Source organism: Vespa velutina, chromosome 9 (assembly GCF_912470025.1).
Source record: "Vespa velutina chromosome 9, iVesVel2.1, whole genome shotgun sequence".
NCBI lineage: Eukaryota > Metazoa > Arthropoda > Insecta > Hymenoptera > Vespidae > Vespa > Vespa velutina.
In genome coordinates, this window is record NC_062196.1 from 341873 (window position 1) to 413961 (window position 72089).

At 36.0% G+C, this 72089-nt stretch overlaps 1 protein-coding gene and 2 long non-coding RNA genes across 6 annotated transcripts; 1 reads left to right on the forward strand and 2 right to left on the reverse strand.

The window, feature by feature from the left end:
• Positions 1-1307: 1307 nt before the first annotated feature.
• On the forward strand, positions 1308-26259 carry LOC124951535 (homeotic protein empty spiracles-like). 3 transcript variants are annotated; one of them, XM_047500066.1, is made up of 4 exons: positions 1309-1856; positions 2056-3251; positions 12287-12459; positions 24474-26259. In XM_047500066.1, exons 2-4 carry the CDS (start codon positions 2231-2233, stop codon positions 24744-24746), a joined length of 1467 nt encoding a protein of 488 aa, XP_047356022.1. In that variant the 5' UTR covers positions 1309-1856; positions 2056-2230; the 3' UTR covers positions 24747-26259. The 3 variants fall into 3 exon arrangements, with proteins under 3 accessions (XP_047356023.1, XP_047356022.1, XP_047356021.1); XM_047500067.1 differs by lacking the exon at positions 24474-26259 and adding an exon at positions 12682-13147 and having other exon boundaries at positions 1308-3251; XM_047500065.1 differs by having other exon boundaries at positions 1309-3251.
• On the reverse strand, positions 4277-6053 carry LOC124951536. Its single transcript, XR_007101627.1, has 3 exons — positions 5499-6053; positions 5064-5417; positions 4277-4982 (listed from the first exon to the last, which is right to left on the reverse strand). It is a non-coding gene; the product is annotated as an uncharacterized LOC124951536 (long non-coding RNA).
• Positions 26260-45269: 19010 nt separating the features above from the next.
• LOC124951537 lies at positions 45270-46250 on the reverse strand. 2 transcript variants are annotated; one of them, XR_007101628.1, is made up of 3 exons: positions 46007-46250; positions 45683-45789; positions 45270-45584 (listed from the first exon to the last, which is right to left on the reverse strand). It is a non-coding gene; the product is annotated as an uncharacterized LOC124951537 (long non-coding RNA). The 2 variants fall into 2 exon arrangements; XR_007101629.1 differs by having other exon boundaries at positions 45270-45614; positions 45683-45792; positions 46007-46046.
• Between the last annotated feature and the right edge of the window lie 25839 nt (positions 46251-72089).

Here is a 72089-nt window from a genome sequence, read left to right on the forward strand (position 1 = left end):
TATTATTAATCTGAACTTTTGAAAGCTTACATTGGCAAGACACATAAGTGTAATATGTACATATACTTAGACATAGTTACTCAAGTCGATTTCTAAGATATTACTATGGGTTCGATAGATATTGTGACAGAACAAGCGACGGTACAGACGTCTTAATTATATAATTGCATCGATCGAATTACGGGCTTCGTATCGTTCCACTGTTACGTTCTTGATAATTACCTCCGATTTGCTTCGAGCACTGATATGTCCGCCAATTAAGTATAGATATATCTACTATAGGTATGGTATACCTGCTCGATCTGGAATTTCAGCAGCAGTAAATGCTTTTAAATGTGCGAGATAAGTAATTCTAAAGTAAAAAAGAAAAAAAGATAAAAAGAAAAAAGATAAAAAGAAAAAAGAAAATAGGAATAATTTTTTCAGAGACAAGTAATTCGCAAAGGCCAATTTACAATATGTTTGAGTGTTAATAAGCCATCAAACGACGGCCTGTTTCGATCAGTTTTGTAATGTGAAAATTTGATATAATTTAAGCCTTGCGCAAGTAACACGATTCATTAGCCACTTATTGAAACTTCAGTAAAAGACCTTTATGAAATTATGCTTTGTAAAAGGATTTCGTAAGTGGTCGCCCTCGAAATTTTTTTATACAAATCCTTGGACAGCCAGTGTATTTCGAAGTATTCAGGATGCGATTCTTAAGTACTTCCCAAAGGAATTCGGCTTAAACCAAAGTATCTTCTTATTACATTCTTCGCAGGTAGTATAAAAGAAAAGGGAAATCAAGAGAAAAGGATGAAAAGGATGGAAAGAGATAGAGAGAAAAACGTGCGATATCGTTGTTGAGAAAAAAAGACGAATAGGAAAAAAAGAATAAAGAAATGGAAGCCAACTGTAAAAGAAGAGAAAGCATAGAATAAGGGTAAGAGAGAGAGAGAGAGAGACAGAGAGAAAGAGAGAGAGACAGAGAGAGAGAGAGACAGAGAGAGAGAGAGACAGAGAGAGAGAGAGAGACAGAGAGAGAGAGAGACAGAGAGAGAGAGAGAGACAGAGAGAGAGAGAGACAGAGAGAGAGAGAGAGACAGAGAGAGAGAGAGAGAGAGAGAGAAGGAGGCAGACGTATTAATTAAACGGCTCATTTTCATCGTAGGACAAAAACGCGAGTTTAACGCCCATCGTCGACTAAATGCGTTGCCCTACTCGTCACAGCATCCACGTAGCGGGCGAGAAATCGAGGTAACTTTAGTCCGAACATTGAAGAACGGACCAATCACGTTATAGTAGGGATACGCCTCAACATCGGTCTCGGTACCACATAGTAACGCCCATTCGTGGTCGTTGCTCTCCCCCACTAAGTCTTGGAGTCAGGAACAAGTGAAAAAGTGGGGATACGCGTTAACTTGCTTCTCGTTCCCCCACCACCGAGCGGGAGCGCCTCGTTTAGCCTGTAATTTGCTCAAACACTAGCAAGCTCTCGTGCCAGAAGCATCATCCGTCAGAGAGTGCGTAGAGAAAGAAAGAGAGAAAGAGAGTAGTAACGATAGTTTACACGCGACTTTCAAACAAGTAAAATGTTGACGTCCTCGTCGAGACCTATCAAGTGATCGTTCTATTAATAATAATAAAAGCTCGACGAGGACAACGAGTTGGCGCGCTCGTGCGCGCCCCAATCGTGACAGTGTGTAGTGACAGACCTCGATCGTTTAGTGTGTCGTGGCGTGGTTAAACGATAAAAGAAGAAAAAAACGGAAGAAAAAAGGAAGGAGGACGCGACTTTTATGTGATTACGATTTCAGTGTGCGACGAGCAGTGTATGGACGATGTGTTCCGGAGATGATTGGGAAATTTTGAAGGTGAGCCGTTAGGCCTCGAGGCAAGACCTGCATAGGATTTTATTAAAAAGAGAATTCATTCCGAATTTCATTTTCTTTCTCTTTCTCTTTTACTCTTTCTTCCTCCCTCCCTCCCTTCCTCTCTCTCTCTCTCTCTCTCTCTCTCTCTCTCTCTCTCTCTCTCTCTCTCTATCTCTCTATCTCTCTATCTATCTCTCAGTTTCCGTTTCGCGAGTGCTTACGAGTCTCGGACGAGGTTCGATCACGCGCGTTTCGAATCGAAGGGATGCAGCGAATCTGATTTCGACGATCTACTTGGAGCGAGCAGGAGATAGTTCGCATTAGGTCGTTGCCAAAGTGGGGAATCCTTCGGTGAGGCGTACGATAATCGTACGATGATGCCGCTCGCGCCGACGCCAATCGTCCCGGTGCCCTCGAAGCCAAAGATCGGCTTCAGCATCGACTCGATCGTCGGTGGCGGAGGTGGTGGAGGTGGCGGTGGTGCCGGTACTGGCGGCGGTGCTGGCGTACAGGCTGGCCGAGTCATCGAGGATCGAATCACTGGGAAAGATCGTTTGGAGCCTCGAGTCGAGATTGAGCGAGATGACGGTAGTCCGATGGAGCTCGTCGATGCTTCCTCATCGCCAAAGTCACGTCGTATCGCGGCGAGATCACCCGGTGCTCATTCCGAAGGTTCTGATCGACCTGTCTCTCGTAGTTCCTCCGTCGAGTCGTACACGAATAATTCGCGAAGGACACCGTCTCATGCGACCACCGGCAATAATAACAATCATCACCATCATCATCACCACCACCATCATGCGAATCATCACGGACATCACCATCATCATCATCATCACCATCTTGGCGGCAGCAATCAGTTGGATTTTGGTAAGAGTACCGTTCTCAGTCACAGCGGTGGCTCCACTCCGAACGACAGTCCGAGTCCACCTCATAGGATAGCCGGACACGGTGATTCACCTGTAGGATCTCATCCTCAACCACCTCCTGGTGTTGTGAGGCCAAGTCCAAACTACCTAGCACCACCGCCCGGTGCCGTTACGGCTGCAGCAGCCGTCGCAGCCGAACAGCTAAAGTCTCTTTATGGTATACCACCTGGACACGGACCGACGGCACCACAGACCGGTCAGAACGAATATCATACGCAACAGCTCGCGCTCGCTGCCAACCTTGCTGCCGCTCAGCACTTCCAAGCGGCAAATCTCGCGGTTGCTCTTCAAGCGCATCACGGTGCTTCTCCACATGCACCACCTCATGGACCATATACGCACGGTGCCGCACCAGCTGGTCCACATCCTCCGCCTCATACTCATCAACCAGCGAGAGATAGTTATCCTCTTTATCCGTGGCTACTCTCTAGGCATGGCAGGATCTTCCCTCACAGATTTGCAGCTGGTAAGTTATGTTCTCTCTTATTATCTCGTTTCCAAATGAAATCAATGACGCTTCTTGATACATAATAAGGATATATAAATATAATCGAGCAACGCTCCGAGCAATTACGTAAACGTTACGTCACTTAGATTTTGTAATGTGCTATTTTCTTGTTAAGCTTCTTATCAGACTCTTATCGCTTTCACACTCTTCCTAGTTGGTATAAACAAAATGAGTAAACGAGCGGACGAATCAGTCATTTTATTTTTCTAAGTCAAGTATTCTTTTCATTTCTCATTGACATTTGATCCAACGATCTCTGACTTTTTTCCCTTATACCCCTTTAAATAGCACCTTGTTGCGTATACATATATCGTGAGAATCCAATTTACGGCTATCGATGTTAGGTCGATGATAATGGCATCCTGCTTTCCGAACTCTTCTTACGAGGTCAGTTTTTAATGAAAGGAACACGGAGATAAGCTAGAGAGTACGAAGAAAGAGAATGAGAGAGAGGGAGAGAGAGAGAAAGAAAGAAAGAAAGAAAGAGAGAGAGAGAGAGAGAAAGAGAGAGAGAGAGAGAGAAAGAGAGAGAGAGAGAGAGAAAGAGAGAGAGAGAGAGAAAGAGAGAGAGAGAGAGAGGGAGAGAGAGGAAAGAAAGAGAGGGAGAGTGAGAGAGAAGAAAGAACGTCTCTGACAGGTAGAAAAGGCAATTACCATAAATTTACCGCGATCGGCGCTTATACGGAATGAGGCGTGCCACCCGGTAGAGGAATATATATCTACTTGAAGAGGACACGAAACTTGTTCCGTCGTAAAAAAATTGTTCGACGCCATCTTTGTCTTCGCGATCTCGCGTTCGTCCCGCGCCGCGCTACAAATGGTTTTTAATTCTTGGAATTGAAGGGCGACGGATCTAATTTCTTCGTCCTTTTAGATCGTGCAAATATAGACTTTCAGGAAACTATGTAACGAGAAGGAGTAGATCGGTCGCAATTATTTTTTTTATTTTTTCATTTTATTTATTTTTTTTTTTATATGCATCGTACGTTTTCTTCGAGAGATGTTCCTTAATTTACAAGGGAAGTATATTTAGATTAATAACATGGTTGTTGCATATAATTGATGTCTTGAGAATTCATTGGCCTTTTTTTTTAATGCGGCCTCGAATAGACAAATTATAGTGGAGGTCGTGGTTAATTAGTGTTTCGAATTTCAGTGTGTTAAGACGTTATGTTGTGAATGATAGCCATACAAGTTTTTTTTCAATGTTCCCATAAAGAGTGTTATCGAGACGATGTTCGTCAATTGCAGCGTTAATTAGATTAACGTTTGAAATAACATTCATTGATGTGTTTACATCTAATTTCAAGATAAGATTTTGATAAACTCAGCAGGTCTTTGAGAAATTGTCAGAAAACCTAATAAACAATAATCTCATACTTAAAATTGTATCGAATAGAAAAATAGTACGTGAATCTATGTACATATAATTAATACAAATTGTTGTCTATAATAACAACAACAACAATAATAATAATAATAATAATAATAATAATAATAATAATAATAATAATAATAATAATAATAATAATATTTTGTTGAATAGTTTGCTCTAAATCTTTCAACAACATGAACGACACTATCTACGAATAGATTCGGACAGTAGCACAAATCTATTCCATCCGTATAATAGGTGTAGTTACGACATGACACTAGAATCCTTGTTGATGTTTTATGAATATAGTAAACCTAAAAAAGAAAAAAAGGAAAAGAGAGTTAAAAAAAAGAAATAGAAACTATGCAATTCCATCGATGTTCGATCGACAATACCGAAAAAGTCGCCTGGTGGAGTACAATGTCGAGTTAATCGGTATTATTAAAGCGTCATTTTATCCCCGTGACACTCTCACCGCAGGGTGTCTACGTTCGACAATAGGAGCCAGCTCGTGGTCCTTCCTTTCCTTCTTTTTTTACGGTAGTTCCCCGTAGTTGATTTCGCGCTTGTTCGGGTTCTTCGTTATATAGTTGAGTTTCTTTTCTTCATCTATTGTATAGAATCTCCTAATCTCTTCTCTGTATTGCTCCCTTACGAGGATTATTGTTTATTTTTTTTTGTCTTACAAATCTCTTCGAATTCGTTAAAATTGTAGCTATATTTTTTCTTTTTTTTTTCTTTTATTCTGTCTGCAACGAATTTTTATTAAGATCTTTAATCATTTTTCGTTGTACGATAGTACCAACGAATCAAAAAGCTTTCATCCTCACTTTGCTTCGTGAAATCGAGTTAGTTTCTTCGATAAATTCTCCAACAAAATTGCCAGTGGCGATCAACATTGCTGAGTTTAGTGAACTTGTCACGTTGCTGGCATGGGAGTGGATTTCTCTCGTGGCGAAGACTCAAGAGCAAGAAAATCGCGGACTCTGTGTTCTCACAGGTGTCTAGGGAACGTTCGATCACAGCAAAAATACGTCCCGCGGCGTTCCGGAATTGTTTTTCCAAAGACGTTTACAAGCGAGATGCATTCCGCACTCTACTATGTTCTGTATCTCTTTCTTTTCGATTCGATTATCTTGGCAGTCGTTTGTGTCCTCGTTTAAATATAGAAATAAATCTTCAATCTTTCATATTTAATTAAAATCTAGAAATTTAAAATAAAATTATTTTAGTCATGTAATCAAACAGACAGTACAATACGATAAAGAATCACTATAATTCTGTCGTATAGAATAATATTATGAAAATTGGAAGCTCATTTATTAGATAATTTACGTTAGATTATTGTAAATTATTGGATAGAATTGAATCGAGAGATAATGAATGTCTATGTTACTCAATGTACTGAATTCAAAGAAATTGAATCGTATAAATATACTCTCGTGTACTCTCTCTCTCTCTCTCTCTGACTCATTTTTTTATGCCTAATGTCAAGTTAACAACGTAATGTTTATCCGCATACGTTCTCGGGAGAGTAAACATAACACACACATATATATATATATATATATATATATATATATATTCGAATGACGGTACGATCGAATGAATTTACTTGTTTAGTCGCTCGACGTTGCGAAAGGTCGCTGGCTACTCGTCTTGATTATCGTTGTCGTTGTTGTCGCATAACTTAAGCTTGTCATTCTAAAACGTTTATGCAATGATATCCGCGTACTGTTTCTATCTTCGAAGCGTGCTCATTATTGTCGTTTTGTTTATGATTCGTTTGAGATAACGTTCGGACGTGCCGAGAGATTGGCTTTTGTTGTGACGAGAAAGAGAGAAAGAGAGAAAAAAAGAGAGAGACTAAACGTTCTTGAGACGTATTGTCATATCTATAAATCGATCGAGGATAGCCGATGAATTGAGCAAGTGATACTTTATTTATTCTTATCTACATATCTTTACAATTATGATAATGATTTATCCTTTCGGTTTATTTTGATGCTAATTAAGTGGACACGTAACTCGTTTTAATCGGAAGAGTCTAACGATATCGAATCGAAAGTTTATCGAGAAATGATGAAAGATTGATCGTGCGTCATTAATTAGCCATATGGCTGAAGAAAGATGGCTGTCCTTCGAGATTATCGCAGTTCACTGTGTGAACAAAACTTTTGGAAATTTCTTTTTTTTATTAAATAGATAAGTATCCGTGTATAACGAAAGAAATATCAACGAGCTTGTAATTAAATTTTAATCGTTCACTACTGGCTCTTATCATAGTCAAGCGACTACGAGCAAACGTAAGTTGGAAAGTAACCAACCGGTTTGGATAATTGAACGCGGCGAATTGTTAATGCACCGACGTCGTAGCCTTTATTATTCTCCAGCTCTTCGAGATAAATGTCCATACGAGTTTATTAGAATACTCTAATAAGAACGAATTAATTCGCAAGGAAAAATTAATTATCGCGCCGATCGTAGTAACCGATAATCGGCCTGGAACGATTAATCATAGCTTTCTCGTTGACTTTAACGTGATATCAACCAGCGGAACCGTCGCGTCGTCGCCACGTTCGTTCATAGCGATTTTCCGCTATAGAAGAAAACGGGGCGGGGTATGTATAGCTGTGTGTGTGTATGTGTGTGTGCGCGCGCGCGTGTGTGTAAAATACCGTTATATATGCAACGAATGTTCCTCTTATCGCTCACAATGCGTGCATCGTTTTCTTATTCATATCCTTGTCAACGTAAAATTTGTCATGTTAATGAACGAACCCTCTATGCACATATATATACATGAATATATATTTACCTATATATATATATATATACATAAACGAAAGTTATTCGAATCCAAAGCAAAGTTAGATCGGAAGAACATCAAACAAACTTCGATATTTTTTACGGAAATGAATTCGAATTATTTGATGTTTGAAATCATTAGATATACGTTAACATACCAACCCCTATTATATCGTTCGTTTTGCACGATCACCGACGTCGCACGCTTGGCAACAATTAAAAACACATTAGATCCGCAGAACAGGCAATGTATAGGTTTCTTCCTTTTTCCATGCTAAAGAAATCGCCGGTAGAATGCGAGAGGCGCGAGACGCAGGAGCCGAGGATGCCGAGAGTGAAGAGAGATAGATAGATAGACAGATAGAGAGAGAGAGAGAGAGAGAGAGAGAGAGAGAGAGAAAGGTGGAGGGTAGGAGAGGAGTATAATTTGATACGTTTACCATTTAGTCTTATTTTTGAGTAATTTCGAGTCGCTCAGGGCGTCTCAGCTGCGATGCCGCAACGTAAGCTCGATGTAATTATAGCCTTGGAAACTTTTTTCCTTTCTTTCTTTCTCTCCTTTTGATTTTCTTTTCCTTTATTTCTCTCTCTTTCTCTGTCTCTCTCTCTCTCTTCCTTCTTCTTCTTCTTCTACTTCTTCTTCTTCTCTCCTTCGTCTTCCTTTACGTCGAACGGAACGAACAAGCCTTAGGCAATGTCTAGGAGATCAGCATAGAGAAACGAGTGAGACAAGAAGAGAAAGAGAGAGAGAGAGAAAGAGAGAGAGAGAGAGAGAGAGAGAGAGAGAGAGAGGGAGCGACGGTCGATATCGCTTCAATCTTTTGCGAGAAGATCGAGAGAATCATGCTGCATCCCTTCTCTCACCCATCCTAATCCTTCTTCATTTACGAACGATTCCAACAACCCGAAAGGATTCTTTATCTCTTCTATTTTATTTTATATATTATTTTTATAGTGTTTTTTTTTGAGTTTTCGTACTATAACGATATATTTTATACTTGATATTGTATTATATATTCTACTTGATATTAGGTATGTAATAATAGATAATTAATGAATATTAATTAAATAAATTTCAGAAAAATGAAAAGTACTTTTCGTAGTTCATCGTTTATATGGATTGAATCAACTGTGTTGATAGGAGTAACATCGAATTAAAATTTTCTGAATATTCAAATAATAACCCGAGTCGTTGATCGATTAATCGTGAATATTCTTGTGACGCTTCCATAACGTTGTTTCTTGCGAACAGTTTGCAACTTTGTAATTCGTACTTTTGTACGATCGTTTTTTAATTGTCAGCGTCTCATTAGTCGTATAATTGCGATTGTTTCGTGACATTTATCATCAGCATGGCAGATGTCTTGCATTGAGAATCATATTTGCGTGCAATTAACGGCGAGTCTGCTGCATCTAATATACATTATCTGTCCGATCCAGCACGTGCAGTAAGCGATTTTCGAATAGAGATGTCTATTTTATCGTTGACAAGAATTAACTCATTTGGATGAAATTTCATTTATTTATTTATTTATTGTAGGAACAATTTCATATTAAATTGTAATTTCATGTGAATATGATTCAAACGAATCTTTTCAGAATTATAAGAAATGTAGAATGAATATATACATAAGAAAGAATTTGTAATATATATATATATATATATATATATATATATATTTATATATATATATATTTATATATATATATATTTATATATATATATATATTAATTATACATTACATGTACATATATAATTGTATTACCTTTATTTGTACGTTTATATGTATATGTATGTATCTGATATTGAAATACATATATGTTTAAATATATATATGTACTATATTTAAATAAATAAATAAATGAATATATATATATAAATAATATAAATAATATACATATATATATATGCGTATATTATTTATAGTGAATAGAGAATAATTAAGATTTTGAAAAAGTCACAACTATTCAATCTAAAGTATATAATATCTTGCGTTACAACTTTGTCTCGTCATTTCGAGCAAATGAGTTACTCGCAAATTGTATGTATATAAGTACAACTTCTCCGTAGAATTTTCTCCGGTAAAAGGTGATACGGCTCGATTACGTTATGCCAAGTTGGTTGCATTACTATCGGATAGCACGTCGAATGCCTGCGCGTCTACATTGTGCTTGCATAATATGAATTAGCATGTCATCGTGCTTCGATCGATCGTACGTATCTTTGAACGCGTTAATAGCGTGCTTTGGTAGATATTGTTTCCGTTAAGGTAGACCAGGTGAATCAGAAACGGATAAAGTTCCTATCTAATAAAAAGATACGAAGAGAACGAAGATGATGAGACTACTTCTGTACAGAAATAAAATATATAGAAATAAAATATATAAAATTACAGAAATGAAATAAAATATATATATGTTTAGATAGATATTTATTGAAAATATTTTTTATATTTAGTAATGATTATATTACATTCTCGATTAAAATAGATTATTATTAAACATTCTTATATTTTACTTAGGATAAATGGAAGCAATATGATTAATACTCATTTGATAACCTAGCGAAGAGGCTGAATGTATGTAAGTATTGTATTTACCCAGTCTTTCCGTCGCATTTAGTCCAGTTTGATTGCCGATAGGTGAATTAAAAATACAGATGTCGTGTCTGAAGCATTCTTCAGATTTATTAGGACAAATAATTCGTACAATAAGTGTCTCTATGATTAAAATAACGAGTGTTCCGTATACGTGAATAATTAGTCCGTATGAGTTGATCAAGTCAAAAACAATAAATAATATTTATTAAGTGTTGTTTGAATAAGGGATGTTTTCTAAGTGTTGAATAGTGCAACAGTTGTCTGAGTGTTCCTTTAACAAATTACAAATGCCTCTTGAATGTAAACTGAGCAAGGAAAGATATGTAATACAGGTACTTATTTAGATAATCTTATATAAGTCTTATCAATAAGAGGTCTCATTGGATCGATATCTGATAAAGGTGGTCAACAGATAGGATACAAAAGTCCCTAACAGTTATGATATTTGTAGATACATTTATTGGAACAATCGAAGTGTTCAAGTGTTTTTATAGAAAAAAATTCTACAAATAATTTCAATCGAAGTATGAATCAGTAGACCAAGCATCAATTAGAACTTTCAAAGAAAATGAATAGCTAACGGAAAAGGGATTTGGATCTTGGAGAACATCATCGAACGACTACTTCTCATAAAACTTCTTCGATAGGATATGCATATATGGTTTTCGATCGATCTAAGGGTGGACGGTCTGGTCTCACATTTTATGTACCTATACATTTAGAGCCATATGCCGAGTATATACCTACCTACGGGTCGAAGCAACGAGAGAAGGTGTAGCGATTTATCGTGCAGCTTTTCCGGTAAAGTATCTCGGGCTACTTCCGGCAGACGTAGGTATCGGACGATCGACATGGCTCTTTCGAGGTGGAATACTCAATTACCTGAGCGAGTTCCTAGTAGATACTCCTCTATACTATTATAGGTATACTAACTATATGAGTTAGGTTGTATTATGTAGCTACTTACATACGTAGGATTATGCGTGGCCAAGCACGCTCGCGTTTCGTGACTTACGTCGAGGTGACGAGAGAAAGATGAGGAAGGAAAGTGGGGGGTAGCTACTACTAACGAGAATAGAATCGATGATGACAACGTTTAGTAATTAATTAATTAATCTTTGTTCCTCTTTTTCTTTCTTAAAAAATTAGTTAAATATATTTATTACCTAGTAACATTTCTTATTACCTAGTAACATAACTTTTAATTATCCAGATGATTGATAAATAATAACATTTATATTAATTTCAACCGTTTCTCAAATTTATTAGTTTATAACTTCTTCTATAGATTGTATAATAATATCACTAATGTAAGTAGTTATTGCTGTTACCAGGCAGTCCAATGTTAATTAAGAATGTAAATTATCTACCGAACAACCCTCCTATCGTGCACGTGTTTACGGCACTCGCTATATCTTTTCTTACGTATTATCGCGATATAATTATAGTTTCTTTCGTATAGCGTTAATTAATCATTTTGAGATCATTATTTTTGGCAGTAACGAACGTAGATAGGTAAAAATTGTAGAACGAAAAAGTTGATGAAAATTACGTTTTTCCTAAAAATGTCTTCAATAAATATTGTAATTTATGGAATTGTTAGATAGATCTATCGATTGTTTTTCTTTCTTTTGGTTTACTAAATACTTGTTATATAAGCTCTAATCAATTTTCATTCATATATCTAATCTTTTTATGTGGTATTTTTTCGATCGATTTATTTAATTTTCATTGTGAATCATTGAATTATAAAATTCAAGATCATCTAAAAATCCTTATTTCATTCACATTTAAGATTCATTATTATCCTAACATTGCGTGATATAAATATATATATATATATACATTTACATATCTATTTACATATTTATCTTGTTTTTACTCGAGTTATCAGTCTGATATTGTAAGAATAATAGATATACATTTGTGCAATTCACGGAGATGTATAATTATAGCATAAGTTTGATTCGTAATACATTCTTTTTTGCGTCCGTTGTAAATACTTTACTGCATTGATTAATTAAGTAATTAACGCACATGATCGTTTGTTTTTATTATTTATTATTATTATTATCATTATTATTATTATTATTATTATTATTATTATTATTATTATTATTATTATTATTATTACATTTTCCTGATCCGATTTGTTAGAGAAAATATATAATTATTGATACAAAGATAACGAATTTTTTATCTTCACTAGGTCCCGACATACCTGGCTTCCTTCTGCAACCCTTCAGAAAACCGAAAAGAATAAGGACTGCGTTTAGTCCGAGTCAACTGTTAAAGCTGGAACACGCCTTCGAGAAAAATCATTATGTTGTCGGGGCGGAAAGAAAGCAGCTAGCGCAGGCGCTATCGTTAACTGAAACGCAGGTAAGAAAGAGAAAATTGATTGATATGAGATAAGACAAAGTTTGAAAAATGTTTTTCGAACGTTTATCTTTAGTAACGATCGTATTCATTGATGAACGATCATCGTTATTACTGTAATCAAATATTTTATTGAGTTCAAACTAATTATGGCATATTATTTGAAAGAAAGAAGTATAATAACCAGGTTGATCGTTAGAAAAGTTTAATGACAATTTAAAATAGGAGAAAGCAGAAAAAGAAAGAAAAGAGATATCGACTTCGCTTAACAAGGCCAATGGATGTGCAAATTCACGAAGAGTTGAATGGTGGTAGTGTTCGAGGGGAGAACGAATGAATTGTCCAAAGAAAACACGTTGTGGAGAGTCGTCGAAAGGGCGCGAGAGTCATGCTTTCCGCATTCTATGGGCGTAACGCTCCCCCGAAACAAGGGGTGGGGAGTCTTATAAAGAAAGAGATAGATATAAAGGAGAGAAAGAACGAGAGGGAGAAAGAGAAAAGTAGGAGGGGTGTCGAAGGGGAAGGAGAAAGGTGGCTAGATAGTGAATTAAGCTGGGGAAGCGCTCAGCATCGACGCCATTTTGGAAGGAACTCGTACGCATTGTGGGGAACAAACTCTCTCTGTCTTTCTGTCTCTCTATCTCTCTTTGTCTCTCTCTCTCTCTCTCTCTCTCTCTCTCTCTCTCTATCTCTCTCTCTCTCTCTCTTTCTTTTTACTTATTACATTCTGTTTTTGTAATAAAACTTTCAATAAAAGTATTCACTATTTTTATTTTGATCGAATTTTTTTTTATATGTTTAGAATTATTACAATCAATATTATTGTATGATAATGACTATTTTATGTAGATATGTCGCAAATAGGTATTTACATGTGCAAATGTAGATACATATAGAAAACAACATAAAAGTATTTATTCGATATTTTCTAATGAATTTAAAAACAAAAAAAAGGAAACATCTGACACGGTTGACAAGAAAGTTACGCATATTTGTATAATTTAATCTCAGTATCGTTATGGAATTTGTTAAATATTCAAGGGATTGAATTAGTTTTCTGCATTGTATTATTTTTTTCATAATGAACAATTGATCGATTTGATCTAATTAGATAGAGAAAAAACATTTTTTCGATTGGGCATCCAAACAGATTGTTAATTTGAGTGAATTCGTTCACGTTTCTCTTATCTGTAAAGAACTCTTGTGAGAGAAGAAACGAGATTCGATGTAGTTCACATACGGCAAAAGCGCCTACGTGATCACGATTCGGCGAGTTGATTCGCGGTCATAATGTATTCCCAGGTAATTGCTGGGCTAATCGTACGTAATTAGTGCTCTAATGAGGAGCACCGGGTCGCGTGTAACGCGCGTCTTTCTTATGAATCTTAACTAGGGTGAAACGTTCCGTTTCTCTGCGTGTTCGGAGAGGGCTCTGTAAGAGCCTCCGGATATAATGTGACTGCTAATTGCGTGCCGCTCCAAGTATGTAGTATATATGTACGTACGTACATTGCTGATTGCCTTCCGGATCGAAGAAGACAACGTTGCTGTTGGTTGTCGTTTCTTTCACGTAAATTCGCTCGTAAAGTATCGCGCTACCCTTGGCTACTACTCGACTACCGAGAGAGTTCTAGCAAACAAAGGAATTCATGATTATCCTTTGAAAGAATTTCTACATCGCATTTCTTTATTGTTATTTACAGTCTTCTATCTCGATTAGCTTCCGAAGTAGGTATTAGATAGATAAATAGATAAATAGATAGATAGATGTATAGATAAATAGATAGGTATGTCCATGTTATGTCGTAATACGTGACGAGATAATATATTGTAATGGATGATAATACAAGAGAGTGTGAAGGTGATTTGTAATTATAATAAGAAACGGGAAAGTCAATGATCGAGTCAGTTAGATAATCGGATTAATAGCGATCTTCGATCTTACAAGGTGTGGTTTTAAATTCTGAAGGATACAACGATAGGTACTATATAAGTACGAAGAAATGTGAAAGCCGTCGTTGAATAGAGAGTATCATTTAAAAAAGTATACAGTTTTACGATAGGTATCATGCAGCGACGGAAGGTGTAACGACAAGTCCAGTTCGAACTATCAAATCGGAGAAAAAAAAAGAGCAACTTTGGAAAAACAAAATAGGATATAACGATAGTAAAACTATGAGCTACGAGTATTTATAGGTAATTTAATGCGGGATATCGGGAATATTACAGGAATAATGACGTTAATTATATGCGAGTCGATCGATGGAGTTAATTCTAATGATTTATCAGCCTCGAATAGAGGAACGAGTCATTACGGTTGTCGGTGTTCCGCCACTTCTAGAGTAATACGCTCTCGTGAGGAAACTTGCGGTCTTATTTACGTACGCGGGACATAAATTATTAATGGACCTCTCCATTAAGCCGAATAATTTAGCTGACCAAATGCACGGCTTACGATCTAATCACTTGCTCCCCCTCCTCTCTTTATCTCTTTTTCTTTTTCTTTTTCTTTTTCTCTTACTCTTTCTCTCTTTTTCATTTTTTTTCTCTCGTACAAGATTGCAAGCTGCGTGCAAAAATACAAAAATTCAAGATTTTACGGCTTTCCTTTGTCAAGTTAAAAATATTTCGTTTGAATACCGTTCGTACATTTATTTATTAATTTATTATTTTTTTTTTTATTTTTTTACTTTTATATTTTCCTCATAATACGATACGCATGATAACTTTAATTTTATGATAATTAAGAAACATAATCGATTCCGAGCGCGGAAGTAAAGTCAAATGTAATAAAATGCGGGAAAACAATTTCTAAAAGCCGTTTATTTCTTGCTAGCGATCTACCGAAGATCGTTCTCGGTTATTTTGCTTTGTTTTTTCTATATTTTTTTATTGTTTCTTTTATTTTTTTTCAAAAACTAAAAATTTATTCCGGATATATGAATTTATTTACTAAATTGGCAACGCCGCAACAGTCATCGGATGACCGACGAGCCTTACTCGCGAATGCTTTATTTTTAGTCCAGCGACGTCACGGCTCATTATGCATAGAGAATCCGTACGCGGCCTGCATAATATGTAAACTTCTTTCCATTACCGTCCACGGCAACGTAATACGCACGGAGAAAAAGTCTAGCGCGATTGGCCGAGAATAAAATAGTGCCATGTCGGGAGAGCTACGATATCGTCTCTCCCTCCCCTCCCTCTCTCTCTCTTTTTTCTTCCTTCCTTTCTTTTTCTCTCACGGAAGAGTCGATGGAAATCGTGTACTTCGGAGAAGAGAACGGTATCGAGCGTACCAATCACTTGAACGTTATCGTTACAAACGGAAGTTTACTTTGTAAAAAAACAAAAAAAAGTCATTTATATTTCTTAATTTTTCTTTTTTTTTTAAATTTTTTTCCCATTTCTTCTTTACGGATCCATTAAAGAATTTTCTTTTTCTCTTTCTTTTTTTTGGCAAGTAATATTTTCTCTACCAATGTATTAAAACCTTTCTTCTCTTCGGTACTAATCGCAAGCAATTTTCTCGAACATCGAGTAAAACGATCGTTCGATCGTAAGGAAGATCGTTTGCAAATGCAACGATCGTAATGAGAGGAGAACGAACGGGAGAATTTTCTTATCGCACAGTGGTAAGTATTAAAGTGAAATTAAATTCGCGATATCCCGAGGAAGGTTATCACCTGTATTTCTCTCTCGCGTGTGCTTAAGAGTCTCGTTTGTGGAAGCGAACAATGGTACATTAAAATCGGATAATTTAAAATCCCATTAAAGTCTTACTCCTCACACCGTCGATCTTTCGTCGCGCAAACACGAATAGCGTTTTTGCTTTACGCTTAGCTACAAGTTCCTCGTTAATATCGTATTATTGTAACGTTCATCGTCCTTATCGTCTTCCACGAACGAGAGTACGCATATTTATGAATCGAGATTAACCGGGATCTCTTTACTCAAAAGATTTCTCATATACCTACATGACTTTCTCTTCTTTTAGTTAATTTTACGAGTTTGCGCGACATCGTCCAATTGTTGATCTCTCGTGATACGTTTTCAACCTTTGTTAATAATTATTCACCATCATGTTTTTTTTTAAGATATATATATATTTTTTGACGAATGTCGACAGATGAGATTACATCATTTCAATTGAATCGCTTTTAACAAATTCGAAGATCTCTATTTCTGTTCCCTTATGCGAACAATTATGGTCATTTGAATTCAATTCTTCTAAATTGAGTGCGCAAATAATATTTAAATAATCAATATTTCGATTAATCTTCTCAAAATTTGATTTTGTAAAAGCATACAAGCTAGAAATATCTAGATATTTATACTTGCGTATATCTCATTAGAAAAGAATTTGTATTTCAGTAGTTCAGTTATTTCTAAATATATCAATGAAACATGATACTGTTATGTCGATCGTCATAAGAAGTAGATAGAAGCGAGATAGAAATGTGTATGTACGTGTGTATGTGTGAGAGATAGATAGATAGATAGAGAGAGAGAGAGAGAGAGAGAGAGAGAGAGAGAAAATGCGAAAAGCGTCATTTTATCGAAGCGTGTCGTTTTAGGACCAGCCACCCCAACGTGTACGCACGCTGTAGGCGATTGAAAAATAATATCGTCGAGTTTATTTAGCCGGGAGGGTTGACGGGGTAGGAAAGAGAGTTGAAGCTCAACGACTATGACGACGATGGTTCGACTACGCGCACAGAGGATTAAAAAATAATGTTTCGAGCGTGATCGTCGAAACCGATGGGGAGATTATTGGACCGCCTCAAATCTACGCGATTGGTCGCCACTGTCCAGCTGCGGATTTTATTCGACGGGGTTCGACTCGGCTGTGCGTGCCGAAAGAGACATCGATCGAAAAAATATCTCTTCTCGTTTGTTTATTCGTCGGTATTTCGTTTAACGCATGCTGTGTTCTTTCAACGTTTCGATCGATACAATGAGAGTAAGAGAAAAAGAAAAAGAAAAAGAGAGAGAGAGAGAGAGAGAGACAGCCAGGCAGATAGACAGACAGACAGACAAACAGACAGACAAACAAAGACAGACAGACGGAAATAGAGGGAGAAAGATAGAAAGAGAGTTCAAAATTACTTAAAATAGTGATTGTTTAATCTTTCTGTAATCAGTTTTAATGTTTTCAAGAATCATTTAATCAAAAAAGTTAATTAATGATTTTGATAGAAATTAGTAAGTATCTATATTTAAGTTTGTCGAGATTATTTTCTCACAGTTATTTTTTTTCTCAATCTCTTAGTTGTCATTTTCTAAAATGCATATTTTATCCTGTTATTGTAATAATTCTTTCAACCTTTATTCGTATATTTTATATAACAACTTATATAATAATTACATTCGGAATAATAATTTAAAAAAGCTTTTCCTTGAAATATTTAGCTATGTTTATTCTAATGTTTCTGAGATAAATTTTGAAAAAAATATAAAAAAAATTTAAATCACTTTACGATTAGTAGATATTTAAAACGTAGACATTTCTTGTATAGTAAATAGATCAATTTGTCTGTTATAGAACAAATGTCGAATGCTTGCCGATTAAGTTACTTTCTAGTAATACATTTTATAAGAACGTTGATTTATCAATCGAAATATATAGTTTTGATAATACGATGATGAAACAACTTTTCAAAGTGATATTACAGAGGGAATGGAATTATAAAACTTATGTACACATATATTGTATGTATATACATATGCATATACATAAATCCATTTCGACTTTTTAAAAGAAGGGAAAGAAGGCTTGGAAACAAATTAAAATCGAATATTTGAACGATAAATCTAAGATTATAAGAAAAATTATCGCATAAAAGATATTGGGATTCATCTCAAACAAATTCGAATAAGTATATAGATATATATGCAGATATATACATATATATATATATATATATATATATATATATATATTATATATCTACATAAGTACAAAACAACTAACATATATATATTGCATGGCATTAGAGTACGCAAACGTTGCTGGCGCAATATTAATTTCCATTAACAAATATCCAATTTCTCGTGGTAAGGAAAGGACTCATCAGGAAGATATATCTTAGCTCGTATGTAGATACATAGATATGTAACTATGTAATTAAGCAACGAAAGGTTTTCTCGTATTGGCAACTCTGCTTTTGGTCGTTTCGAATCGAGAAATCGGACATTACAGATTTTCTTGTCGTATTAAATTATCCGCTAAAATTCTAGGATTTAAAAAGATAAATAAGTCGTGCAGAAGTTAAATACGCATTTTATGCGAATGGCCGGAGGTGTCTGTTCTTATTACAGAAATGGGCGAGTACACTCGTATAACTTTTCGACGAAGTTGGATGATTACATTCTCGTCGTTAATATTACGTTGAAAGAATATTTTGTATTTTCTTGATTTACCTAAATCGATACTGTTATGCGATCGATAGAAATATACGAATAATTTAACTTAGTGTGGAATAAATAATATTATATTTATATTGTATGTATTTATATAATATATGAACTTTTCTTTCATATAGAACATATAATTACAAATTTTGAAAAAATATACATTTAAATATTTATTAGACACGTGTAAAGTTTAATATAAAAAATATGATAATGAATTTTCTTGTATCTTGTATTTACAAAAAGTTATGCGATAGATAGCGGATGAACATATTGATTTATGCAAAATTGTTCTGACAGTGAACGCGTTAAATAACGTAAGCGATTAGTATTGAAATATTTTCACGAACAAAAGAGAATGATAACGAGGAAGAGAGAGAGAGAGAGAGAGAGAGAGAGAGAGAGAGAGAGAGAGAGAGAGAGAGAGAGAGAGAGAAAGAAAAAAACATAGAGAAATGCAATGCAAAGTCCGTCTCTTGTTATCCATTTGCGTTAACCTTGAAAATGCTTGCAACGCGTTTCTGATTAGCGGACGTGCTCGTCGTGTCGCGTAATTAGAATATCAATTAATAATCCGGATTAATTGAGCTCTTCATTATCCATGCATACCAAAGTGATATCCTGAAGCTCGAGCACGCTTTCATTATTCTCGCTTACGCGAGCCATTTCGAAATAGGGAAAAGAGTGACAGAGGTTAAGAATATCAGACGGAACGATTAAGAATAACTAAGAAATCGAAATAAGTTTTTTTATATCTGTCAAAGTTACAGATTTGTTGGATTTTATTCGAAAAAGTCGATTTATTTTCTAATTTGTTGAAATATAACGTGAAGATTTAAAAACTTTATTTAGGAAATTCAGCAGATTTTATAAGCACAATATATAAATACATATATTTGCTTGTTAATCTCGAAATATATATTTTAATTATCTATATATTATTACTATAATTATCTTATATTTATTTCATTAATATTTATTACATTTATTATATTATATTACATTAATTATCTATATATATAAATTCAGCTTGATCTCATTATCAGTTATTATACAAATATTATAGGTATAAGTATTACGTGTAGTATTATGTATAATTATTATCGTGTAGGTACTTACGTATTAGTTCGAATGACTCCGTAAAAGGAACATATAAATGAGAAGATTTTTTGTTAAATTTACTTACATCATCATCATCTCTCTCTCTCTCCCTCTCTCTCTCTCTCTTTCTCTTTCTGTCTCTTTCTCTCTTTTTTTGTCTCTCTTTCTCTCTTTTTTACTTGGTCGATGCATATCAGTAAATACAAATGCTAAATATACAAATAGGAATTAAAAGATATCTCCAAACTATTTTTTAGCAAATTACAACTTAAAAAATGATACTTTTTTAACAGGTAGCATGTTCTTCTTATTTTTCGAACTGAAACATATTTATATCTTCGAGTAACAGTTAAATAAGATCAACTTGTAATTAGAGAGTACAAAAACGGTTATGTACACAACGCAACCTTCTTCTTTCGCCGATAATTAATACCAACCAATATCCACGTAAAAGGACAATGATCACACGAAAGGATACTCTCTTGAAAATGTAACATCAGTGCAACGGAATTCAGGAAGATTCATCGAAGATCGTCCGTACCAGGGTGTACCATTTTCCAAGAAATCAGTGAATAGATCGTTCGAGCGGCGTGGCATCTTAAAGAGGGTATCATTCATCGATACGGAACCAATTACAGGCAATACCATCTCTGTCGATCGGCCAAGATCGAAATTAAAGTCGTTGAAGGAAAAAGATAGAGAAATAAGAGATGAAAAAAGGAAGATATAAAAAGAAAAAAAAAAAGAAGAAAAAAGAAGAAGAAGAAAAAAATCTTAGTCCTGCGCATGTGGAGATTGCAGAGGAGGCTGAAAGGACGTCGGCTATCTATCTGGGCTCGCAAGATTGCAAGTTGGAAACGCTCACGCGCACTGTGTGTCTGTTGATCGTTCGGACGAGATAACGAGTACGTAGGTACGTTACATAGAAAGAGAGAGAGAGAGAGAGAAAGAGAGAGAGAGAGAGAGAGAGAGAGAGAAAGAGAGAAAGAGAGAGAGAAAGGGAGAAAGAGAGACCAGGCAAGTTAACCGGCGTTACCTCGGACTTTTAGTTGAACAGGGTAACAGCCGGACTTAAGCACCGAGAGAGCTTACCTACCTTCCTCGGTGAGTTTGCGCGAAGCCACGTAATTGAGGCTGTTTCTGGAACGCGCCTAAGTGACAGGTGAACACCTTATATGCGAGTCACATCGCCAGTGACAGTCGTACGCGCCTTTCTAAAAACATACATATACACATACACCGACAGACAAACAAACGTAGTACGAACTCTTCTTATCCTTCTTCTTCTTCTTCTTTTAATAGTCCCTTCGTCTTCTTCTTCTTCTTATTCTTCTTTAACTTCTTTTTATTCTTCTAATATATTGTTGTATGTGCACAGGTGCGTGCAGATAGATTTTATTTTCTTTTTCTTTTCCTTTAGTATCATCTTTTGTTATTTGTATTTTGAATCTGTGTAGCGTGTGTTTATTTAACACGAAGGATATTTTTTAAACCGAAATTACTTTCGCGTTTAATAGAGTTTTTATGGGTGATTTATAGGTGTCATTGATTATTAGTTGTTCTTCTATGTAATTCTTTTGAAAAATTGTATTTTCGTTTTGATAGAAAATTAATCAAAATGAATTAATGATAATTATTCCGATTGAAATATCATAAATAATATTTTAAATATAATATTTTATTCAAATTAAAATAATATAAATCAAATACAAATATCAGATCTAAGTCATATTGTTCGTTATAAAAGAAAGACTTATACAATTCTAAAGATCCTTACGATTACTTTTTCCAAGTCACTTTATATTCCTGATAGATGGTATTAGAGTAGTTAGAATGTTGTTAAAATTGATGGAATCTGAGGAAGTCGATGGAAAGAAGTAGGTATAAAGAGCGGATCAGGAAGGGATGAGAGAGTCGGGGTTGAAACTAAGCGTAAATCCGAAATCCAATGGGATGGGGTGAGTACTTTAGAAAGTTAGGGGAAGAACGGATGAAGGGAAGGGAGTGAAGTTGTCTACATTCTGGGAGATGGTCCGGGACTTTGTGGAAGGGGATGCTCATAGTATTCGCGTGCGTGAGAGATCTACCAATCGGGTCGTAGTTCCACGTTCGTTGCCGTGGTAACCAACGGAGAAAGAGCAAATGAGAGAGACAGAAAGAGAAAGAGAGAAAGAGAGAGAGAGAGAGAGAGAAAGAGAGAGAGAGAGAGAGAGAGAGAGAAAGAGGGAAGGAACATGCGATAGGGGTAACTCGATTAAGCTTGGAACGACGCTCCCAAAGGGAATGGCTACGAGAAGGAAAGAGGAAGCTTGCAAAGGAAAGAGAGAGAGAGAGAGAAAAGAGAGAGAAAGAAAACTATATCGTGCTCGCTAGAAGGGGTTGCTCTCTATTTGCCCTCTTAATCACCCGTTAAGTGCCACGACCCCAAAGAGTCTCCCTACGGGCATAAAACTTGTGATTCGGTGAGTGCTGCTTTCGGACATTGCAAAATCGTCCGATTTCAACGATTTCACGATTTTAACGAATTTTATGTGAAACTTATGTGACATCGGAGACACAGTAAAAGTTGCAATTACTTCATTGCATTTTGATACGTCGAATATCTTTGTTTTTGTTGGATGATAATTCTTTCTTTGATGCGTAGAATCGTCACAGATAAACAAGACCGAAAGTATTTTGTAAATAGTTACACCCTACGAGAAAGATTTCCGTTCATATACCATTCTGATTTTGATTCTAAATGCTGAGTCTAATCTGGGTCTCGTCAAAACTACGTTGTGTTGGACGTGGGACGAGATCCGGTCGATCATTCACTCTGTCTCTCGCTCTCTCTTTCTCTTTCTCTCTCTCTTTTTCTATTCTTTTTCTATTCTTTTTTTCCTCTTGGAACTCGAGCACAATGTCGATTTTCCAGCTTGATAACTTCAAAATGGCACTCTATCTACAGCCCTTTCTCTCGCCATGAAATACGACGATGGTGCAGTCAATTCAAGGACAATAGTGTCCTCTGCCTTTCTCGTTCCATAAAGAGAGCATGTGTACGAAAGTTACCCCTTCTTTTGCTTTCATTTTTGTTCTCTCTCTCTCTCTCTCTCTTTCATCCCTTCCCTCTAGTTCGACGATCGAAGGGGTTCCATGTTAGCACAGCACACGAGCTATTGTAACCGGATAACTGCGTTTAAGGGTGGCTGCTTGATACATCGACTCGTTCCTACTAAGAGGAATAGGGGTTGGTTCCATAACTAGTTGCCACTTAATTTGCCAAACTACGGGACTACGATCCCGAGGGTGGAAGTTTCATGTCTCCTTTTCAAGCGGATTGGTCCAATGAGCTTGATCGTCTGTATCGTTGACTATCCATCGGTGTAACGACGGTCGAATGATAGGGTAGCTAGGGTGTAAAGGGATGTGCTGGAGATTTACACACGGAATTGCATCCGAGTGAATTCATGAAAATTATGGTATAGTATATGTATAGGTTATTTTAGTATGGGTCGACAAATTTAGAGGGCGTTTAATATTAGAAAAGTGAAAGGAAATATTCCCCTTTGTCATATTCTTTTCGTCGATCGGATCTTTGCTTCCTTTGTAATGAAAGAGTTCGCGGAATAAAAAGACGGAAGGATGAGGGCTAAGTATGGATGGTCATTGTTTACACAAGAGAATGCTGCAAACAAATTATATATTTTCGTTTTACTTATTTTAATTAAGAACATTTAATTTTTCAAAAGAAATGTGCCGATTCTCGCATTACGATATTAGAAAATCGTTATCCTTTGCTCTCGCTGACGATTTCAAACTGACTTTATTCGATTGTTTAATCGTTTCTCCTCTATAATAGGTATTATTCTTCGTTAGATTTTGAATTGATCTAAACAAGATTAATTCTTTAGAGAGCAAAGTACACGATCGAACGTATGAAAGACAAAAAAAAAAGAATAAATTAAATATCTGTATATAAGACGAGGACAAAAAGGGTATAAAGTGATCTTGCTATTCCTACCGAATACAAATTATTGAATATTGAAAGTATATAATTGAAATATAAATGAACTAATCTGTAATATCGTTCAGCAAAAATAACGATTTAAGTCATTCTAAATATAGGGTTATCTGTATATTTTAAAACTGATAATTAATAATTGATGAGAAAAGTTTTAATGGAACTAAGGGAAAGTAATATGAAGTGATTGTATATAACGTAGGAACAAGTAATTTCTTAACACTTAATGATAAAAATGATTTCAGTTGAAATTTAATTAAGTTTATTCATCCTAGGATATCTTTTAAAGTCTCTAATGACTCATGAATGTCTATCACTAAACAGAATTTTAACTCATTTTTTCTTCATTTTTTTTAATCAGCTTATAAATTAATTAATAAAAGAACAAATAGATGATACATAGTTACCGTAAACTTTGATTTTTCTAACACATTACTAAATGAAATGATTTCAACTGAAATAAATTAATTTAATAAAATCATTATCTTCTTTGTTTCAGGTGAAGGTATGGTTCCAAAATCGGCGAACGAAACATAAGAGAATGCAGCAAGAGGAGGAAGCAAAAGCGCAACAGCAGTCGGGTGGTGGTGGAGGTGGGGGTGGTGGTGGTGGTGGTGGTGGTGGTAACGCAAATAACAACAGTAATAATAAGAACACCCATCACGTCAGCAAATGGCAACAAGAGACGGGCGATTATCATCACGAAGATGAAGAGGAAGAAGAGCAAATTGATCCCGAGGCTGAGGAGTGTTCGAGCGATTCTGAAGCGTAGCTAGACGTTCTCTGCCTGGACTAAGTTTCCAGGAGTACAATGTTTTGCTAGAAAAAACGACATATTTCGTTTTAGGAATTTTGTTAAGAACAAAATTCCTAAACGAATTCTTCATGAAGAAGAATATGGCTGTTCGTTCGTCATACTAAGGAATGATAACGGGTCAAAGATTTTCATGATATCTTGATGAGTCGATTAATTGACTTTGATGATTTTTGCTAAGAAAAAGAAGAAGAAGAAGAAGAAAAAGAAGATGATTAGACATTTACGATTGTACTATGTAGAGGAGTAGAAAGACACGCGACTTCTCGCAAGATGGAAAAAGACGAGAAATGCCAGAAGAGAAGAGGGTTGAAATCGGGCTGAGTCGGAAGTCGACTAATGGAGGTATTGTTCGCGATGGCCGCCGAGATTAAATGGAGATACTTCCGCCGCCGGAAGAAACGGATTGGACAAACGAATGAGGAAATCACAAGAGATCGAACATCTTTTGTCCGTTGAAAAATCTTTCTAAGGGTTGCTGCGGAGTAATCGTGGAAATCGAAATCGATTTTCTCATGATCGTTCATTCTATTTTTTGATTCACTTGTACTCTTTTCTTTTGTTTTTTTCTTTTTCCTTTTTTTCCTTCAAAATATTTTCTTTCGAACACGTTAAACTGAGGGAACAAAAGTAGGAAATAAACAAGTTCCCGTAAGTTAAAAATTTCGCTTTTTTCTGAGATAAACAAGTTTTCGTAAGTTAAACATTTTCTGATATACACATTGTATTTTCATAATGGTTATATTAATCTCAAGATGATTAAAATCCTTCGATCATCAGTAGCCCACAGTCGTCTTGCCATAATTAATGCGCCATAAAGACGAGACGAGACGAGACGAGACGTCGCAAGTGTGTGTAAATAGAAAGGTGTAAAAGACAATTTTTCGATAACGATCGATCTCGTCCGATCGATCGAAATTATGTGTATATAGACGAATACAAGGACGATAAAGCTAGTGCCAAACGTCGTAATACTTAAGAAGAAAGAGAAAGAGAGAGAGACAGTGTAAACTAAAAAAAAAACACACAAGACGTATTCAAAAAGTCGTATCTTAGGTCGTTGTTCTATGAACGAGCAGTATTCCTTTCGTCAATCGATGTATCGAAAATATACCGGCGATTTAAATTATTATGGACGATACTTATAAAACTATATTTTGCATCACGACTCTCGGCAAAAGTTTTTCGTTATATTGGATTCTTTAGTTAAAATTAATAAAGGATCTTGAAGTGCGAAAAGTGTACTCGTTCGAGTTTTGTATTCTGAACAATAGAAGAGAGAGAGAGAGAGAGAGAGAGAAAGAGAGAGAGAGAGGGAGAGAAATAGAAAAAGATTAGAAATTTTGATCTCAATGAAAAATTGAATGTAAATAGTTGAAATATTGTTTCAAACGCAGAAGACATTCGTTGTTTCATGAAATATAAAGAAAAACAAATTAAACTGTAAGAAACGATTTAAAGAAAAAAAAAACAAATGAATCTTCCGCTTTGAAATTCGAAGAAAAACAAAAAATAAAAAGAAAAGAATAATTCGTTTTGCGCCGACGGTCGTGTAGTAAAATATGTCCCATACTAAATGTAAATAATCTTGTAAATAAGAAATTGTGATTTTATTTGTCGTACGAAGACATAGAATTGTACGATCGTCCCGAAGATTCAGTTCGTGCTTTAACGATATAGCGAAATAAATTATATCGACGCAATCAACGATAACGATATATTGTCGTTTTATTTCTCCCGAATAAGATAAGAATGAAATTTCTATTTATAACATATCTACGTTTATTCGTTGCTATTCGTATCTTTGGATGACGTAAAAACTTTCGAAAATCGTGCCAATGCGATTGATCGCGCGATAAATCTAACAGAGTTACGATAGGTTCTCTCGATTTATTAAAGAATATCGATGAGAAAGTTAAAATGGTAGTAGAACGGAATTGTAATATATACCGTTGAAACAATGCCGGCCGATCCATGGCGATAGAAGAGAATCGACTTTAAGTAATTGGGCCTCTCCGTGGCTTCGTTCGAACGGTTTATTCATCGAAAGATCGATAAATCGTCTTTCTCGACGTAAAACATCTTGCTCTCGACGCGATCGCGATTACGATCTTTCTCTTCACCCCACCCCCTATGTCCCTTTCGCTCCCTCCTCGATCACCTCCAACCCCCGACTCCTCGTGGAGCAATTTCGCGATGATGAAAACGGTGCTTTTAAACTCATGATATTAATGCAATGATCATCCTTGATTACCGCTTTATAACTATGCAACGTGTCCGACAAATTGCCAACGCGAAAATGATCGTGTATGCCCTCTCCTTTTCGGAAGTTCTTTCTACGCGAAGATAAGAAACGATTCTTCCACGTAATCGCTTTATAATCGCCGCTTCCAAAATGAATAATTATGGCACATGGAAGTTCTCCACCGTAATTAAGCGTTCGTGTGCATATAACGGGGTTGCTTACCTATATATGCATGCGTGCTTGGGATCGAAAGGATGTAAATATTATTCTTTCAAAAGATTTTCAAGGAAAGGATGTGATTTTTATCGGAGTTTAATTTCAGACAAAGAAAAGGAAAGAAAAAAAGAGATGGAAGGAGAAAAAGAAAGAAAAAGAGAGTGAAAGAGAGAGAATCGTAAGTTCTCGATCCTTCTCAACATTGTAAGATCATTATTTCGAGTAGATATCCTGCCTATAATACATCACATTTCTGGGCATTTACATAGAGAAACTCGCGTAACGAGTCGACAGTGAAATCGTTTCGTTCGGAATTAAAAGGTTTGTCGAGGATGTAGAGAAAGGAAGAAGGAAAGAGAGGAAGAGAGAAAAAGAAAAAGACTGAAAGAGATAAAAAGAAAGGGAAAGAAAGAGAGAAAGAGAGAGAGAGAGAGAGAGAGAGAAAGAGAGAGAGAGAGAGAGAAAGAGAGAATCAACTAGTGGAGGCACGCGATGTATTTTGGGCCCGACCTTTTTTCGACGCATAATTATTCAAAAACGAAAAGGGGACCGGATCGATCGATACACCCACGAGGAATTTCGAAAGATAAACGAGATATCGAAATCATGTGACAATTACATATTAAAGCATGTTAATATCAGAATAACGAAGGTGATCGTAGATCAAACGTCTGCATTTTAAGCATCGATTTTAATAATAAATAAGTTATAATAAACCTATCCTCTCTCTCTTTCTTTCTTTTTCTTTCGACGATCGACTCATTTAAACTCTTTCTAACTTCCGCGATGATCGTCTTCCCAAACGAGACTCATTTACATTTGGTAGGCGTGCCACTGTTAATCGCTTATTACTCACTCAACTGGTAATTAGCGCGAAGGAGCGCCGTTCTAGATTCATTTATCTCGTTCTCCGTCGGTCGCCACGATGTTTTAGAAGATTGTTTCGACGTTCGATCTATAATTATATCGCATTTATCATTCGAGCAAGTTTGTTTACCCGTATTACCAGAAACAGAAAGAGAAAAAGAAAGAGAGAGAGAGAGAGAGAGAGAGAGAGAGGCAAACAGAATGATGAACAGAATATTATTCGCTCGACTTTATCGATTACATAAAATACGTTAGATTCTTTCATAGTTTTTCATTTGACGAGTTTATATAATTTTAAATACTAATCGATTTCATTTTATTATCGAGAGGTATGTTCATTATTTATAATATCCGTTATAAATAATAAACATATGTATCAAATCTAGATTGTATTTTATCTAGATTATTGATCATTATATATATGAATTATTAATTATTATCATCCTAGATAATTGATCGTAGTGAGCCGATAAAGTTAATTATTTATTTCGAACTAGATGATAATAAATAAGAAATAGACATTAACAAATTGTCTTATGGAAGTCGACAGTTTACGGAATTCTACGCCACTGTTTCGTTCGGGAGCACGTTTTGGCTCTTGGAGTTCTTGGTGCTCTCTTCCTTTTGCTTTAGCTTTGCAGGTAAGTGGTATGGCAAGGAAGTTGAGTGAGTGAAAAAGACAGACAGAGAAAGAGAGGGAGGGAGAGAGAGAGGGAGAGAGAGAGAGAGGGAGAGAGAGAGAAAGAGAGAGAGAAAGAGAAAAAGAGAGGAGAGAGAAAGAGTAGAAATATCTTGGGGGTGGGGGTCGTTCAAGGGACTGGAGTTCAGAACTGCTAATTATGTAAATTGCCAGTGTTGCAAATTACCCTCACAGTTTGCGTTCATTCTACACACAATCCACATGGTCCCTGCACATCTCACACACCTCGCACGGAATCCATCCACTTTCAGATACTGTTACTTCCTTTGAGAGAGAGAGAGAGAGAGAGAGAGAGAGAGAGAGAGAGAGAGAGAGAGGGAGAGAGAGAGGGAGAGAGAGAGAGAGAGGGAAAGAGAGAGAAAGGGAAAGAGAGAGAAAGAGTAAGGAGAAGATATAAGAGTGCGAGGAGGACGTAACGACACCTCTGCCCTACGGAACGCTCTGCCTTCTTTCCTCCTACCTCCTTCTTGCTCCTTCATTCATCATAACCAGTACTCAACGAGTATATTGTTGGTTACGAGTGTCCACGAAGATAGTCGATGTGTTCAACGTCACGAAAACCAGTCTATCGATGCTGCAAATTGCTCCTACGAAAGGTGACTAGTCTCTTCTCTTATATTTTTTTTTTATTTTTCCCATTCTTTTTTACTTTTTGGTTTATTTTTTTTCCTTTAAAAAATAATTGGTTCATAAAACCATTTTTATAACATTTGACGATCTAAACGTATGGAACTGTTTATCTCTATAAAAGTAATTCATTGAAAAAATATGTAGGTAAGGTCGCTATTAAAAACATAATAACACAGAGAATGAATCTTTCTTTCTGTTGTCCTTTTCTTTTCTTGTTTCCAGACCCTTGTTGATAATATCAGTGCTTAGACCTTTTAGAAGTCATTTTGAAGGAACCGTAGACATCTTACGTTTCGGTTCAGTCCAGGATTATATTTCATATATTTAGACGCTCGTAAGTAAACCTTTATTATTATATAATGTAATTATTACCAGTATTTATTTTAATATGAAAGTTAGAGAAAAAGAGAGAGAGAGAGAGAGAGAGAGAGAGAGAGAATTAATCAATATAATAATTTTTTCTTTCTATTAAACATATATGTATCTACGTATCTGATTTTCACGCTCATTATTTTACGTTTTACCTACGTTGTATTTTATCCCATACTTATCCTTTTTATTCGGCAGATTTGTAAACGATCGAGATAATATAGCTTGTACGATTTTAAGGTTCCCCAAAGATAAGAAGAAATTCATTGCTTTCTTTCGTGTTAACCGGCAACGCGTAAAAATGCGATCTTTCGCTTTTCCTTTTTGTCCGTTTAGCATCCGACCGGCTTGTAACTGGTTATAGAGGAGATAACCTCTGTAAGCTCGTTTTCCGTGGTTCCCTGCTTCGTTCGGCCTGTGCAACATATTCGGTAGGTCCGTAATGACTCGCTAACGCGATAACGATGATAACCTCGAATGATGACGTTCAACGATCCAATATTCATTAAATTACTTTTTTTCTCTTTCTCTCCTTCTCTTTCTCTCTCTCTCTCTCTCTCTCTCTCTTTGTGTGTCTCTTTTTTGCTTGTTTTTTTATAATATAGCTTTCGAGTATTTTAAGTGTTGAAAGAAAAAAGCGCGTAAAATAAGGTCATCGATAACGACTGGATAAGAATTTTATGAAGAAACGAGAATAATAATATTGTATTTAATATCTTAAAGAGAGGAAGATTTTTGTATTACTTTGATTGACTTTATGAATAATACAAATCACATACGCACATATAAATATAATAAGTATTTTATGATTATTTTGATTTACCGTTATATGTTTATGTGTTTAATGATATTTTTTTTTGTGTATTTTCTGTCAATAATATATGACTCATTTAATTTTACGTAGATAATAGTGGAAATAAAGAATATTAATTTTTCGAACAATGATATGAGATACATAACGTAAAGAAAAACTTATAGATCATATTTATTGTTTTATGTTTGGATTATTTATAAACAGAGACTGTTTCGTTTTTTCGTGCGAATTAAGAGACGTTCATACTTTCATTATCGCAAAGGTTAAGTAAAATTCACATTATACGTTTAACGACATGATATGGCGTTACCGAGTGTGGTATGCAAATTAAACAAGATAAATGGATAGAGTAAGATGAAAGAAAAAAGTTTCCAATGTACAAAGAGTCATAATCTTTTTTAAATAATTTTCAAATAATTTTTCAATTGAATTTCAAAATTACTAATACATTTTTATTTTTCTTTTATTTCTATATTACGTAAATAATTAAACCCAACAAGAGTTTAAAATAAATTATATATTTCCTGGGATACATCATCCTTATTATATTATATGTTATACCAATTTTTGTAAAAAAATGAATTGAAAAAGTTAAGATGATTAGCTACGGTGATTTGATGAGCATAACCAAGGATTAAGGAAGATGTTTCAGTATCGATATCGCAGCGGGTGACCGATGTGATACGTGTGACCAATGAAATAACCCGTGAACACGAACAAATCGTTTAATCCAAGTTGAGCCACGGTGGAAGATAATGATGACCATAAACTGTCGGAGAAACGAAAGAAAGCGAGATCATGAAGAAGAAAAAGAAGAAGGAGATGAAGAAGAAGACGAAGAAGACGACGACGAAGAAGAAGAAGACGAAGAAGAAGAAGACGAAGAAGAAGATGAAGATGAAGAAGAAGAAGACGAAGAAGAAGAAGAAGAAGGGGAGAGCGAAAGTACCTGCACAGCCAACCGAATAGAGGGCTTGACAGGCGAAATGGGCCTCGAGTTCCAGGCCATGTATACCTGGTCCTCTCTTTTTCTCTTTCTTCTTCCGTTCTTTCTTCATTCTCTCTCTCTGTCTCTCTCTCTCTCTCTCTTTCTCTCTTTCACTTTTTCTATTTCTCTCCTCACCGTTCTCGGATGCCACAAGCTTGAGATCCCAGATGGAGGATCCGGTTCCAGGAACTGAGCGTGTAAAACACCGGTTAAAGCCGTGCTTTCCAAGCCGGAATCGATGGGAAAACAATGGCCGGACAGGTCTTAAAGTGTCTGACAAATGTTCCACGCGTGTCGCTGCCCTGACCGAAGAGACTCACGTAAATGAACTCAGTGAAGGGAAATGTAGCCAAAACCCACGTGAAAAGATTCCTTAAACTTTCCTTATCTTTTTTTCTTCATTTTATTTTTCGTTGTATATTTATTTTAAACGTTTACTCAAGTGGAAGAACACTTATTTAGAAACCTAATGAAATGTACTTTCGTGTAAGAAAATAATAGTTTAGATTTGCTTTTATTTTTCTTCGAGTTACTCGATACCCTTCTTTGCATTCCGAACAACTCCAAGGATTTTCGATTTCTTCACGCTAATAAGTCAGTGGGATGTTGGTAGGGTGGGTGTCCCTTTGCCGTAGCGATGTTTGCATTTGAATAACAAGCGGCCGACACGACCTTTTTCACGTGAATGTGTGGCACGAAATAAATCCACAAGTATGTGTATTTGTGTGTGTCTACGTACGTATGTGTGTACTTATTTACGTACCTATGTATGTATCAACATAGATGAAAGTAATGTATCTACGAATGATGAAACGCATCGGTCCATTGGACTGGACCACCGACGGGTGCAACTAACGAAGCTCGTAAAATCCAAATTAAAGTTGGACGATACGTCACGATCGATTGTCTCTTATTCTTTTTTCTTTTTCTTTTTGAGCTTGATGAACGTAAAAGGTCGAGCGATGTAATGTGATCGTTTTGTAACAAGAATATCAAAAGTGGAAATATTATTTTTAAATCTATTGTATAAGTTAAAATGCAAGTTCACATTTTTAATTTAATTTTATATCTACGTATTATGTAATATATATTTTGGTATTTTTTTATTTTTTTTTTATACACTCGCTTGTATTTTTAAATATTATAAATTAATATTCTGAAAAATTATCAAGAAAACGAATTAATAATAATTTAAAATTAATTTTATAAATCTTTCAAAGTATCATATAGTCTTATGTTTTAATATATGTAAACCATACACTGTTAGAATATTTCCAGTTTTGATCTTTTATAAAAACAAATCGTTCTATCTTTAAGAAAAAAAAGAAAATATATAATTCTTTTCACAGAATAAGGAAAGAATTTTACGAAATACTTACATCAATTTGTTCTATTTTGTTAATGTAATTATTTAAATCGATAATAATGATAAACATTAATAATCCACGTATGTATAGACGAACATTGTTTATATTATCATTTATTTTCTTTGGTATTATTTGGAGTTTTGATTATACCAGCTCGCGGGGCCAGCCCAGTCGAAAGTCAGCGTGGAGGCTACATTTACTTTAGTCGAAGGAACGAAAGTTACCTCGGTTCGCCGACGGGGATAGGGGAGGAACTCTCTTCGAATAAAGTGGAATTGGCTTAATGAATACTCGCCTCTCGTAACTACACTTCGACTTTGCGTCTTCGACGGAGCCTTTGCCTTTTTTTTATGACTCTTTTATATTGTACTAGAATGCATAAGTAATTATTGCGATAAAAATGAGGAAATCAAAAATTTTCTTATATCTTTCTTTTTCGAATTTTTTTAGTGAACCGTGAAATATTCATTTTTCGTATAAACACTATTGAAAATTGCCTAATGTAAAGGATTTTACTTGTTTATATCTTGTTTATTTATTCGAATGTATAGATAGAATATATATATATATATATATATATATATATATATATATAGTATTACTGAATATATATTAGTATAGTAGGTAAGGATGAAACATGTTTAATTATTTACGATATTTTTTAAGAACAAACAAAATATTCGATGGATCAATTTCAAATTTTCAAGTGGCCAATTCGTTTTCTCATCTCTTGAGAAGTAAAAGTTAGAGTTTCTCGGTAGTTCGACGAAAGGAAGGTGTCCAGCAATTTTCTTCTCCCGAATCGTGAGGGATTCCTCTCTCTCTCTCTCTCTCTCTCTCTTTCGAGTTAAGGGAGAGAGAAAAGGTAATCGAAGAAATGGAATTACACGCTAGAAATCATTCGATCGTAGGAACATAACGTCGATAGGTCGAATCGAAGACGGGAGGTCGACCTACCAGTCTGTTTCTTAGAGTACTTGAAAGGGTTGCGAGAAGGAGAATAAGATAGAGAAGAAGAAAGAAAGAGACAGACAGATAGAGAGACAGAGAGAGAAACAGAAAGAGAAAGAGAAAAAAAAGAAAAAGAGGGTGAGTTGACTACAGCATGTGCACGGTGTGTAACATCTAATAACCGAGTATCATCCGACTCAGGAAGGATTTCTACGATTCTAGATCGCGATTCCTCGTTCTCTGTCTAATGTGGGCCAGCCACGCGAACCTATCATAACCTGGGCCAACGTCGGCCACGTAACTACATGTTTGTCCAGTTAACTTCTTCCCCGAGCCTCCACCCTTCCGAGTGAATCCCCACGATTTCCCTTGGATTTGCATTTCTACGAGTACCTCTGCTTCGAGTACGAGTAATGGCCGAGAAGTCTCATCGTATTCGAATAGGTACGAATGTGCACGAAAAGTTAGCTCGATTTCGATTCCGTTCGAGGATCCTTGGGCGGTCCGAGTATTATTCAGATTCGTCTTTGGCTATACCTTTAATTACGAGATTTGCTTTCTCGGATTTCTCATTACGATAAAGTCGTATTGTCGAGTATAGAGAGAAAGACAGATAGAAAGAATGAAAAAGAAATAGGAGGAAAAAGAGAGAAAGAGAGAGAGAAAGAGAGAAAAAGAATACGATAATCTTTACCTCTCACAGCATTTTATATAAGTGTGTGTAAGGATCGGTCCAATCAAGATCCTTCTGGAGAACCTGCGGACTGCAGCAGAAGATAATTCTTCCGGATCGGTGGACCTTGTACACATGACTCTCCTGCTTGGACATTCTACACGGTATTTCGAGCGGCGTGCGAGAAGGAGTTTAAGTGTGTGCATACACACTTCCCTTCTCTTTATTTTTCTTTCTTTCTTTCTCTCTCTCTCTCCCTCTCTCTCTTCCTTTCTTTCTTTCCTTTCTCTTGGCAACACCCCCGACAATATTGTAAACAAAATGGTACCACTATTTCATTGGTAACCCGACACCCTCGTTCTGAACCCACACGCATCGCTTTCGCCCGCCTCCTCATTCTCTCTCTCTCTCCCTCTTTTTGTTTTTCTCTTTCTTTTTACTTTCTTCTACTCTCCTCTACTCAACTCAACCTAACTCAACTCAACTCAATTCAACTCAATTCAACTCAACTCAGCTCTTCTCTTCTCTCCTTCCCCACTCATTTGTACTCACTTTTCTCTTTGTTTCCTTCTCTTACTCCCTATATACTACTCTGTTCTCGAAGCACTCAGCGTAGCCTCGTTTCTCTTTTGCTAACTAGAGGTCGAACCCACTCGATTTATTTCTATACTTAACTTCCTTCGATTACCGATTATTTATTTTATCGTATACAATTTGTTAAGTAAGTATCAAACTCGTATTCTATTCGTTTAAGACGAGTTTTTAAAATGTTTATACTATCTTTAGAAAAATCTTAATAAGATGACATTATAAAGATAAGTAGATTTAATATAATTTTAATGAACACGATATAATATATATATGTATAGAAAAGAAGTCCTCGTTAAAAGGGGCGAACGAAGTTGTTAGTTTAATTATTAACGTTTACAAAGGATAGCTTTACCAAGACACATAACTAATCTTTGAATTAGACTTTTTCCTTTCTTAACTTTTTTTCTATTCTTTCTCTTTCTTTCTTTTTTCTTTTTTCAGGTAGCACGGTCAAGCGTGTTCGCCGTCCGACTTCGTAATTTTTCTTACGTCGAGATTGCGCCGAGTAATGTTTTCTCTCCTCTTACTATTCTCTTTTTTTTTTATTTTCTTCTTCGAACGTCAAGAGGCGAATGACGAATAATCGAGGTGAATAGCTTCCAGGACGCACAAAGAATATTAAATTAAGAGCCGCCTCTAAAGACTGGTCACGACGAAGAGAGTCGAATTGCGCGCGCACTGAAGAGAAAGAGAGAGAGAGAGAGAAAGAAGGAGAGAGATCAATTTATAATAGGAATCTCGTTCGAGGATAATCACAATTTTACTGACGTTTAACGTATGTATCTATATTACGAACATTGTAGATAACGATGGAAACGAATCAATTGTTTATAATAATCGAATAATACAATTATGAAGTAAATATAGTTACCATGAAAAACAATAAAGAAAATATGTCGAAGTAATCAATGCATTGATATAGATGTACGAATAAATTATTATGAATTAAAGGAATATTAAATGTTGAAAATGAATAAAGGAATCGCAGGCTATTAATTTTAGTTGATATAACAACATTAAGAAATGTTGAAATCTCTAATAATAATTTCCATTCGGACGATTAACAACAAATGAATATATATATATATATGTATTTATTTATTTATTTATATAAATATGTACATGTTTATATACATATATATATATGTATATATACGTACACATACATATATGCATATATATAAACATAAATCGGGATATAAAAAGTAGCTCGTAAATTTTCCGAGCGTTAAGGCGTTTCTATAATCTCGATAACCATCTTACGATCGTGCCTTTCACAAGATTGAAAGTTTTATTATTCGGACGTATGTCCATGTGTGCGTATACGTGTATGTGTACACATACGGTTGAATTAAAATTCGTTTAACCGGCACGATTTGCGAGGCACGACATTGCCATTGATCATCCCTACATCGGGGTCCTCTTATATGGAAAAGTAATTATTTGATTTATCACCTTTGTATCTTAAACATTACGCCTTAATTATGATATTGGCTGAAAGTAAAGCGGATCGTCGCGCGAGCGGCTCGTCGGTAATCCGCGCTTGTCAGCCGCAAATTAACTTTTATCGATCGTTACAGAGAGTCGCTAAGAGAGAGTCTTGCTCGATTAGCGAACTCACCTTGGACCGTGGTGTGGATGTAGATTTTTTTCGTTTTCTTCTTTCCTTTTTTCTTTTTTTTTATCATTTATTTTATCATTGATGATTGAATCCTATCGATCTTCGATGACGATCATTCGAAATAATTACTTCATCAATGATATTAATGGATTTTATTACTGATCTATGTGTTCATGGCAATTCTACTTGTATATCCTTGAACAATTTTTCTTCGTCAAAATTGAACGTCACCTGAGTCCTGGGTGTTTAATATTCAATTTTGTAGACTTTATTTTGAAGATTTAAAATGTCAAAAGTATACTTCCTGCTAACGGTAAGGTTTTATGTAAAAAGTATGACAATCAATTTTCTTATATTTTTTAATTTATCTAGAAAAAATAAAAAAAGATATTAGACAAATGTATCGATTTAACTAAAATTGTTTCATATAAGAAAGAACAAACAAAGAAGAAAAAGGAAAAAGATTGCAAGGACCATACGAACGCATGGAATTTTATTATGTATAAAATTATAGATTACTTTAGAATCACCCTGTACATAGATGGAAGATTTCCGTAGGAATCGTCCAAGCTCTGGACAAGCGGATGGATTCACGTGGGTGTAGTCATATATATATGTACGTGCGTTTACCAGCCTCTCCGCTGTCCTAGAAGATATACTCGCCACCATTAACATTATTATGTGCGCCCGTGCTCGTCAGTGGGGATAAGTGAACGCGGCTGGCTTATTAAATTGCTGGTGTAACATTACGATTTACAGGGCAATAAGAGAGTTATCCAAGCAGCGCGCTTCGTGAGTGAGCTCGTAACGTGGCGTTAACGTAGCGTGCTTGTTCTCTTCTCCCACTCTAACCAATTTAATACCAGAAGGAGCGAGCTAAGGTAGCACTGAATTCTACTGCTGTTCGATTCGTTGATACAAGGATTACGTTATTACATTTTACACCGATCTAAAGGAAGTCCTTGAGAGAAATTCTTGGCAGTTAAATAAAAATTACAGTCAGTTAAGAAAATCACAACAAAGATATACATATTTTGGTTTCTTTATAGATGATAATTTTATAATTTTTGACTTTATAGATATTATGTCTGTTCATTATAGCGTTGCCGTATTAAGGGGTGAGATTCAATTTTTACATTTATGAGATTTTTCAATGACTCGATATTTTATCAATTATAATGTTAATTTTAAACTTGTTGGGAATTTATTGGCTTGGAAAAATATTTTAATTTGATGTTTACATTTCCTATTACAATTAGATGTTCGCATATAATACTAAAAACAATGGCAGTTCGATGAGTTCGCCTACTTGTTATCCGGAGCCCACTTGTCGTTTCTCCAACTCATTAACGTCATACGATGACGGTAATCAAGACTCGAAGATGAATGTATTAAAATCAACGTTTACCATGAGTATTTGCGTGACGCAAATCGTTAGATAGTATGTTCCGTACATCGAAAAATGATTTGCAGAGTGAGGATGCAGCGTACTTCCACTTTTTCTTTTTGTCTTTTTTCTTTCTTTCTTTCTTTCTTTTTTCAACATGTCAGATACATTCTGAAGATTCGTCGTCACACGACCGGTAGTAATTTCATCGGTAATAATATCAGGTAATATAGCAACCGGTAGTTTCGATATATTCACTCCTTGTCTATGTTAGATCCGAGGAAAACACGTTCGTATCGTAACTTGTTTGAATATTTTTCTTACATAGAGCTTTATAATTTCCGTGGCTGAACGCTAACTTACAAGACAGACGTAGATAAGTCTTTTAACGTTGCTATGCTTGAGACAAGAAGTTAGAATATCTATCGATCATTCTCTCCTTTCTGACATAAACGTCGAAAGCGTCGTTGTTCAGAAATGTCAAATAATCGAATAATTAAAGCTCGCTATATTTCTTTTTTTCACTTTTTCTTTTCCCTTCGTTCTTTATACCGTTCTTTATACTTATATATCTTTTCATTTACATGTTACCGTACTTAATTTGAATTGTAATTGATATTATTTATAAACATTCCATTTGTTTATTTATTAGTTTAAGTCTTTTTAGTCGAACGTGACGTGACTCTTTCGAAATGCCATGCGAAGGAAACAAGGCGACGAGGCCATAAAAAAGCATGCTGCTTGAGGGAAGGAGCAGGTTAAGAAAGAGAAGGAGGGGGAAGAGGAGGAGGAGAAGAAGAAAAAGGAGGAGGAGAAAGAGGAGGAGGAGAAGGAGGAGGAGGTGGGAACCGCAGTGACCGCGAGTGCTTGTCTAAAAGGAGTCCTAGGCGGGTTATCGCTCGGTAGAGCTTGAACAACGTTGCAATTATCAGCCATTCCTCGCAAATAGCTGATGGTTAGTGATAATTATCTGCCAAGAACGCCACGCCATCGAGGCAGCATCGTGTACGGTTGATCTATATACCGGGTGATCCGATCGACGGATTATTCTTTTCAATGCGGATCATCGATTTAGAACGTCACTTTCGTGTACTAGAACGGTCGAGTTATTGTTAAATCGTACATCCGTATTTTATATCTTGTCTTATAGCAATTTATCAATAATTATATGAAAAATGATACTTTTCTATTGGAGATTCATCGATAGAAAAATACGCACGTCATTAGTTTTTTTCTTTCAATAAAGTGTAACATAGTGATTACGGGATAATTAGTAATTGAATAATTATTTCCGTTATGTCGTAATTGTCATGTTTTTATGGATCGAAAAAAAAGTATCGTAAGATTTCGATCACAGGTAAGATACGTACCTATAAGTAAGTACGTTCGATGGGCGTTCTGTCTTAACTTGTTGTACGGTTAAGTTAAAAACGTTTGGCGATATTTAGCTCGACGAAGAAAGCGAGACTCCCATAAAGGACGCATATCTTGGTAATTACATGTTCGCGTTAACAGTCGCTCCGAGAGAGAAACGAGAGACGAGAAATGTTCTTTCCATCGTTCTGAGACCTACATTTTGTATGTATGTACATATGTACGTACCTACTCGTAGAATGTTTCATCTCGCGTTTCTTTATTTTCTTTTTTCTTTTTTTCTCTCTCTCTCTCTCTTTTTTTCTCTTTCTTTTTTATTTCGAAATCGATTCGTGTTAACATTTTGACAGGAAATTTAAGGCGTGCACAAGTTTCGATTAACATTCTAACTTCTTGGTTTAATCGAACGGAACGTTAATCATGATAGAAAAGGAGAGAGAAAGACAGAGAGAGAGAGAGAGAGAGAGAGAGAGAAACAGACAGAGAGAGAGAGAGAAAGACGAGCTTTATCAATTTCGCGATCTTTGAATCAAATGATAGCGCAAGATACGTGGAACGATCGTATTCCATGTGGATAATTACATGCTAGTATTCTTTACGAAGCAAAGTAGTCAGTCAAGGTTAAAAAGAGCTAATTTCGCATTTACCGGAGGCTTGGTGAAGAGCAACGAAGTAGCGCGCAGCAGCCTATAATCCTTCGTTTTCTACGAGACTTCGTAAAGTGAGATTGGGTAAACGATGTAGAAGGAGTCCGTTTGCCCTGTTTCTTTTCCCAAGACGCGAACGTGAAGTTAACCGAGAAGTCTCGTATTTGTCTCGTATACTTTTTCTTCTTATAAGAAAAGAGAGAGAAAGAGAGAGAGAGAGAGAGAAAGAGAGAGAGAGAGAGAGTGACGTTTCGAGTTTAGAAGGATCATAAAAACGAACGTCTTTGCTCTCGATCGTCGATCGTTTCCGTACGGGGTTCAGAACGATCTGAGATTTAAAGCAGGACACCCGGTCGTTGCCACGGCAAATAAACGACGAATATGTGCAGGCAACAGTGTGTTAAGTACTGGCATTAGGGTAATAAGCGTGCAAAGAGAGTTCCCTGACTATCGAGTTGGAGAGTCGAGTCAAGCAGGAGAGTAGTTGTATCGACAGAACTAGGTGCGGGTTTCCTCTCCTTCGGGGAGGAGATCTCTCCCTCTCTCGTTCTCTCTCTCTTTCTCTTTTTTTTCTATCTTTCTCTTTCTCTTTCATTCTTATTCTTGTTCGTTCGTTCGCCCGTTCGTTCGTTCGTTCGTTCGTTCGTTCGTTCGTTCGTTCGTTTCCTTTCGTTTTATCTTTCCTTTCTCTCTTTCCCTCCTGCTTGATCTCACGGTCAACGATATTCTTCTGGTCCGTTCGATCATTCTCTCTCCGCATCGATCTCTCCCTGCTTGCCTTCTCGCGAATAACAGGATGCGTGCTATGCACGATCCTCGTGATCTCCTCGCATAGAAGACTTCGCGCTGTGCTTGCCGACTTTTCTCGATCGAACGCTACGATTATCCCTCGTCGAGTGATCTTTTTGTTTCAATGACGGAGATTGTCTTGGAATTTTATTTCTTTCTCTATCTTTATCTCGTACTTTTTAATTAGCTAAATAGCTAGTTTCAAGATAAGTTTCTTTGATTCAATTTAGATTTTTTATTTCCTTAATATTAGTCGAGAGAATTTTTATTTTTACATCGATCGATATTGCTCAAACATTTCATAGTTTTTTCATCATTATTTTTCAACAATAAATTACTTTAAGTAAAATATATAAAAACAAAATGTTATTGAATGATATCGTTATAACGATCAGTGATTTTTCATAATATTTAATGTGTTAATGAAACATCGATGGGGATGAAACAAGCTCGACGACTCGTAACGAACACGGAATAGTAAGCAGGTTGAGATTCGCGCCGTTGATCTATGTGTGGGTGCAGCCCTAAGGTCGTGGTCGTACGTTGAGAACTAAGAGAAAGAAGAGAAAGAAGAGAGAAAGAGAAAGAGAAAGAGAAAGAGAAAGAGAAAAACAAAGAGAGAGAGAGATTGAGAGAAGAGAAGAGAAGAGAAGAGAAGAGAGATAGGTCCAATGGCCTTGGTCCGTGCTGGAGGCGAAGATACCATCTGACCGACCAAATTGTTTTGGATTGTTGGTTAATTGGGTGCTCGTTTGAGTCCAGTAGAAGAGACGACGACGAGGACGAGGACGAGGACGAAGAAGAAGGTGCCGGCGAAGGATATAAATGGAAAATAAAAAATAAGAATGGGAATATCGAAATGATTCCATTTGCGAGTCTCCTCTAACAATCTCTTGATAAGAGTTAAATCATTATTATGTCCTAATAATTAGAATTATCTTTATTATCTAATCTGGATTCATTAATGATATACATAATTCGTTACAAGAGATTGAAAAGTTTATTAAAATTACAATTTTCTTTTTAGTTTCGAAATGTTAGATAATAATCTTTACACTTTGCTCGTAACTTATTGTTAGATTATTTGTTAAAATACAATTATTTGATATTTATATATATATAACAAATAATATATATATAACAAACATGTATATATATATATATATATATATACATATATATATATGTATATATATGTATATGTATATATATATATTCATATATATATATATATATATATATATATATATATATATATATGTATATGTATATAAGATCTGTGATAAATTTTGAAAAAAATTATAAATGTTGCATAGAAAAAGGTATCAATTTTTTTTTTATAGGAAAAGTATTTATCGATCATGATATATGTATAGAAATGCGATAAACATCATAAGCCGACCATGTAGGAAATTTTCATGAAAATGAAAAATCACGAGAAAGACGAGAATGCTATTCGTTACAAGCTGAATAAACGAAGCAAGCTTTCTCTTTCTCTCTTTCTCTCCTCTCTCTGTCTCTTTTCTCTCTATGTCTCTCTATTTGCTTTTCGACCTACGTGCATGACGTGTGTTTCAACGGGACGTCGATATTTTAGACGCGCGTCATGAACATGACGACGACGGCCGACCGATCTTTTTTCTTTGTTCGTTCATTTTTTTTCTATTTCGTTCCCTTCTTTTTTTCATTCGGGGATTTTCAGGCAGGATTCGGTAGTGCGCACGATTAATCTCACGATTCGAATGAAAAGTTCGCGCGTTCTCATATGGAGCAGTCTTCAAAAGATTTTGTTTATTCGATTTTTAACGATGCAATTTTTTTTAGAGAAAAATGATATACTAACAAAGGTTAGCCAATTAATTCGTAAACTATTTTATTTCTTTTTTATAATATATATATATATATATATATATATATATATATATATATATATATATAATATGTATATATATATATACATTTTTTTCTATACTACATATTAATATATACACATATTAATTATTACATAACAAATAAGTATAAATATATAATATATATTTTTGTATATATAAAAACAAAAGCATTATATTTTTTTATTTAAGATTTGGTGTAGTAGTATAATAAAATATTTAATTTTTTATAACATTATGCAAATTTGATGTCACTAAGTTATATATATGTATTATATTAATTATTAGTTCATATTCAATAGTTGATATAAATATAATTGTCTTCTTATTATGCATACGATAAAAATGTCGTTATAAAGAATTAAATATCAAAAATTCTATTTAGAACATTAAACTCGAGCCAGTCAAAAGAAACAAAATAAATTTTCAACAGTTTCTTTTCTATTAAATATAATTACAAATATCTAAAATGGAATTCTCAAGATAGCAGAAGGCAGCAACTTAGTTCATTCGTTAAATGTTGAAAAATGACAGTTTTGATGGACGGATGGTTCGTGCTTTGGATATTAGGTGATGAGAAAATATATACACAGATATCTACATAGACAATATATGTAGTATATAAGTATAAGCGAAACATCAGCGATCCTTAAAAATCGTAGGTTAATCGTGGTAGGCGTTGCGTAAAAGGATCCACGATTTCAATCTATCGGCGATCTATCGTGATTTTGAAAAATCCCAGGAGCCGACCGTGCCGCTCGGCACGAATCGAGGCAATTAACGTGCCACGTAAAAAGTCTGCTGGAATTAAACGACCGAACGCAGTCGGTGAGCGAACGCGTTTGATCGACAACGCGGAAGATCACGATAAGTTTTTCTCTCTCTTTCTCTCTCTTTCTGTCTCTTTCTTTCCCTCTCTCCCTCTTTCCCTCTTTCTCTTTCTCTTTTGAAGGCGTTTATCCGGACGTTAAAGAGCGTGGAGGATGTTAAGAGCGATGCTGAGAAATATTTTTCAAGGTCAGCCGGTGAGCATTCAAACGCATTACGCGTACTCGTACAAGTATTAGTGCCTGAAGCTCGTAATTAAGGCGTCGTCCCTTCGAAAAGTCGCTTTAACATCTTCTCTCTCTCTCTCTCTCTCTCTCTCTCTCTCTCTCTCTCTTTCTCTCTTTCTGTCTCTCTTTTTCTCTCTCTGTAGATCGTAGAAGATCGTATCTAACGTACGTGGCGGGCGTGGGAGATGGCACGTGACCTTACTGGGTGCATGCAAATATCGTACGTCGAGTCTTGTTGTCGGTGAAGAAGCATTTTCATTTCGTACATACATACAATACATTTGAGAAGGGTTTGTCTCGCGTCATTGAGCACGTGCACACACACACACACACACACACACACTCACATAGAGAATTTCTTTACTCGTCATGTATTATTTCGCGGTAGGTAGCTGCTTCCGAACAAAAAGTTGGCTGCAATCAATTCATTACACTATATCCATTTAGGTAATTATCATTATTCGAATGAATCGACGGTTGATTTATTAATGGATCGATTATCAGTCTAGGTAATATTCATTGGTTAATCAATTTTTACTGTTAACTTTTTTTTTTATCGATTCTATAAGTGTATTGCTTTTTTTAATCGCTTCGTGTTTTTATAATTCTTTTTTTATTAGTATTAATATTTTATTCATCTATTCAGATATTTTATTTACTTATGATTATTATAATGATAATTAATATTCTAATAATCCTTATTAGAATAATAACGTTCGAAATGATAAATGCGTTTATTTTAATATATAAAAATATACATATATATATATATATATATATATATATATCATATCTGTATATATTTATTAATTATTTGAAAATGTTTATATTTCCAATCTTTTTTATATTTTTCTTACAGACCGTATATATTGCATCTATGTATATATAATATTTAATCTCACGCGTTATCAAGGAACACGATATAACTCATAATATTTCTCCTTTAATCTCATTCGGTCTATTATTGATTGTTGCACGCACGTCATATTAGCTCGCTTCGTGCAATGTTATCGCGAAATGATAATCTCCTTGCCATTATCTCCATCCATTGATCATTCCGAATGCAAGAGCAGTCGTGTTTGACACGCGTGCCTTTGGGGGACAATAAAAAGAGAAGAATTTAAACGATCGATCGTCGTTTATTCAGTGACACTACTTTTTTTCTCATGCAAATGATAACTTTTTGTTTGTTGATTCAAAGTACAATGATCATTTTCTTATTATTTTTTATAGAAATTAAAAATAAATTATTATACTAGATATATCTAGTAAATAAATATTAAAACGGAAATAAAATAGCAAAATTACATTACTATAATTTTTTTTACCAAATTTGATGAGATACTAAATTATTGAACATTCAAAGATTGATGAAACAGAATATTAGCAACATTTATAAATTTTTAATGTCAAGGATAAAACACGAAATGATCGATGTCTGACATATTTAAATCTTTCTCATCTTGCTCTCAGTTTCATTCTTACGTTCCGGACACCTTGTATACGTAAATATATCTCTTACGAAGGTATCTTAGTTTTCCTTGGTTGAGAAGTACTCTTCTCTTCGTCAGCTAACTGCAGCCGTCAGTGATAATGTTGATGAATCGTCTTGCTTACACCCGCCTGCGTATCAGAATTCACACGATGTATATGCTAGAAGTATTAGTGTTAGTATTAGTAATAGTAATAGTAATAGTAGTAGTAGTAGTGATAGTAACAACCTTGCTAATGCTTGCTTGAGACTGTGATCACACTCTTGGTATACATTTACGTTTCCTTCTCTCTCTCCTTCTCGTTCTTTTTGCTCTCTACTTACTTACTTTTGCTGCTACTTATTTTTTTTTTTATGAAAAAACAAAGAAACACATTTTTTATTATACAGGAACTTTGTTAAATGTTTAAGTATACATTGAGTATATATATATATATATATATATATATATATATATATATATATATATATATAATGCATAATAATAAATGTATATATGCATTTTTAAATTACACGCGTTCAACGTGTATAGAGTATAAAGTAGAATAATTACAATGATTTAACAATATCGCAGAAACAATCTTCTACGATACTAAACGATCTTACACGATATCGACTATACGATCTTACACGATCAAAACTATAGAACGTTATGAGGAATAATATCGTCGAAGAGAGACTCGACAAGAAAGTCCAGATCGAACTTCCGGCCGAACGCGAGGACCGATCGACTCGTTGAGAACGTGAAGAGAATTAACGTGTTGAAGTCACGAAGAGGAGCGAGAGAGTAGAGGAAAAGAAAAAGACGAATAGATAAATACGAGTATTTAGCTAGACAAAGAGTGAAGATAGAGTGAGATAGAGAACGAAAGGGGAAGAAAGAGAGAGAGAGAGAGAGAGAGAGAGAGAGAAAGAGAAAGAGAGAGAGAGAAAGTAGAAGAAGAAAGGAGGAGGAGGAGGAGGAGGAGGAGGAGGAAGAGGAGGAAATGGTCGTTGGTAAATTACACGACGTTACTGGGAAATTGATCGTCTAATTATGCTCAAGTACTTGTGAGCTAAACAAGCAATTTGCTGGCCTCGGCACTCTTCGATTAGAATTCAGTTGATACGATGGTTCAGTCAATTTCGTCCGGCCGTGGCCACGCACGTGGTCTTTACACGGCCGATAATGACAGCCGGTGCCAAAAACCAACTCTTACATATTAATAGCCCGATTAGATTAATAAAACTCGAACTTGAACGTTGTCGACGTTGCGTTGTCGTCATCTTTCTCTCTCTCTCTCTCTCCTTCTCTCCCTTCCTCCCGCTCACTCTTTCTTTCTTTCTTTCTCTCTCTCTTCCTCTCTCACCGATGCTCGGGCATGCGCGCGTGCGTGCACATCAAGCGCATCTCATAAATAAAACATTCCCTTTCGTGGTGAGCATCTCGTACTCGAGTAGTCGACGTCCGTATTAAATCGTAGTCCGAACATCGTTTACTCGTATACACGAGCACGAGCAAGTTAATGATAAGCACGATAATCGCGAAAAATTCACTAAATTCCTTCCACATTATTTCTTGAATAGTTTTCTCATTTTGTCCAAGTGTTTTAATGACGTGACACTGACTAAAAGATTTCTAATATTAGTAAACTTGGTAGATAATATAAGAGTAGATAGGTTCATCCTACTACCTATGTAATACTCGGAAATATTCGACGTGAGATGAAAATATAAGATATCACACATACTCTAGGTATTTCTTTTACGAATGTTTTTTATAAGTATATTTATATATGTATATTTTTGTTTTGTTTTATTAAATGTTACTACTACTTATAAATATGTACACGTGATAGATAAAAAATATGAAAGCATTGGATTTAATATATTCTACATTAATGAAATGTCTATGTATGGGATCATTCTTATCTATTATGTTTCTCACACATGCTTTATACTTATTATAAATATTCATTATACTTGTCTGCATGTAGATGTATACTTTTTATTTAAAAATCAATTTGATGTCGTTGAGATACATCTAAATAGATCGTAAAGAAATGCGTTTATCTATGTATGCACGTAGAAATTAACGACGTGAGATGAAAATATAAAAGCGTTAGATCTAACATATCCTAAACTAATATTGTACATCTATTTGTGACCTATGAAATCATACTTATATAGTATGTCTATCACATATTGGTACCCACCTATCTAGCTACACCTATTATAAATATTTATTATAACTGCATATATATGTAGACATAGACCTAACTACATGTATAAATGGACATAGATCTCTTTTTACTTAAAAATTAAACTTATTATAATTAGATAGATCTGAGCAAGTCGTACATAAGTATTTGTATAGCTGCGTGGAAATTTTCAACATGAGATGAAAATACAATGATGTTGGACGATACGTGTTTGAAACAACGTCGACGAATGCCGCGCGTGGGAAGGTAAATGTACGAAGTGTAGTATCCTAAGTACATGAGGTCTCGTGGTTTAGATCTCGATTAGGTTGGTATAGTATATCCACGCGCAACGCGCGCACACGGACGCCTCCGCGGGTAGCTTTTCGCATCTACAAGATGCTCGAGGCCCGATAGAGTCGTCATGTGCCTCCTCGTAATCAGGGGCTCTCAATTGTTGGAGCATGCAAGGATTATTCGTCTTCGCAGGACTGAAACTCTTCCTTTTTTCCAAGTACATACTTCGAGAGAAGATTTTACGACGATAGAGAAGGAGACTTTACGATCACAAGAAGGAAGAAAACTTTTCAGTGAGATGAACGAGAGAAGATTAATGTTGATTGACATTCTTAATGGATTGGTGATAATAAATAGTGAACATTATCATGTGACATAGACACATTTATGAAAGAATATGGTTAAGATATTTTTGTCCAAATTTTGCAATAATATAAAACAAATTTATAGGGGATGAAAAATATTTACTTAATCTCTTTAAAGAAGATTTCTTCTTTTTTTTTTTTAATTAGAAAAGAATGATTTGTTTAAATTTTATTGAGTAGTTATATTTTAATTATTTTATATCAACAAAAATACAAAAAAAAAATATATATATATATATATGCTATTCATTCGTTTTAGAATTCCTAAAGAGGATATGATTTTATTAAATTGCAACAAAATTCATTAATGTAAGTATCTTAAACATCTTATTAAACGTTTTACAAAATTCATTTCTTTTATTTTTCATATAAATGATCTTCTCTCTATTTCTTAAGAATCACCTTTCGATATAAATAAAAAAGAAGGAAATTAGCCAAACGTTTCAGCGTTCTTACCGTAGCAGTTAATTATACATATTATCGTTTAAATACCACAGGTTATCAAGTTCATACGCTACATCTGTGAAATAAAGTGTAGTTAGCATAAATATATTAGGATACTAAAGTCTTTAGAAAAAGGATATTTGTTAAAGGATTTTTCTAATTTGTACTTCCTTTTTCTTCTCTCTTTCTTTCTCTCTCTCTCTCTCTCTCTCTCTTTCTCTCTCTCTCTCTCTATAACTAGTTTATCGTTTCCAGGATAAAATCTTTCTTCTTAGATGGAAATTCCATAGTAGTATATAAGTGCAACGTTGATATCAGGTTCCGCGAATCGACTAGATATTTTCCGCTTGGTTGTACTAATGCCGCGAAGATGTAACGTTTTATTAATTGGTGGTTCTAATCTCTACCCAGAACTACCTAGTGCGATACTAAAGCGACGATATATCGCGATGCACGAGCGTATCAAAGGGGAATAGAGTAAGTTACCGACTTTATCGCGCCTTGCGTTCCGCCTATTTAAGAAAGGCACGCACGAGATATTAATCAATAACCAGCACAGCACCACTAACCAACGATGACCCGTAATGATATTGAAAGGTGCAACTGGCGACTTTCAGGCGTGCCCGATGATAAATAAAAGATTATTGAAAGTAACTTTGAGACTAAGTGAATTTTTCTTCTTTGGGAGAATTCGAAAGCTCTACAGAACGAAAAAATTAATTAAAGAACGTGTACACTTGCATTTTTTCTTTTTCCTCTTTTTTCTTTGCTTGCTTTTCTTCTTTTTTAATTAATTTTTATCTTTAGGCATGTAAAATGAAGGCCATAGAAAATTCTTTATGATATATTTCTTGTAATTTAATCTATCAGAATTTATAGGGAAAATTTTATCTTTAATACCATGTAATAAGACTCTTTCCATTCCTATATAATAAAATCAAATAAAAATAATTCTTTTATCTACATAGTAGAAGCATTCGACGATAACGAAGCACTAATTTCATGACGTGTCTCGTGTGAATACAGCTTTAAAGTCGTGACTACATCAGGTAATTGTGTCCACCAATACGGAGACACGCGTCCTGTTGCTTAATGGTACTCACTTCGAAGACTCGTACCTCGCCTGGTATTAATATATCAATCATCGTGGTTGAGTTAAATGGCCGTATCGGGACCGATGGTCATTAAAATTCATTTGCCTCCGATTCATAGTTATCTCTCTCTCTTTCTCTCCTTCTTTCTTTCTCTCTCTTTCTCACTCTCTTACTCATCTCTCCCACGTCTCTTTATATTCTACTAGCGATACACCTCTTTTCTTTTTCTTTCCACACCATTCCGGTGCTAATCATCGAGACGGCGAATCTTACTCGAAGATGCCTTTAATGTGGCAGCAATGATCATGAACGAAACGAGAAAGCTCGTCGTAGCTTCGACGAGGAAGAAGATGAGGAGAAGGACGACAACGAAGTCGACGACGAAGGCCACAATGAGAGCCTGTGGATGATTAATGACGATCGAGCATCCTCGAGGAGCCGTTAATGAGGCGATGACTTGACCAACTCGCTAACTAGCACCTTTCGAAGCAAGGTGCAGCAAACCGTTTCTTTCCCAGTCGATTTTTCGATAATGACGTAACAACGATTCCCGAACATTTTCAGGGTATTGCGTAAAATTTATACAAAAGATGTGTTCATTTTCCGATTTTTAAGGGCACGAATTTGTCCTTAGATCACTTATTATCCAATCTATAGATATCAATGAGAAATTGTAGATTTACAATATTTGTTTAATTTTGAGTTTATGTAGTAAATACCTATATCTAAATATTATAAATGATAGAAGGATTAAAAGTTAGTTAGTTCTTCTTATATATAATATAAATTGGACTTAATATAATTATTTAATCAAATCCTATTTATTTTTTCTAATAGAGTCATTTAATAAGGAAAATAATTCGAGTTTCTTGAAAATTATCTACGTGACTGAACATACATATAACTATAACTATACAATGCGTTCGTTGTTAAAAACGAGGAACATAATCGGAGCGTTTATGAATATAACGTGAAAATCAAATATCTCTCGCGCTTTTCTACTTGGGTGCGGCTAATGAGCCGTAAATCACAGCAAACGCGGGGAAAGTTTGAAACTACGTTGCTCCGCGTGTCCGCGTAGGTGCGGCATAAACTTCAACGTAATTACCATCGGAACTCGACACTGACAAATTTCTGTTGGTCGATTATTTTTCGATGGTGTTTCATGCACTAAGCGTACATGTATTTACGTATTAATTCGGTAAATAAATCGAAGAGATCGTATCACTTGTCTTTTGTTTCTGTAAATCGGTCACTAATCTTTAAATACGCTTATAAAAGAATGGGAGAGAGAGAGAGAGAGAGAGAGAGAGAGAGAGAGAGAGAGAGAAAGAGAAAGAATCAATTTGTGCGATGCTAATGATGCATGAAAAACTTAGAATTATATTCATTCTTTCAGCAATAACGTACCTAGGTATATTTACACGTAGGGTTGAATACTAAGGTATAATAAAAATTTATAGATTTTAAATGCAATGCCGTGTTACTTACTTATCTCGTTCTTTGTAAATGTGTTCTTTGGAAATAAGATATACCTTTATATGTTTATTATTAATTCTTTTTTATCGATTTAAATGGAAATAAAGCATGAGAATGTATGAAAGATACTCTGGAAGATACTTTGAAAGAAAAAGAAGAAAAAGAAAGAAAAAAAGAAGAAAAAAAAAGAAAAAAAAGAAGAGAAAAGAAAAGAAAAAAAAGGAAAGGAAATGAAAAACATAAGAAGAGGTTCGAATCTATGGGGGGTTGAACTTAAACAAGTTTGGTCCTCCATTGAGTATTCCAATATTTTCATATCTAGCAATGCTATAGAATCGCATCTGCATACAATGTGACGATACACGTTGGTGGATCGGTTGCATTGGTATTTTCTTCCTGGTAAAACTTGCGAGCATGTGTACATATATCTGCATACTATTGTGATATATTTATATATATATATATGTATATATATATATATATATATATATATATATATATATATGTATGTATACATGAAGACGCGTAGGTTAATAAAAAAGAAAAGAAAAATAAAAGAAGAAAGTAAACATAAAACATCCAAGATGTCTTTGGTCGATTCTGCTCGATCGGCGAAGGGCTACCATGATTTCACGACGGGGGGCAAATTAAGTTGTGATTATCTGTCGATGCGATTTAAAACCGTGCCCTCGAAGCAGCGGTGTGTCCTAAAGAGTCAGCCCATTTCACTCGCATGAGCTTTGAAACGAAACGAAGAGAGGATAGTCTTGGAGTGTTCATAAAGAGGACGAAGAAGAAGAAAAAAAAGAAGTGAGAGAGAGAGAGAGAGAGAGAGAGAGAGAGAGAGAAAGAGAGGAGTTGAACGAACAGATAGATAGATAGATAGAATGAGAGGGAGAAAGAGATGTGTGTCTTCGTGAAGGCAGAAACAAATAGCTATTGTCTGTGGCAAGGCACGGCAGTGCGGCCCCTGAGGAGCATCTATCACCTGCTTATCACGATTATACCACTCTCACCTCTCTCCCAGCCTCCGCTACTCCCTATTTCTCTTTCTCGTTTTCTTTCTCTTTCTCTTTCTCTTTCTCCTCTTGCCCGTTCTTCTTCTCTGTCTTCTTCTTCTTTTTCTCTTTCCTCTGTTCTTCCCTTCTTCTTCAACTTCTCCTTTATCCACCTTTACTCCTCTCCGGTTTCTTCCGACGCTTTGGCTGGTCCAAGAGTGAGACGTCTTTCTCCGCCTAGCTGCCTTCCTTTTTGCTCAATTTCCAAGCCTTCCAATGACCTCCAGCTTCACAAACGCGAATAAATAATTAGCAGTGTGGCGTACCAGCCAAGTATCTTGGCGAATAGGTACCTACACGCTCTATCTCTTTCTCTCGCGGCTCCTGCCATATTTTATTAGCACCCTGAGAAATATGGCCCATTAGATATAATTTCGATAAGAAGATTTTATACGAGTATTGGATATCTCTTCTCCTTTCACTCTTTTTCCCCCCCCTCTCTCTCTCTCTCTCTTTTTCTTCTCCAGCACATCGTGTTTTATGCCAAGCGACCATTTATATTTAGATCTAATAACTTACGAGCTAGTCGCGCTCGCGCGAATAAACGCTTGTAATAATAGCGTTTCGTGCTGCTCGTAAAAGTAGCCCATGACAAAGGGTACAATATATCAGAGAGTTTAACAGCGAAATTGTTGAAATTTTTCTCTTTTTTTGTATCGATTGAAGAAGGAAAGAGAGGGAGAGATTCTCTACCTCGATAAAATCATTCTAATATTTTTCCAGGAAGATGATCCCCCGAATGAGATGTAAATACATAGCTATCTACTTTAGTCGTCTTATTTACCAAAAACAAGAAAAGAAAAGAAAAGAAAAGATGACCCATAAGAGAAAGAGAGAGTGGGGAGGAGAGACATGGTAACCCGATGCCAGTCTCATGAGAATGAGAATCGCGAGTAATTAGACGAGACACGAGGCTCTTTTGGTATTACGAGAAAGACAGAAGATATGGCAAAGGCTTGTTTCCTGGCTCGACGGTGTCGGCTTCGAAAGAGTTTAGGACGCAAGAAAAGGCTAAGGGAATAAAAGAGAAACAGAGATAGAAAGAGCTGACCCGAGGGGGATCTTTTCCAACGGGTACATTACCAACGCGAGACTCGTATAAATATATCCACGAGTTGGACGATAGCGATCTGTACCGGCAGGAACATTTGTTGTCTGATGTCCATCCGTTCGGGTTGCTAACTAAGAGCACTTCGATAGTCCTGTTTCTCTCTCTTCCTTTCTCCTTCCCTTTTCCGCTCCATCTTTGGATTTTCTTGCGGAAAGGACGAAGAAGATCACCTGCTCATTATCATCGGCATAGAAATGTCGAAAAAATATCTAAATTGAATGTTATTCTTTGCATTGAAAGCTCCAGCTATCAGATGTGAACTTTAGCTATGTATGTAAACTTTAGCACAGCATAAACATTCATCCGAAATGAGATGTAAAACTTTCGGTTTCGATTTCATCTCGAACGACGTTTGTTTAGTTTCCATCTTGACGATAAAAAACTCAAAAGAAAAAGATATTACTTGTTGGATTTCTTAAAAATGAATTTTTAAACGGAAAGTAGAAGGGAGGTTGGATTACTACCTACTCTTGTTATAAATATATGTGTTGGTTTGTATTTTTTCTTTTTTTTCTTCTTTCCTACTGATGATGGTTAGGATGATAATAATAATAATTTAACATCTCTTCGAAGAATCATTCCATTTCATGGAATTCCAAAGACGAGTGAGCAGGTCTCGTGCGACACGAAAAGGTCAAGCAGTCATGGAACCGTTAAGTTTCCAAAACAAAAGGTAATTTGTTAACCGAACACGTTCCTAAAGAGACCATAGGCGCAACGGTACCCGCGAGATCTTCGTCGGGATAGGATCGCATAACGCAGTCCGTCACAGTGGGTCTTTGGGTTCTTCTGGACCATCCAAACTACTTCGTAGAAACGTATCTCGGCGAAAACATCTGGATCCAAAAGAGAAAGAGAGGGAGAGAGAAAGAGAGAGAGAGAAAGAAAGAGAGAGAGAGAGAGAGAGAGAAAGAGAAGGAAAAGAGAGAAAGAGAAACTAACCTGTCCAAAGTCGAGTTCTTTCGTCTGAATGTCCTTCTCGTTAGGTCTTAGATTAAGTTCAAAATATACTTTGGTCATCGTAAAGAGACTAATCTGTGCTCAATTTATTCGACGTCATCAAAATTTTGTCGAAAAATGTTTTGATCTCTTTGGAAGAACGAACTTAGTCATACTTATCTCTTTTTCATATCTGCAAAAAAGGTTGATATTCTCGCGAATGAAAAAAGATCAGAGGAAGAAAAAAATAGTGGAGGTAGCCGAGAGTCGTGGTATTAACCGGTCATAGCTCTAATGAATTCTATCTTGCTGCATAGAGAGAGAGAGAGAGAGAGAGAGAGAGAGAGAGAAAGAGAAAGAGAGAGAGAGAGAGAAAGAAAGAGAGAGAGAAGCGTAGAAAAGCTGTAGCTGGTTTTGGCGTAGGAGCAAACTCCTTTCTTGTTAATAAAAGGCAAGATGGCGAACAGCAGGGGTCCAGCGAGGAACCGCGGCCCTCCTGTGGCTTTGACGGCTCTATCCCGCTCTTGTTAGGAGCTAACGAAGACACGGAGATCTCACTTGGAGTTGGTGGAAAGGAGACGCATGAGCTACGAACGGCTCCTGTGGTGCTGAGCTCGATGGTACGTGTCGCTATCGCGCGCTTAAACACACCTCGCGTATCGCTCAACCGATGACCGTTTGTTTTCTTAAGGACCATCTTCGCTTCCTGCGCGAACGGCTCACCTCGTCTTGTACTTTAGCGCGAATAAAGGACCTAGAGAGATTAACCCTTTCCTACACTTTCGCGTTGATCTTTGAAAATAAATGGCCGTTGTTCGATCGTATCGCAGCGAATAGCTATACCCAATCAAATCGAAAATGATCTAGGAATTTGAAGATAATGGTCAATATTTAAAAAAAGAAAACACAAACTAGTGTATTTTCCTCTTTATCAAATTCAGTATTTTTTGTCTTTTTAAGTTCTAAAAGTTTAAAATATTTTTATTAATTCAGGATTATACTAAATATATGACGTTACTTTTACTTGATAAAGATCGAAAAAAAAATGAAATGATTAACAAATAACTTCTCCCTTGAAGAAGAATAATAATGAAAAGAGTGGGAGTAAGAGAAAGCTTTAGAACGACGATGCATAAGAAGAAAAGAAAGAAATAAAAGAAAAAAATAAAGGAGGTGGTGTTAGCGAGTAGGAGAAGGAGGTGGAGAAGGAAGAAGAGAAGACAGGAGGGCAGGAAGTTTCTCCCTATCGTGGATGAGATCGGATCGTTGTACGTTCCCTCTCTATCTCGCGAAGGTACCAAGAGGAAAGTAAGTACTCTCGAGTGATGTTGGTATAGCAAAAGACTGTCCGGTGATGAGCGTCATTACCCCCACCCACCTGAAAGGGGCCACGAGGGCCGTACTGTCGGCCATCTTGGTTTGAAATCACGGAGCCCCTCGGAGTGCCTCGAAGCGCGCGAGGCTGACCGACGGGTGGCCTCGGCACCTCCTCACCTCCTCCTCGTCGAAACACCACCTCGGTGGTAGACGATGGCGTGCCGCCGTCGTGACTCTAACAGTTACTTAATTGGAGAATTACGCTCAACAAACTGGCGCCACCAGCCTCCGTCAGTGTTCTCTCTCTTTCACTCTCTATCTCTATTTCTATATCTTTAAGCAGTAAGTTCTAATCATCAATATTACTAATAGTACTCTCGATCTAAGGAAAAGATCAAGTTTTTGCCTGTTAACGAGGAAACATTTTCCTGATCTTGAAACTTTTTATAAATCTCCGAGGTATAGCTTAGATAGACACTTAGAAACAAATTATTAGTTTGAGTCGAGGGAAGCAATATTACATACTGCTTTCGAGAAATAGAAGTAAGTATAGAGGTTCTCAAAGCTCCCGAGTTCTTCGAAATAGAATCGCTTTGTTAATTCCTTTCTCGTATAACATTCTTTTTCGAGTATTTTGTTGTAAGGAAAGATTTGAATCGTTGTTTTTTCGTTAGTGATATACTGACAAATAGACGGATAAAAAATATAATATAAATACTTAATATGTTATTTTGAATTGTGTTATAATAATTTTAAGATAAACGTTAAAAAGTATTTCCTTTTCTAAAATTCGATTTCAAGTTCAAACTTTATTCTCTGTAGTGTTAAATACCTTTTTCAAATTGATGCGCATGTAGGCGAGCGCGAGTCGAAACATACCAAAGTTATTTTTTATTCCACCATTTTCTTTTTCGTCTTTTTCCATCTCTCTCTATCTCTCTCTTTCTCTCTCTCTTTCTCTCTCTCTCTCTCTCTCTCTCTCTGTCTTCCTCTCTGTCTCTCTTCTCTCTTTTTCTCTCATGCACACACACTCCATTTGTAGCGAGCTTGAAAAGAGTATTTGTTTTGCCCGGTGTAGATGAGCTCAGCATTCTCCTCCTTCTTTCATCCCCACTACCATTGTCCTTCTCCCTACCACCCTTTCAGCCCTTCACCATCCTTCTTCTCCTCCTCCTCCTCTTTCTCTTTTTCCTCCACCTCCTCTTCTTCCAAGTCTTCGTCTACCCGACTAAGAGAGAGAAGCCGCACCTCACGCCTCTCGTTGCTTCATTTGTTTATCGGCCCTCTTTATTACCTGCAATTTGGCGCTGGCTCGCGCGAGGATAATTTCATATTGGTTTTCTGTCCCTCTCATCCCTCTGCTCCTTCATCTTCTTCTTCTTCTTCTCTTTCATCTCCACCTCTTTACTTTAATCCCTTCTTTTTTTTCTTTCTTTCTCTCTCTTTAAATTGTTTAGGCCTCGCCGATTTTTAAGTCTCTACATTGTATATTTTTCTCTTATTGAAATTTTGACATTAATATAATAATAATTTTCTCGTTGGTTTGTTACTATTGGATTATGCTTCTTTTTATTATAGTTTATCCTATTTCTTCGTGTTATAAGCGGCAACTTTATCAGCAATAAATAGTGTTTTTATCTTTCACCCTTTTCTCTTGAACAGTATGTTTTGATAGGTTTACAAAATGATAAGGAAGCTGGTATTTCAGCTTATTGTACGTCAGAGTCCATGGATATTAAAGGAGGGTATTGATTTTCTTGAATAACATCATTCGCGACTGTTCCTCCCCCGTACTGTCTTAATCTTCCACTTTGACGTAATAACATATTGATTCTCCTTCCATTATTCGAATCTTTTTCTTTTTTCGGTTACATAATCCCGATGAAAAATACATAGTGAGTTTGAAAGAGGTGTTGAAAAATATTTCCAGAAATATTGGTCTAGAAAACTTTTGTTTCAAAAATACAAGAATCATTTTTAATTACAACTCCAAGTCTCACTTACTAATTTTTTTTTAAATAGACATATAGAAACTTTCTATGCGTTTCTATAGTTGTTGGAGTTATATAATCGTTAGGTATAAAATGTACGAGTAATATTGAAGATTTAACTAAGATTATTCTTAACTGTTAAATACATAACTGTAAATTTGTTCAGCCCCTTTTAGACCAAAGCTTATGGGCTGCAAATGAAAAATTCATAACTCTATATCGTCGTGGTCGACAAAAAGGGGATCGTTTATGGTACCACCGAAGTATGTATATTCACTCGCTTATCTCGAATACGTCGAGAGCATGTTGCGGAAGGATAACGCCCGAAGGAAAATGCGAATGGAGGCGTCGAAATCAGCGAGATGGTTTGTACGTATGCTCGAGGTGATTTAAAACGCTGACCGTTACCACGCCCCCACGCCCTTTTCCACCTTCGACGTGGGGGCCCCGAAGGGCCGTACAAAAAAGGCGCAAAGGGCAGCGGCTTTCAGCACAAAATATTGTTGCCTACCTTGCGCGCGAGAGAAGTATGAAAGAAAAAGAGAGAGAGAGAGAGAGAGAGAGAGAGAAAGAGAGAACGCCTGCGGTAGATGAAGACGCGAGGTAATCGCGCGGCTCCGCGCTTCGCAAAAATAATTATGCGTTCTGACCGGCGTCGCTGTTTGTTAAAATGTCAGGAGGGAGTAGGCGAAGTGTCGGGATACTCGAATGTTTCAGCCGCTTTATCTTCGAAGCGCCTCTCTCTTCTCGCGAGGAGCTCCTTCGTTAGGGTTAAAATCCTGTCTCGAAGTTTGTTTCAAACTTATGGGACTCTGCCAGATCATTCATCTGTAACCTATATATGTATATATCTATATACACAAGATTTCAGGAGACTTTTTTTAATCCCAGAAATAATAAACGATCGAAGAGTGTTCCGTTGATTTCAATGCTAAAAGAGTTAAAAGAATTTCATTAGACATCAAATACGAAGCTCTACCATGTGCTATTTTAAATCCGTTAGAAAATTTTCTAAAAGAATTTATGGAAGTTAAGAAGGGAATAGGGAATATAGGAAGAAAAGCTTAAGAAGAAGACGACAACGTTGTTGATGAAATGACTGTTCGTTCATTCTTGGAGTTCAAATTTCAGTTAGCTAGCTAGTCCTCCATCACTCCTATTCCATCGCAGAACCTGCTGTGACTGTCTTTCAATAACGGATTAGGGGTAGGCGGAGAAGTGATAATCTGCAGGTGACTGTAACAATCGAATCTACATTTAACGGATAACCATGCGCATTAGGGGAAAAAAGAATGAGAGAGAGAGAGAGAGAGAGAGAGAGAGATGGACTATGTTAAACTGGTCAAATCCGCAAGTTTGTATAAACGTGTTTTCAAAGCTGACCCTTGCCAACAAATCCCAAAATTATCCAGTTAACTCTGTCTCCAGCGATTATCTCCATCCTGCTAAGCGAGCTCACATCGTGTTCCACCACCGTCGAAAAATGATTTTTCACTGTGGTTAATGTTCGCTAAAGTCAGCCGACCCACCGGCTAATTTTAATATTCATCGTGCTAATCCTCGACTCTCGAGTTCCATCGCAGGTAGATATCTTTCCTTTCTTTTTTTTTCTTTTTTTATTTATTTCTTTCTTTCATTCTTTCTTTCTCTCTGTAATCCTCAGAATTTGAAGTCGTCGCTTTCTTCTTCCTACCTCATCTTTCCTTTTCTTCTTCTTCTTCTTCTTCTTCTTTTTCCCTTCATCTTCTTCTCTGACTCCCCCTGAGGCATGGAACGAACAATGCTGATATTAAGCAAGAATTTGCAGAAGATTCCGCGAGTCCTCTCTTCTCTATTTGTATCTCGTAGACTTTTTCACGTTAGCTTAAACAGACATTCTTAAAGAGCCCTGATGAATTTGGATTATAAAAAAAAAAGACAGAAATAATAGTATAGATAAATACTTATCTTCTTATTACACATTAATTCAGACAATAAAAAGTTTGCATGCATTTACCATTGCGGATTAAATTGGATAATCTTATAAATTTCTCGATCTAATCCTATAACAAATCACTTTTCATATCTATTCCTAACATTAAACCGATGTTAGAATTGATCGTAAATCTTTCGATTGGTATAGGTAAGAGTGAAAAATCAGAGATCTAAGTAGGATCAATATCAGCGTATCGGTGGTACGATCATCGTCGTCAAAGAGAATTCGGATGGTAGGTACGGAAGGGTTTCCAAGAAGATGCATAAAGTTGTAAGAAGGTCGTGCACGATCCATCTCGCACTGGGAGATACGATGTGGCGTTTATGGTGAATTTCGAGGGGAGAGAGATCGAAAGGTCCAGATCCGGTGCCTCGGCACTGTTCGCTGCCAGATCCTCGCGCCTTTGCCGCCGATTTATGGCGGAGGGATTTGCGCGACAAATTTTACTGCGAGCATTCATGGACGATGCCGAGAAGTGCCTACGTGAAACGAGACCGTCCGTCCGTCCGTTACCACAACGTACTCTCTAAAGGTGGACCGACCTACCTTCTTTCATCTTTTTCCTTTTTTATTTCTCTCTTCTTCTTCTTCTTCTTCTTCTTCTTCTTCTTCTGCTTCTTCTTCTTCTTCCTCCTCTTATCCAACTACAGCGGCGATTATACCCGCCGGTTCGAGACTCCCTGGCGGGTAACTAAAAGCGGTAAACGAGAGCTCGTTCGATCATAAACATAGATCCAAAGGGCTATCCTCGACCAGTCGTCGATCCCCGTTCAAACATGTAGCCATTTTCGATTCTCAAAAGATCATCTTTTCAAGAATTCCAGAATTTCCAGATTGGTTAAAACGTTTATGACTAGTTAGGTAGGATTAGTAAAATGGATTGCAATGATTAATAATGTCTGTTTAGTAAATAGAAGCTATTATATTTAGGAAGTATTTACATTTATTTACATACATTTACCATAGATCGATATATTATAATAAGAATAATGTATAACTGTACCACAGAATTTATTTCGCTAGTTTATGATAATATCTTGTAAATATGAAACGGTAAATATATAGACTGATAGCCAATAAACAACTTATCCTAATCGTTTTACGATAACTTCGTGCATTGTTCTATACTTGTTCAAATCCTTTTCTAAACTCAAACGTCGAACGTAGCACGCTGCTTGCTGCTCCGATGCACCATGATTACAAGCGAGTCGGTGCTTACGTTGGTAATATTAATGTCTCGAAGGGATCCTTTACAACCTCATACCCATCAGTCGCACGCACCATCGCTCCCTAACCAAGTTAAATGATACCTGGATGCATCGAGTCAGCGGTTCTCAACTTATTTCGATGGAGATTGGTATTGAAGAAAAATTTCATCGACGATATTTTTTTGAATAAATTTGAAAAATTAACTTTTTTTTCCATAGTCTGATGCTTTCGATAAGAAATAAAGTCAGTAAGGAATACCATTTAAATGAATGAATGAATGAGAGAGAGAGAGAGAGAGAGAGAGAGAGAGAGAGAGAGAAAGAAAGGAAGGAGAAGCAAAACCGAACCGGAGGACATAAACGTGGCGATAATTCAGTCAAAAGCCGACAGAGGTTTAAAACTTAAATCATTCCATTCATCGGTGTCGCGTGTTAGCCGTACAAAGAGCTCGATCGATCAGACTTAAAGCAGCATTCGGGGAGGCTTGGAACCGTGAGGGTGGTAAATGAGAAAAAGAGAGAGAGAGAGAGAGAAAGCTACCGTTAGAGAGTGAGGCATAGTGTCCATGGAACGAAAAGTGGAACTTTCGATATGCAGCAGGTGCAGGCTGGACATAATTTCGGGATATGAGCACCTTTCGAGCAGCGAAGAGGAACCACGCCAGCAGGGCCCCATGAATCACACCCTCGTTAACTTATACTCGTTTTCGTCCTCCTTTCCTCTCTCAAACGTCTCTCCTTTCTCCTCCTTTACCTCTTTCCTCTCTTTCTTTCTATCGTTCGCTACTCTCTGGACCACAGAGAGCCATATCTCTATCTTTGTCTCACTTCCTACCACGTGTTTTAACATCTCTCTCACTCTCTTTCTCTCTTTCTTTCTTTCTCTCTCTCTCTCTCTCTCTCTCTCTCTCTCTCTCTCTTTCTCTCTCTCTTCCTTTTTCTTTCTCTTTTTCTGGTTTCATCTTTTCTCCCTCTTCTACCACTTCTCTCCTTATTTCCTCCCTTCTTTCGCCTCTTGTTTGTCTTCTCGCTGTAGCATAGACAGGGAGAGGATGCCCGGAGGTTACGAGTGGGCAACACCTTCGCAAACTTACGACGTCGGTACGCGTTTTAGCCCGCAGCAGCAACAGCGACTATGAAAACAATTTCGTCGAAAAAGTCGACGGAAGGGAACGACTTCGTTCGGCGATCAATCGATGTATCTATTTTTTTTTCTTTTTCTTTTTTATCAAATGAGAATATCGTGATAACTGATACCTAATAATTGTCTATTATTTTTCCGGAGATAAATTAATTTTTCGAAGATAAAAGGTGAGATTTTGCTCTTTTTGAAGGATAATAAAAGAGAAAGACAGAAAGAGGGGGGAGAGGGTGGGAGAGAAAGAGAGAGAGAGTGAGAGAGAGAGAGAGAGAGAGTTGTGCGTACCATTAGAGATGGTCTTGTGAATTTATTTGACGAACCTACCATTCGCTAATTAATTGGCATATTACACTCAGTCGTCCTTTAATGAGTTTAATACTTGACTAATTATCGGTAGCGTCGGACTTTTACGAGCGTTAAATGGTTCTTGAAATGATCGACTGTAAATCATAGTCTAATTGGTGGAGATAAGAAAAAAAAAGTAAGTGACGAGGTTCGAAGTGAAAGAGATAGAAGAAGAAAAGGAACAAGGAGTTGAAAATGTACTGGGGAAAATGAATAAGAAAAATGAGAAAGAATTATATTGGGAATAAAGGAACCAAACATAACCTAAACATAAATCTGCGTGCGCACAAGTCAATGTTTCATTACTCTTTCGATTTATAAACTCAATTTTTCGTGTTAAATGTGTTTTTATGAAGTTTATATTGGAAAATATTCAGATAAATGTTTATTGTAGAGCGATAAGCTCTAAAATATTTATCTACTCTTTGCTCTTCTTCTTGTTTCGTTTAGCGTTGCAGTCATAGCTAATAGAAAGTACACCGTGCGAAATTGGACTCTAACATTAAACCTTGGTTTTATATTCCCTTTTAATTTTTTTATAGCAAGTAACATGTAATTATATTTACCTATATCATTTTAATTATTTAATAAATTAAGATAGAATTAACCAAAACTGATATAAATTAGATAAAAATTGAATATAGTTTACAGAATATGAATATTCTCCTCAATCTAATATAGATGATATATCTTTATAAGAAAGTATTTTGATATCCCTTTATTTCTAACTAAACATTAATTTATTTATAATAAAAAAAAGAAGAAAGATATTTTACTAAAATCCAAGCTAATAATATCTATATAGTCTATGTTTTGACGATTTTTACGTTTTGAATATGGTCGATGGTTAAAGAAGAAGACAACAACTACGACGGGAAGAACGAATCGAGATACATAAATACTTGCTTGTAACGGCATGGATGAGAGAAGATCGAAAGAGAGAAGATTAAGAGATCCACGAGGAAAATCCATTTGTCCGGCAATGACGAGGCTGCTAAGGCCCTAACGGGCGCGTCCTTCGTTTTGGTGCTCGATTGAAAAGTCAGCGGCTGACTAATGGATGCGGGCTAATTGCCAACAAAGCCAAATCAATCTTCGTCCGCAGGACGAGATAGTTGAGTCGTTTCTTCCTTGCTCAGTAGAACGAACGAAGATGTGTAAAGCGTTAAATGGTGCTTGAGTATCGGATACTGCTAACTCTTTATCGATAAGGTGAATGAGAAAGAGAAAGAGAGAGATAGATAGAGAGAGAGAGAGAGAGAGAGAGAGATCACTCGCGAAAGTTGATTGTTGATTTAAGAAAAATTATTCCTTCGAAAGTCTTATTACGTTTCTTACCGTCGTTGCCTCTAAACGATTAGTTTCGAAGCATGAGTCGAACGATCATGGCTGATGTAATTCTTTATCCTATCTACGCACACATCAATCTTCTTATAAGGCTTCCAGCATAATAGATATTATGACCTTCTTACACGAGGAACTGTTTATCTCTTTTTAAGAAGGAGAATCACGTATATAAATGGAAAAATATTGTAGGTATTGCAACTGCGTACTTAGTCTGTTTTTCATATCTTACGAATTTAATAAGAATTGTTTTCTATTGTTTTTTAGAATCTCCTATGTTAGCTAACTTGTAGTTCGAAAGAGAAAGAATATAGAAAATAAAAGAACAAACGAAAAAAAAGGAAACAAACAAAAACAATAGAAAATAAAGAAAGAAACGATGTTCGTAAATGCTAATCGTTCCATTATCATAACAATGTATTGAGAATCATTATGAGAGCTCTTTAAATTTCACTCAGACGGCACGAAAGCTCTCTCTTACAGGTGATCAAAAATAAGAGAGGGAGATAGATAGATAGAGAGAGAGAGAGAGAGAAAGAGAGAGAGAGAGAGAGAGAAAAAGAGAGAGAGAGAGAGAGAGACGTGCGAATGGGAGCTCCCACGCAAGAAACGAAGAAGGTAAAACCGGAGGAGAAGCAAAAGGATGGAGGAAGAGTGGTTGGTTTTACAAGAAGCGAAGGATGAAATGAAGAAGAAGAAGAAAGAGGAAGAGAGAGAGAAAGAACGAGAGAGAGAGAGAGAGAGTGCAGGCGAAGCGTGGTGGAACGGATGGACGATGAGTTTACTTTTTGCCGGAGTCTAATTAGAGGCCAATTATATCGAGCAGGCGTTTGCCTCCACACAATGAACCACGCTTTTAGTATCGATGTAGCCAGCCGATTAACTCCTATTTGTTGTACGTTTTCTTCCCTCCCGGGGGTTTCGGATACTACGTTGAATAAATACGGTATATATTAAAGGTGTCCTCACAGTGGAGCTACCTACCCTTTCTCTCGACGTTCGAACGAATCATTTATTTTCATAATACAAAGTCTCGAATTATTTTTTATAATTACTTTCTTTTTTTTATAATTATTTTCCATCCATTATTTCAAACGATTTGATAAATTTCAAATAAATGATTTCGAAGAATCTTTTTTCGAATATAAGCTATGAAAGAATTAACGCTTATATACATAAGTATATATATATATATATATATATATCAATCATTACAGTTCAACGCATAAAAGTTGAAAAATCAAGACTTGATATTCGTTCTTGGAGATTCGACTTTCAGGAAACGCGATTTGCAAGATTTGCATTAAACAGAAAAATTTTCTGATCATTTAACAAATTGGAAATAATCGTAGTTGCACGAGAACACAGATTACATCCTTTCGCGAGACACATACATATAGGGAGCTTAAAGATCGAAGGGAAGACTGGAAAGGGTGTGAGCGAGAAAAAGAAAGATAAAGAGAGATAGTGAGAAAATGACATCAAAAGAAAGAGAGAGAGAGGGAAAGAGAGAGAAAGAGAGAGAGAGAGAGAGAGAGAGAGAGAGAGAAAGAGAGAAGATGAAGACCGTTAATCGGGCAACCTGCTTATTGAGCCAATTATAAGAACGTGGACAAATTCAAGCGGCTAATCAGCTTACGAGCATTATAATGCCGATGGTAGCTGCAGGGGTCTGCGTGGGATCTGATAAAGTCCTTCTTATTTATTATATACACATTCGTACACATTCTCGTATATGCATCACGTGCATCTCTTCCGTATAAGTGTTGAAGTAAGTACATATATATATATATATATATATATAGATGCGTTTGAGTACGCATAAGCGTGGGTGAGAGTGTTAGTACGAGCCACCGTGTTGCATGCAGGGCTGCTGCAGTCGAAGGTCTTCTACGTGCCCTTTAGACCTCCGGGGCCCCTTCTTATAACTTTGAACGGAAGTCTGCAACGATGTTGCTATGTTCAAAGTGTTTTCCTACGTTGCCTGAATTAAGGACTAACGAGGTTGTTACGATGAAGTATCGTGATTGCCGATGAGTTTTCTCTTCGTTCATGACAAATGACTTACTGAGGGATTTAAAGAGGGAATTCTTAACGGTTCGCTAGTTGGATCATTCGCAGAAGTATATCTATACGATAAGTATCGATTGCGTGACAGTTAATGAAGCTATTTTGATATATATATTATTAAGTATTTACGTATGCTCATACAATGAGGATTTTATATCGATCGATAATTGATATTGGAAATATTTTAAACTATACTTATAATACTTATATATTTTCTTTTTTATAAATCTTGAAATATAAATTAATTGATAAGACTTAATGGGATCATACGTGAAGTCTAAATGAATGTTAATTAAATAGAATTGAAAGAAAGAGATCAAAGAAAAATTTCTATTCGTAGGGTTCCATTGATATAATGTGTCCGGCACTGCAGTTTGTACGGTTTTAAAGTAGGGGTTTACCCAACGCAGCTCGCTTGGCTGGTCGGTATTGCTCGAACCACCGTATATAATACAGATTTCATATGCTAATTCTTTGATTAACAATGCCGGGACGGGCGTTTCATCATCCTGCGCTACCACCGACATCTTAATACCACGGATTTACATGCTAATTCACCGAAGGATGTATCTTTCTTTCTCTCTCTCTCTCTCTCTCTTTCTTACTAGAGACACCATGGTCCATCGTTCTCTTACGACGAATTCGAAAAAAACTTTCGTTCTCTCTTTCTCTCTCTCTCTCCATATATCCTTCATCAATTTTTTTTCTTTTCCTTAAATAGTCACGAGTTCAAAACGATAAGAAATACTCATCGTTTAAATTCGTCTCTTATCATCATTCGTTCGTGTTTTAACATGGCTTCCGAATTCTTATCATTATTATATTCCGAATTCTTATTACCAAGTAATTGTTCGTCGATCGAGGAAAATGGGTATTTATAGGAGTGGATATGTCTATCGGGACAAGATCTGTTAAATGTAGGCAGAAATGTTTGGTATAGATGTGTGTTTGTATATATATATATATATATATATATATATATATAAACACATATACACTTATCTCTATCTATGTCTGTATTAGGTATACATTTATATCTATTTCGAAGAATCGTAGAAGGTAGAGAGAGCTAAGAAAAGTGGAAAAGGTAAGGTAAGGTAAGGGAGAAAGAAGATAAAGAGAAATAGAAAGAAAAAAAAAGAAAAAAGGAAAAAGAGGTGTCAGTGGTGGACCGTTTTTAGACCATGGCGATGTCCCCGGCACAGTATGATGCCGATCCTATCTTAGGCGGCTAATATAGTTGTCGTGAATATCTTAAGGTTGGACGTACATTCTATAGGGTTTCTCTCTCGAAGGAGTCGCAACGGGGCGTCCATTCGATCTGGCGAAAGCATCTGCTAATTCGGAATCATGGGAATTTGATTAACCTCGTCTTTCTAACAATCCAACTCCTTTCCCCTCCCTCCTTCTCGCCCCTCTTTCATTTCATTCTTTCTTCGTCTCAACGACTGGATCCATAGATCAGATGGATCCAGTACACCTAGAGCGATGTACTGGAATTCATTTTGCTTTATGATTTTGTTCGTGATTCCAAACTGTTCCATGTTAGAGTTTTTCTTCTTTAGAGTTCTAGCATGATTTCTGGACGGCCATCTTAATTTCGAATTAATACATTTTAATCGAGTTTCGAAGATCGCTAGAGCGGTTGGAGATATATTGGCTAATTTTATATCAATGATAATTTATTGAATAAAATTGTTTCATAATTTTGTCATTACATTTCTCTTAACATATTAAAATTATTAACGACTTATATGTATATAATATCCTGACAATATGATGACAAACCATGTTTTCTTTGCACGATATTATTTCTTTTTCTTTTCTTTTTGTTGACAACGATCCTATTTGGATACGATCGCGGTCGTTATATGACATTTAAGGTTGCATAAAAATTCACGAGACTTCTCGCTGATAAGAATTTCATTCTCGAAGAGAAAATGTTGGCTCGTTCCCGTCGCGAGAAATGGAAGATCGGGCGAACAGATTCAGGCAGATTCCACTAAGACATTTTTCGCATTTCGGCGAGAACCCTCGACACGTGTTGCCGACACGATCCCATTGGTTTTATTGGAATTCGTGAAATATCTCCGATCGGTCATCGAGCGCGTTCCTTAAGAGCTGAAAGAAGACCAAGAGCGAGACCGAATCGTTGACAATCTCGATTGGACAATCGGAGAGGTTGAGAGAAGTAAGAAAATTAACAAATTTGATTATTTCTTCACTTTATTATTCTCCAATTAATTTCGAATGTTGATCGGGTTACTAATATTAAAAATATCCTTTGTTATACATTTTTAACGTATCAAACAAAAGATACAGTTACATAATTTGCATTTTTTAATTTTTAGAAAAAATAATACTATAAAAATTTGATTGATAACGTATAAAACTTATGATGAAAATTTGAATATGAAAATGTAATAAAAATAAATAATTGGATATGGAAGTTTAATCGATCAACACAATTTAATTGTCAAGACAATTCTTAAAGAGATAAGGTAGAGAAAAGCGAAAAGTAATTATCGTTCGTTAGAATGTAAGTCGGTATATATAGCATGTAGATGCTTTGTATTCATTGAAACTCTCGTTTACGAGATTTTATGTCGGCCCTAGTCACACGTGACTCTTTCTAATCGATTTCTCACAAGAGAATTTACAGATAATGTCCTTTCAATTAACGATGCTTCGAACGATTTAGCCTCGAGCCACGTGAGATACATCGACCTTCGTAGGAGGACTTTCAGTCAGACTTCCGGCTACCGATGATTGTTCTAATCAATCCTATCTTCTTCTTTTGTAAGCACAGGTAGAAGGTATATAAAAGAACATATAGGTATCATGAGAGAAGGGTCACATAGAAAAATAAAAAAGAAAGATATAGAGAAAGATAGACATATAGGTGTCTCTCATAGATTTGCCCGGCGTCAAACGTTGTGTCGCATGCGACTCACGTCGTGACAACGGTTGAACGATGCAGACAGTGTAAACGGTAAATGGTTATGACGCGACCGCCTTGAATCTTTGATTTTCACGACGGCGAGTCACATTTACACGGAAATGTCGATATATAATTCTACTGCAAGAGTATGTATCAGGACACCTCCATTCTTTCAATATTCCCGTTAGGTCAATTTTACGGTTACGATAAGCATTATTTCTTTCGAGAAAATTGCAATATATTTTATGTATTGTATGTTTAATTGTTTTGTAGATAATATTTGAATGTAGGAGAAAGTATAAAAAGAAGGGAGATAGAAAGAGAGAGAAAGAGAGAGAGAGAGAGAGAGAGAGAGAGAGAAACAGAGAAAGAGAGAGAAAGAGAGAGGGAAAGAGAAAAAGAGAGAGTGAGAGAGAGTCGTTTATTTCATAAAAATATCTATTACGTGTCTCGTATGCGAAAGAGTTTTCTGATTAGAAATGAATATAAATAATGTTTTTATTTAAGTTAGGAATATTAAATCGTTAAAGAAAAGACAGGAAACATCTATTGTGATAATTAATTAATCATTAATGAATATTCATAGAAATAATTTCCATATAATACATTTTACTTTTTCAATTTGTTTATATTTTTGTTCGAAGATATATTATTTTCAGTTGTTCAGTGGTTTATCAGAAAGACAATGTTTCACGTAATCAAAGTTAGCGATAAGAACGAAACTGTGTCAAAGCCGATGTTGAATATAATCGTACATCCTGCCACGAGTAGTCCTAATGGACTATTAATTAGGAGATAATTACGCTAAGATAGCGGAAACGAGATGTGACGGTTTCTAGCGTGTTTGTGATTATGAATAGAGCGTGGGTGGTCGTTGAACGAATATCGACCACAATTTGATGGGAAGGAAATGACAAGAATTTGAACAACAATTTCAGTAATTATAACATGATATACATCCTGAAATATTTTTATGATTCAGTGATTAGATAACAACGCCAATACTTGACGTGACACTGATGAATTGATACGTTAATCTTAAAAATCAATAAGTTGAGTTATATACTGGAATTCTTTCTTAAGGAATTCGAACAAAATAAAAAATTTTTATTTAAATATTTATATGCAAGTGTCGAATCAAAACATTTTTTAATATTATTATGAAGACCATTGAGTATCTATATAATTTCTTTATTTATTTTATTAAATAATTTAAATAATGGTAAAATATTTTTTATTCTAGAACATTACCTTTCTTTTTATACGTTTTATGATAACTTCATAATACAATCTACTTTATAATTATCAATATTATTATTTTAGACTTTCTAAACGGACGGAATAATTAAACGGACTTTCGATCATCGTTGATCATCAAGTTCATCGATCGTGAAAGTACAGCGAAAGTGTGACAATAATAAAGAAGGGTAGTTCGATCGTGTAAGTAGAAAGGAAGAAATCTATCGATCGCGAACGATCGATCGATCGACGAATCGAACGAGAGAACGGAGAAAAGGAGAAGAGAGAAGAGGATTGGAGAGGACAGGTTACTAGGAAAGAACGGTGACTTACCAATGGATGATTAATCATGAAACAATGGCCGGTGCGGACGGAAGGCCGGTCTGACAGTTCGAAGTGGCCGGTCCGCTTAGTAACGACTACCTGGAAAGCTGCCAATTAATCACGAATCGTGTGCACGCCTCGTGTGTACCGAACTCGAGCCTCACCGAGCGAAGACCGCCATAAAGAAAACGCTCTGCCTATGGCCGTGCTTTAAGTAAGAAAGAAAAAGAGAAAGAAAGAGAAAAAGAGAGAGAGGGAGGGAGATAGACAGACAGAAAGAAAGAAAAGAGATGCATACTCCTTGAAATACTGCCCGTGTGTGACTGACATCGGAAATGAGAGGAGTAGACAGGAAGGAAGTTGCATCTTCTTTCTAAGAAAGCTACCGACATTGAGAGTGGACGTTACTTTCTTGTTTAGAGATTAAGAAAGAGGGAAAGAAAGAGAAACAGAGAGAGAGAGAGAAAGAGAGAATATTTTTATACGTTTCACCCTTTAAATAGTGCAGAAATTCAAACTCCATATTTACCTCTGTGTTTTGAATTTTGACTTTTAAAAGGTATTAAACATATACAAATATTTTTTATTTTTGTATTTACATATGTATATATACATATGTACATATATAAGTTTGATGTGTCTGTATAAATACGTAGATATCCGAGAATGTTCGATAAGAATGTTTGTTCCTGCAAGACGCGAGCCAGAATGAAAAGGGAGATGAGTTTCGATCGAAACGAATAATTTTGCGAGATGTTATCGTTAATTACATGTGGCTAGTACACAACAATGGTGCAATTGTCTTTCACAATGTATCCTTAACTCGTCCCTTTCTCTTCAGAGTCTCTTCTTCTCTTCGTCTACTTCAATTAGTTTCTCTCTCTCTCTCTCTCTGTCTCTCTCTTTCTCTCTCTTTTATGTGACGTTGGACCTCGTTGTGTAAAAAGCTTGTTGTATATGTGCGATTATCGTTGTGTCCGTGAAGAAAGTGGGTGCCAAAGTTTTAAATCGACGCCTCCGCAATCAAATTACAGACCGGGACACGACCGGGCCTATGCATTATTTATGGATCATGCCGCGTGCCTCGTAGCAACGAATATCATATACGACGTATGCATATGTGTGAGATAAATAGAGACAGAGTGAGAGAGAGAGAGCAACAGAGAGGGAGGGAGAGAGAGAGAGAGAGAGAGAGAGAGAGAGAGAGAGAAAGAGAGAGAGCGAAAAAAAGAGAAGAAAAGAGATTGTATCGTTTATAAGTGTCAATAATCTGATGACATTTTGGCCATATTAACGAGATATCTCATTCCACTTGGTTGGATAATTCGATTCTTCATGGCGCCATAAAATATCTTGCATCACATCTTATAACCTATAGGTTAATTCGGATGAAATTATGAAAAATAAACAAATTTGATTATATCGAAATTCTCGAACTCGTTCTATAATTTCAAAAAACAAAAAAGAGAAAGGAAAAAAAATATAAAAGAAAGAGATTAAGAAATGTTTCACCTCCGAGAAATAGTCATGAATAAAAGAGAAATATAATTCATAAAATACGAATAATCGTTCATTCTTTCATCAATACCAAGAAAAATTGACAATTGAGACGATCGAGAAAAACGTATCGATGAATCGTCGGGGCAACGTTAGCGTTGGTCATTCGATAATAATCGAGAATTCAAGACTGCGAGGACCGTACGAAGTTTATGGTGAAAATCAATAATTCTCGCGCATAACGGACATAATGTAGCCGTGGTTAAGCATGCTTAAG

Bases quoted from the DNA above. Each gene is read 5' to 3' on its own strand.
- LOC124951535 (XM_047500065.1), top strand. From the start codon at position 2,231: ATGATGCCGCTCGCGCCGACGCCAATCGTCCCGGTGCCCTCGAAGCCA. The intron at 3,252-12,286 runs GTAAGTTATGTT...TATCTTCACTAG, and splicing joins CCCTCACAGATTTGCAGCTG to GTCCCGACATACCTGGCTTC. The intron at 12,460-24,473 runs GTAAGAAAGAGA...TCTTTGTTTCAG, and splicing joins TATCGTTAACTGAAACGCAG to GTGAAGGTATGGTTCCAAAA.